At 54.0% G+C, this 69,840-nt stretch overlaps 1 protein-coding gene and 7 pseudogenes across 1 annotated transcript; 6 read left to right on the top strand and 2 right to left on the bottom strand.

Annotated features, from left to right (window-relative positions):
- Positions 1-2,979: 2,979 nt before the first annotated feature.
- Positions 2,980-3,450, top strand: LOC141934301 (feather keratin 1-like; annotated as a pseudogene).
- Positions 3,451-22,773: 19,323 nt separating this feature from the next.
- On the top strand, positions 22,774-23,244 carry LOC141934300 (feather keratin 3-like; annotated as a pseudogene).
- Positions 23,245-29,371: 6,127 nt separating this feature from the next.
- LOC141934299 (feather keratin 3-like) lies at positions 29,372-29,842 on the top strand (annotated as a pseudogene).
- A 6,127-nt stretch (positions 29,843-35,969) lies between these two features.
- Positions 35,970-36,440, top strand: LOC141934298 (feather keratin 3-like; annotated as a pseudogene).
- Positions 36,441-42,567: 6,127 nt separating this feature from the next.
- LOC141934297 (feather keratin 3-like) lies at positions 42,568-43,038 on the top strand (annotated as a pseudogene).
- Positions 43,039-46,486: 3,448 nt separating this feature from the next.
- LOC141934296 (feather keratin 1-like) lies at positions 46,487-46,810 on the bottom strand. Its single transcript, XM_074849658.1, has one exon. The coding sequence runs from the start codon at positions 46,808-46,810 to the stop codon at positions 46,487-46,489; it is 324 nt and encodes a 107-aa protein (XP_074705759.1).
- Positions 46,811-49,165: 2,355 nt separating this feature from the next.
- LOC141934295 (feather keratin 3-like) lies at positions 49,166-49,636 on the top strand (annotated as a pseudogene).
- Positions 49,637-67,331: 17,695 nt separating this feature from the next.
- LOC141934433 (feather keratin Cos1-1/Cos1-3/Cos2-1-like) lies at positions 67,332-68,096 on the bottom strand (annotated as a pseudogene).
- Positions 68,097-69,840: the final 1,744 nt, after the last annotated feature.

The following is a 69,840-nucleotide window of genomic DNA, read 5'->3' as shown; positions in this document are numbered from 1 at the left end:
TGTCCACCTGCCTGCGCCACAGAGGGATCAGGGCCAGCAGGTCCTCCCTAGGCTGGCTCTGTGGGGCTCAGAGCCCAGGGGAGCACAGGACAAGCAGCACACGGGAGGGAAAAGAGAGAGTGGGAGAAGGAAAGGCAGGCATGGGGCGTGCTTGGTGAGAGCCCAGGCTGGCCGCGTCCTTTTGCCAGAGGTGCTGGGATGGCCCAGCCCCTCTGAAAGCAAGAACCCAGTGCTCCATCCCCAGTCTGGTCCCACCCTGTGGGTCCCTGGGGGCCTTCCCCAGGGCTGTCACCAGCAGCTTTAGCAGGGGAGGCACCTCCTGCCGCAGAGGCGGCTGCCAAGGCCGGAGAGGCCAAAGCCCCCGGAGGAGATGGGCACTCCCTCAGAGCTGAGGATGCTGCCAACGGCAGCGGAGGTGGAGGAGCCCACGGCGGTGCTCTGCGGGAAGGAGCTGAGGATGGGGCCGGGCAGGGTCACCACCACGGGGGAGGGCTGGATGACGACGGTGGAGTCCTGGCACTGCCTGACACAGGGCTCATTGCAGCTGTTGGCCAGCGGGGTCGGGCCGCAGGGCCGGCAGGGCTGGCAGGGCAGGCATGGCAGGCACGGGTTGTTGCAGGACATGTCTCGACAGTGGAGATGAGCCTGGGGCATGCAGAAAGGCATAACAAAGCACGAGGGGTGGTTGACGAGCAGCCTGGCACCCCACCATGAGGGATACCCTTCTCCTCAGCTCAAAAGAGCCCAACCAAGTGTGACCATGCCCAGGGAGCTCCCCACCTAGCCCATACCTCACAAGACACCTCCACCAAGCCCCAACCTCTCTGCTTGCCACACCTTCTCCTCCCTTCTCTCTCCCTTCACAAACAGCCTCAAGACACAGCATCGGACAGAGAGACAGGTATGTGTTGAAAAACCCCAGAGGAGCACAAGGAGGAAGATGAGCAGGAAGGCAAGAAAGGGCGCCAAACTCACCTTGTTCCCAAGGAGATGGAGCTGAGAGGAGTGGATGAGAGAGTGAGGAGAAGGGCCCGCTTTTATACTGCTCCGGCACCGCCCCAGGCCCACAGTCACTGCACGCGGGCAGTAATTTTCCAACAGACTCACCTCCAAAGCAAAATATCCTACCTAGTGGCACAGGTTGTGTTTTAGTTTCCGTCAACAGTGCCATTTCATTTCCTCATTTCTGACGTGACCTCTAGGCCGCAGAGGCTCTTTTGAAGTATCAGGATGAGAGGCCCAAGCATTTCCTGAGCAAGACCATGTCAGTACAGGCAGAAGATGTGCCCCCAAGTGCTGGAGCAGTCTGTGCAGACGGAGGACATGGCTGGTGAGGTTGTTTTCAAAACCCTGTGCAGGAAGGTCGGCCTGTCTTTGCACCAATGCGGTCCTCTCCTGGGTTCCCAAAGGCTCCTGTGACTGAGGAGCCGCCACATCCTTCTACCTTCCTGTCTGCCTCTCTGCTCACTCCAGCTCGTGCTGATCACTGCCTCTATGGGCAGATGGGCTGCGCTAGTGATTTCAAATGCCTTTGCCCAAGCACAGCTTCTCCTTCTGGGGAGACATGTGCTGATTTCTCTGGTAAATTTATCCCCTCTTGTGGCTGTCTCTGGGGGTCCCCAACCTACGCCATCAGCAGGCTTGCAGAGGGACAATGTTGCTCCTCAACAAGCCCTGTGCAGTTGGGTCCCTCCCTCCTCACTACCAGAGCAGTGTGTTGAGGCTCGGGACAGCACCTTGTTCCTCTCTCTGTGTCTCCTCACACCACCATGCACTTTGGTCACATGCTTTGGACCCCGACCTGGCGACCCAAAGGCCTGGCACCAGGAGAGAGTGACCGCCAGCTGGACATCGTGACACTTGTCATAATCCTTGGAGGCCAGCAGGCATGCCAGATTTCAATCCCCTGCACTGCCCTCTTCCCCAGCCTCTTTTTTGTCACTCGCTCCGTAAGGATTGTCACAGGAGACAGCGTCAAAAGCCTTGTTTAGATGAGATGAACCACATTCGCTGCCCTTCCCTCATACACCGGAGCCAAGCAGGTCATCAAAGAAGGCCAGGAGGTTGGTCAGGCCTGCCTTGCCCTCTGTAAATCCATGCTGACCACTCACAATCATTTTCTTGTCCTTTTGTCTTGGGAAGCGCTTCCAGGATGATTTGCTCCATCACCTTTGCAGGGGTGGAGGTGAGGCTGACTGGCCTGTTGTTCCCCGGCTCCTCCTTTGTGCCCTTCTTGAAGACAGGAGGCCCACTGGCTTCCTTCCAGTCCTCAGATGCGTTCCCTGACTGCTGTGACTTTCAAAGGGAGTTGAGAGCGGCCTTGTAGTGACACCAACCAACTCCCTTGGGTGCGTGGCATCAGGATACATGCACTCATGCCTGTCCAATCTCTTTGATTGCTCCCACACCTGATTCTCCTCTACTGCATGTAAGCCTTCCCTGGTCCAGATGTTCCGAGGAGTGTCAGGAGCCTCATGTCTTGACGGCAAATCCTGCCTCCCCTCCCGGCACATGAAAAGAGCCTACATGGCAGACCAAGCATGTCAGAAATGAGGAAATGAAATGGCACTGTTGACGGAAACAAAGCACAGCCTGTGCCACTAGGTAGGATATTTTACTTTGGAGGTGAGTCTGTTGGAAAATTACTGCCTGCGTGCAGTGACTGTGCGCCTGGGGTGGTGCCGGAGCAGTATAAAAGCGGGCCCTTCTCCTCACTCTCTCATCTACTCCTCTCAGCTCCATCTCCTTGGGAACAAGGTGAGTTGGGACTCCTTTCTTGCCTTCCTCCTCATCTTCCTCCTCGTCCTCCTCGTCCTCCTCGCCGTGTCTTCCCTGGTGTATGAATCTGCTTATCATGGGAGTGGGAAGGGGGCAGAAGTTTTTTTCATGGAGAGAGGCTGGGGCTTGTCTGGCGTGAGCTATGGACATGGTGGGGACCTCCCTGGACTTGGTCACTCTTGGCAGGGTTCTTTTGGGCTGATGGGAAGGAGAAACCCGTGGGCCTCCCTAAAAGGCCTCCACCTCTTCTCCTCGTCTCTCTTCTCCCTCATGGTGGGGTGCCAGGTGGCTCATCAAGCACCCCCCCATGCTTTGTTTTCCAATTCTAGAGCCCAGGTTCATCTTCACAGTTGAGTCATGTCCTGCTACAACCCGTGCCTGCCCTGCCAGCCCTGCCAGCCCTGCGGCCCGACCCCGCTGGCCAACAGCTGCAATGAGCCCTGTGTCAGGCAGTGCCAGGACTCCACCGTCGTCATCCAGCCCTCCCCCGTGGTGGTGACCCTGCCCGGCCCCATCCTCAGCTCCTTCCCGCAGAGCACCGCCGTGGGCTCCTCCACCTCCGCTGCCGTTGGCAGCATCCTCAGCTCTGAGGGAGTGCCCATCTCCTCCGGGGGCTTTGGCCTCTCCGGCCTTGGCAGCCGCCTCTGCGGCAGGAGGTGCCTCCCCTGCTGAAGCTGCTGGTGACAGCCCTGGGGAAGGCCCCCAGGGACCCATTGGGTGGGACCAGACTGGGGATGGAGCACTGGGTTCTTGCTTTCAGAGGGGCTGGGCCACCCCAGCACCTCTGGCAAAAGGACGAGGCTAGCCTGGGCTCTCACCAAGCACGCCCCATGCCTGCCTTTCCTTTCTCCCACTCTCTCCTTTCCCTCCCATGTGCTGCTTGTCCTGTGCTCCCCTGGGCTCTGAGCACCACAGAGCCAGCCTAGGGAGGACCTGCTGGCCCAGCTCCCTCTGTGGGGCAGGCAGGTGGACACCTGGCTGCCTCTCCGCCACAGCCATGGGGCGCAGACTGCTCTCTGCCCCTGGTGCTCCCTGCACCAGGACCTCCACTCAGAGTGATCTCATTTCCTCTTTTGACTCATTAAAGTTCTGCTGCATCCCAGCGCACGCCTCTGTGTCATCCTTTCCCCTCCGTATAGTCCCCCAAGGTGCCCAGGGAGAGAGGTGTGGCTCAGGGCTGTTTCTGGAAAGCGGTTGTTGGGGATGAATGCGCGGTGGATGGTAACAGCACTGTATAGGGTCTACCTGGGGTGAAGTTAAGTTCCACCATATTAGCCCTCCAGCTTGCTCTTTGTAGTTGTAGCTAGAATGGTGTTGATAACAGATAAATGTTTTGGGTTTTGCTGGGCAGTGCTTGTGCAGCAGCAAGACTGTCTCTCCAGCTCCCTCTCCAAAAGGCCAGTAGGCTGGGTGTGGGCAGGAGGTTGGAGGTGACATAGCCAGGACAGCCGACCCAGGCTGACCAAAGGGATATTCCGTACCAGATGACATCATGGTCAGCAACAAATGCTAAGAGAAAGGAGGAGGTGGGGGGATGGGGTGTGGGGTGGCATTCCTTATTACGGCCTTTCTCCTCGGAAGCAACCACTAAGTGTACTGTGACCCTGCTTCCCAGAAGTGGCTGCACATCGCCTGCTGATGGGCAGTAGAGAATAAACCTTCTTGCTTCGCTTTGCATCTGCACGCTTTGCTTTGACTGTCTTCGTTAAACTGCCCTTATCCTGACCCATGAGATTTCCATCTTCTTTTGTCCCCCCTTTCTCTTTGAGGATGGGGAGTGATAGAGCATCTTGGTGGACACCTGATGAGCAGACAAGGACAACTCACCCAAGTCTTTTTGGTGCTTATCGTGGGGTTCGAGACAATGGCAGTTTTGAATGGAGCGTGCTATAGTTGTGGTAGTTACTAACTGACAGGCCTCTGGGCAGGTCAGGGACTTTGCTTGCTGCAATGCTTCTCCCTTCAGTTGGCTGAGCTTGGAACATGTTAACAGAACCAAAAGCCATGTGCTTTGCCCTGGCCTTGAGGCCCTTCCTGTGCTGAGGGAGCTGTCTTGCGGAGAGCCCCACCTGGGACTGATGTGGGACGTTTTGTTGCGCAGGTTCCCAAGGTCCTTCTTCACCCTTACGGGAGGTGTTTAAAACTACCGATTCACACTGTTGGCTGATCGCAGGGTTTGCGGAATCTGCTGTCGTGCGGGCGTAAGAAGAGACAACTTTTGGCTGAGGCGACAGTGAAACGTGTCCTGAGCTGGCCGGACCCTGGGTGGCAGCTGCTTGAAAACCAGCTGCTTTTTGCCCTGTATTGGGGTTTGACCTGCATCTTTAGAGCCCCAGTTGAGCGCTATCAGAGGACCGTGGCTAAGGCAGGGACCCAAGAGATTGTCACGATTCAGCCAGGGATCCAAACTACATCTAAGAACATGGTAGTTGAGGCAGAGACCCAAACCACAGGTGTGAACACCATGGCTGAGATAGGGACCCAAACACCACCTCCAGGAATGGCCCTAGAGGTGAAAAAGACCTAGCGGGCAAGGAGGTGAACGGGTCCATGTCATCGACTAGGAAGGGAGTGAGGAGGAGGAAGAATCTGGTTGGTAAGCTGGTCCGTCAGCAAAGAAATGTCAGGAAGAAGTGAGAGAAATCACTCCAGAGAAGGAAAGTACGGGCTTCCTGACTTTGAGAGAGCTTTGAGACATGTGGAAAGATGACAGGCACTAGCCAGGTGAGAGGAGAACTGCCTGGCAACTCCGCGGCTGGGAGAGTGGGGCCAACAATCAGGAATTAGAAGGTAAGGAAGCCCAACAGCTGCGATCCTTTGACACTGGGATTGGAAAAAAGGCAACAAGTCGCAGTCTCTGGAAGCATCTCGTGTCAAGCGTGAGGGCAAGATATCAGTCCGAGGGAGATCTTAGGCTTTAGCAAGGAAGGTCGACTGCTGCTTAAGAAGGTTTGCAGAACCTGAGAGAATTAATGGTGCTGGAAGTCATCTACCGTGACCTCGATGACAGGGAGGTCTCCAGGCTCTAGATAATGCCCTGCGTATACAGACCATGTGAAAAAGGTTGTCCAGATCTAACAGCTTGGCAGCAACGTATTGCCCAGATTTGGATACAGCAGCGGTGGAGAGAGCATCTTCCTGCCTGTGAAATTTGGAAGAAAATCTCTCTCCCTCCTTGTGCCCACAGGCCAGCACTTCAGCTGTGAGGGGCAACCCATGGAGCTAGTCTGAAAGGTGGATTGGCCGTAAAAAGAAGCAAGGTCAAAGGACGTGCACAGGAGATGCGTTTCTGGGGAATAAAAGGCATGATGGAGGTCCTCATATCCCTGTGGATGTGATCAGTAACAATTGTATCCTCACCAATCTGGCAGCAAGACAATCTTAACCCACCACAGGAAAGATTTTTAACTGCCTCTGCGTGGTCCTTCCTTCTGCGGACACTGCAGCAGCAGTGGTGAGGAGAGTGTTGCCCTGGGGAAGCTCTGGGTGCATGGGGCACACGGGGAGCCTTCAGCATTCCCAAAGGCATGCGAGTGGGAACCACTGCATGACTGCACAAAGTGAGCCTGTGTCACTGCACAGCCGTCCTCGGGATCCCCTTCCCAGAATCAGCCCTGAGCAACCCCAACTCTATCCCTGATTATCTTGGGAGAGCTTCTGCAAGGCAAAGGATGACATAGAGGCATGGGCTGGGATGCAGCGAAACTTTAATGGATCAAATGGCAGAAACGAGGTAACTCTGAGTGGAGGCTCTAGTGCAGGGAGCACCAGGGCCAGAAAGGAGTCTGTGCCCCATGGCTGTGGCGGAGATGCAGCCAGGTGTCCACCTGCCTGCGCCACAGAGGGATCAGGGCCAGCAGGTCCTCCCTAGGCTGGCTCTGTGGGGCTCAGAGCCCAGGGGAGCACAGGACAAGCAGCACACGGGAGGGAAAAGAGAGAGTGGGAGAAGGAAAGGCAGGCATGGGGCGTGCTTGGTGAGAGCCCAGGCTGGCCGCGTCCTTTTGCCAGAGGTGCTGGGATGGCCCAGCCCCTCTGAAAGCAAGAACCCAGTGCTCCATCCCCAGTCTGGTCCCACCCTGTGGGTCCCTGGGGGCCTTCCCCAGGGCTGTCACCAGCAGCTTCAGCAGGGGAGGCACCTCCTGCCGCAGAGGCGGCTGCCAAGGCCGGAGAGGCCAAAGCCCCCGGAGGAGATGGGCACTCCCTCAGAGCTGAGGATGCTGCCAACGGCAGCGGAGGTGGAGGAGCCCACGGCGGTGCTCTGCGGGAAGGAGCTGAGGATGGGGCCGGGCAGGGTCACCACCACGGGGGAGGGCTGGATGACGACGGTGGAGTCCTGGCACTGCCTGACACAGGGCTCATTGCAGCTGTTGGCCAGCGGGGTCGGGCCGCAGGGCCGGCAGGGCTGGCAGGGCAGGCATGGCAGGCACGGGTTGTTGCAGGACATGTCTCGACAGTGGAGATGAGCCTGGGGCATGCAGAAAGGCATAACAAAGCACGAGGGGTGGTTGACGAGCAGCCTGGCACCCCACCATGAGGGATACCCTTCTCCTCAGCTCAAAAGAGCCCAACCAAGTGTGACCATGCCCAGGGAGCTCCCCACCTAGCCCATACCTCACAAGACACCTCCACCAAGCCCCAACCTCTCTGCTTGCCACACCTTCTCCTCCCTTCTCTCTCCCTTCACAAACAGCCTCAAGACACAGCATCGGACAGAGAGACAGGTATGTGTTGAAAAACCCCAGAGGAGCACAAGGAGGAAGATGAGCAGGAAGGCAAGAAAGGGCGCCAAACTCACCTTGTTCCCAAGGAGATGGAGCTGAGAGGAGTGGATGAGAGAGTGAGGAGAAGGGCCCGCTTTTATACTGCTCCGGCACCGCCCCAGGCCCACAGTCACTGCACGCGGGCAGTAATTTTCCAACAGACTCACCTCCAAAGCAAAATATCCTACCTAGTGGCACAGGTTGTGTTTTAGTTTCCGTCAACAGTGCCATTTCATTTCCTCATTTCTGACGTGACCTCTAGGCCGCAGAGGCTCTTTTGAAGTATCAGGATGAGAGGCCCAAGCATTTCCTGAGCAAGACCATGTCAGTACAGGCAGAAGATGTGCCCCCAAGTGCTGGAGCAGTCTGTGCAGACGGAGGACATGGCTGGTGAGGTTGTTTTCAAAACCCTGTGCAGGAAGGTCGGCCTGTCTTTGCACCAATGCGGTCCTCTCCTGGGTTCCCAAAGGCTCCTGTGACTGAGGAGCCGCCACATCCTTCTACCTTCCTGTCTGCCTCTCTGCTCACTCCAGCTCGTGCTGATCACTGCCTCTATGGGCAGATGGGCTGCGCTAGTGATTTCAAATGCCTTTGCCCAAGCACAGCTTCTCCTTCTGGGGAGACATGTGCTGATTTCTCTGGTAAATTTATCCCCTCTTGTGGCTGTCTCTGGGGGTCCCCAACCTACGCCATCAGCAGGCTTGCAGAGGGACAATGTTGCTCCTCAACAAGCCCTGTGCAGTTGGGTCCCTCCCTCCTCACTACCAGAGCAGTGTGTTGAGGCTCGGGACAGCACCTTGTTCCTCTCTCTGTGTCTCCTCACACCACCATGCACTTTGGTCACATGCTTTGGACCCCGACCTGGCGACCCAAAGGCCTGGCACCAGGAGAGAGTGACCGCCAGCTGGACATCGTGACACTTGTCATAATCCTTGGAGGCCAGCAGGCATGCCAGATTTCAATCCCCTGCACTGCCCTCTTCCCCAGCCTCTTTTTTGTCACTCGCTCCGTAAGGATTGTCACAGGAGACAGCGTCAAAAGCCTTGTTTAGATGAGATGAACCACATTCGCTGCCCTTCCCTCATACACCGGAGCCAAGCAGGTCATCAAAGAAGGCCAGGAGGTTGGTCAGGCCTGCCTTGCCCTCTGTAAATCCATGCTGACCACTCACAATCATTTTCTTGTCCTTTTGTCTTGGGAAGCGCTTCCAGGATGATTTGCTCCATCACCTTTGCAGGGGTGGAGGTGAGGCTGACTGGCCTGTTGTTCCCCGGCTCCTCCTTTGTGCCCTTCTTGAAGACAGGAGGCCCACTGGCTTCCTTCCAGTCCTCAGATGCGTTCCCTGACTGCTGTGACTTTCAAAGGGAGTTGAGAGCGGCCTTGTAGTGACACCAACCAACTCCCTTGGGTGCGTGGCATCAGGATACATGCACTCATGCCTGTCCAATCTCTTTGATTGCTCCCACACCTGATTCTCCTCTACTGCATGTAAGCCTTCCCTGGTCCAGATGTTCCGAGGAGTGTCAGGAGCCTCATGTCTTGACGGCAAATCCTGCCTCCCCTCCCGGCACATGAAAAGAGCCTACATGGCAGACCAAGCATGTCAGAAATGAGGAAATGAAATGGCACTGTTGACGGAAACAAAGCACAGCCTGTGCCACTAGGTAGGATATTTTACTTTGGAGGTGAGTCTGTTGGAAAATTACTGCCTGCGTGCAGTGACTGTGCGCCTGGGGTGGTGCCGGAGCAGTATAAAAGCGGGCCCTTCTCCTCACTCTCTCATCTACTTCTCTCAGCTCCATCTCCTTGGGAACAAGGTGAGTTGGGACTCCTTTCTTGCCTTCCTCCTCATCTTCCTCCTCGTCCTCCTCGTCCTCCTCGCCGTGTCTTCCCTGGTGTATGAATCTGCTTATCATGGGAGTGGGAAGGGGGCAGAAGTTTTTTTCATGGAGAGAGGCTGGGGCTTGTCTGGCGTGAGCTATGGACATGGTGGGGACCTCCCTGGACTTGGTCACTCTTGGCAGGGTTCTTTTGGGCTGATGGGAAGGAGAAACCCGTGGGCCTCCCTAAAAGGCCTCCACCTCTTCTCCTCGTCTCTCTTCTCCCTCATGGTGGGGTGCCAGGTGGCTCATCAAGCACCCCCCCATGCTTTGTTTTCCAATTCTAGAGCCCAGGTTCATCTTCACAGTTGAGTCATGTCCTGCTACAACCCGTGCCTGCCCTGCCAGCCCTGCCAGCCATGCGGCCCGACCCCGCTGGCCAACAGCTGCAATGAGTCCTGTGTCAGGCAGTGCCAGGACTCCACCGTCGTCATCCAGCCCTCCCCCGTGGTGGTGACCCTGCCCGGCCCCATCCTCAGCTCCTTCCCGCAGAGCACCGCCGTGGGCTCCTCCACCTCCGCTGCCGTTGGCAGCATCCTCAGCTCTGAGGGAGTGCCCATCTCCTCCGGGGGCTTTGGCCTCTCCGGCCTTGGCAGCCGCCTCTGCGGCAGGAGGTGCCTCCCCTGCTGAAGCTGCTGGTGACAGCCCTGGGGAAGGCCCCCAGGGACCCATTGGGTGGGACCAGACTGGGGATGGAGCACTGGGTTCTTGCTTTCAGAGGGGCTGGGCCACCCCAGCACCTCTGGCAAAAGGACGAGGCTAGCCTGGGCTCTCACCAAGCACGCCCCATGCCTGCCTTTCCTTTCTCCCACTCTCTCCTTTCCCTCCCATGTGCTGCTTGTCCTGTGCTCCCCTGGGCTCTGAGCACCACAGAGCCAGCCTAGGGAGGACCTGCTGGCCCAGCTCCCTCTGTGGGGCAGGCAGGTGGACACCTGGCTGCCTCTCCGCCACAGCCATGGGGCGCAGACTGCTCTCTGCCCCTGGTGCTCCCTGCACCAGGACCTCCACTCAGAGTGATCTCATTTCCTCTTTTGACTCATTAAAGTTCTGCTGCATCCCAGCGCACGCCTCTGTGTCATCCTTTCCCCTCCGTATAGTCCCCCAAGGTGCCCAGGGAGAGAGGTGTGGCTCAGGGCTGTTTCTGGAAAGCGGTTGTTGGGGATGAATGCGCGGTGGATGGTAACAGCACTGTATAGGGTCTACCTGGGGTGAAGTTAAGTTCCACCATATTAGCCCTCCAGCTTGCTCTTTGTAGTTGTAGCTAGAATGGTGTTGATAACAGATAAATGTTTTGGGTTTTGCTGGGCAGTGCTTGTGCAGCAGCAAGACTGTCTCTCCAGCTCCCTCTCCAAAAGGCCAGTAGGCTGGGTGTGGGCAGGAGGTTGGAGGTGACATAGCCAGGACAGCCGACCCAGGCTGACCAAAGGGATATTCCGTACCAGATGACATCATGGTCAGCAACAAATGCTAAGAGAAAGGAGGAGGTGGGGGGATGGGGTGTGGGGTGGCATTCCTTATTACGGCCTTTCTCCTCGGAAGCAACCACTAAGTGTACTGTGACCCTGCTTCCCAGAAGTGGCTGCACATCGCCTGCTGATGGGCAGTAGAGAATAAACCTTCTTGCTTCGCTTTGCATCTGCACGCTTTGCTTTGACTGTCTTCGTTAAACTGCCCTTATCCTGACCCATGAGATTTCCATCTTCTTTTGTCCCCCCTTTCTCTTTGAGGATGGGGAGTGATAGAGCATCTTGGTGGACACCTGATGAGCAGACAAGGACAACTCACCCAAGTCTTTTTGGTGCTTATCGTGGGGTTCGAGACAATGGCAGTTTTGAATGGAGCGTGCTATAGTTGTGGTAGTTACTAACTGACAGGCCTCTGGGCAGGTCAGGGACTTTGCTTGCTGCAATGCTTCTCCCTTCAGTTGGCTGAGCTTGGAACATGTTAACAGAACCAAAAGCCATGTGCTTTGCCCTGGCCTTGAGGCCCTTCCTGTGCTGAGGGAGCTGTCTTGCGGAGAGCCCCACCTGGGACTGATGTGGGACGTTTTGTTGCGCAGGTTCCCAAGGTCCTTCTTCACCCTTACGGGAGGTGTTTAAAACTACCGATTCACACTGTTGGCTGATCGCAGGGTTTGCGGAATCTGCTGTCGTGCGGGCGTAAGAAGAGACAACTTTTGGCTGAGGCGACAGTGAAACGTGTCCTGAGCTGGCCGGACCCTGGGTGGCAGCTGCTTGAAAACCAGCTGCTTTTTGCCCTGTATTGGGGTTTGACCTGCATCTTTAGAGCCCCAGTTGAGCGCTATCAGAGGACCGTGGCTAAGGCAGGGACCCAAGAGATTGTCACGATTCAGCCAGGGATCCAAACTACATCTAAGAACATGGTAGTTGAGGCAGAGACCCAAACCACAGGTGTGAACACCATGGCTGAGATAGGGACCCAAACACCACCTCCAGGAATGGCCCTAGAGGTGAAAAAGACCTAGCGGGCAAGGAGGTGAACGGGTCCATGTCATCGACTAGGAAGGGAGTGAGGAGGAGGAAGAATCTGGTTGGTAAGCTGGTCCGTCAGCAAAGAAATGTCAGGAAGAAGTGAGAGAAATCACTCCAGAGAAGGAAAGTACGGGCTTCCTGACTTTGAGAGAGCTTTGAGACATGTGGAAAGATGACAGGCACTAGCCAGGTGAGAGGAGAACTGCCTGGCAACTCCGCGGCTGGGAGAGTGGGGCCAACAGTCAGGAATTAGAAGGTAAGGAAGCCCAACAGCTGCGATCCTTTGACACTGGGATTGGAAAAAAGGCAACAAGTCGCAGTCTCTGGAAGCATCTCGTGTCAAGCGTGAGGGCAAGATATCTGTTCGAGGGAGATCTTAGGCTTTAGCAAGGAAGGTCGACTGCTGCTTAAGAAGGTTTGCAGAACCTGAGAGAATTAATGGTGCTGGAAGTCATCTACCGTGACCTCGATGACAGGGAGGTCTCCAGGCTCTAGATAATGCCCTGCGTATACAGACCATGTGAAAAAGGTTGTCCAGATCTAACAGCTTGGCAGCAACGTATTGCCCAGATTTGGATACAGCAGCGGTGGAGAGAGCATCTTCCTGCCTGTGAAATTTGGAAGAAAATCTCTCTCCCTCCTTGTGCCCACAGGCCAGCACTTCAGCTGTGAGGGGCAACCCATGGAGCTAGTCTGAAAGGTGGATTGGCCGTAAAAAGAAGCAAGGTCAAAGGACGTGCACAGGAGATGCGTTTCTGGGGAATAAAAGGCATGATGGAGGTCCTCATATCCCTGTGGATGTGATCAGTAACAATTGTATCCTCACCAATCTGGCAGCAAGACAATCTTAACCCACCACAGGAAAGATTTTTAACTGCCTCTGCGTGGTCCTTCCTTCTGCGGACACTGCAGCAGCAGTGGTGAGGAGAGTGTTGCCCTGGGGAAGCTCTGGGTGCATGGGGCACACGGGGAGCCTTCAGCATTCCCAAAGGCATGCGAGTGGGAACCACTGCATGACTGCACAAAGTGAGCCTGTGTCACTGCACAGCCGTCCTCGGGATCCCCTTCCCAGAATCAGCCCTGAGCAACCCCAACTCTATCCCTGATTATCTTGGGAGAGCTTCTGCAAGGCAAAGGATGACATAGAGGCATGGGCTGGGATGCAGCGAAACTTTAATGGATCAAATGGCAGAAACGAGGTAACTCTGAGTGGAGGCTCTAGTGCAGGGAGCACCAGGGCCAGAAAGGAGTCTGTGCCCCATGGCTGTGGCGGAGATGCAGCCAGGTGTCCACCTGCCTGCGCCACAGAGGGATCAGGGCCAGCAGGTCCTCCCTAGGCTGGCTCTGTGGGGCTCAGAGCCCAGGGGAGCACAGGACAAGCAGCACACGGGAGGGAAAAGAGAGAGTGGGAGAAGGAAAGGCAGGCATGGGGCGTGCTTGGTGAGAGCCCAGGCTGGCCGCGTCCTTTTGCCAGAGGTGCTGGGATGGCCCAGCCCCTCTGAAAGCAAGAACCCAGTGCTCCATCCCCAGTCTGGTCCCACCCTGTGGGTCCCTGGGGGCCTTCCCCAGGGCTGTCACCAGCAGCTTTAGCAGGGGAGGCACCTCCTGCCGCAGAGGCGGCTGCCAAGGCCGGAGAGGCCAAAGCCCCCGGAGGAGATGGGCACTCCCTCAGAGCTGAGGATGCTGCCAACGGCAGCGGAGGTGGAGGAGCCCACGGCGGTGCTCTGCGGGAAGGAGCTGAGGATGGGGCCGGGCAGGGTCACCACCACGGGGGAGGGCTGGATGACGACGGTGGAGTCCTGGCACTGCCTGACACAGGGCTCATTGCAGCTGTTGGCCAGCGGGGTCGGGCCGCAGGGCCGGCAGGGCTGGCAGGGCAGGCATGGCAGGCACGGGTTGTTGCAGGACATGTCTCGACAGTGGAGATGAGCCTGGGGCATGCAGAAAGGCATAACAAAGCACGAGGGGTGGTTGACGAGCAGCCTGGCACCCCACCATGAGGGATACCCTTCTCCTCAGCTCAAAAGAGCCCAACCAAGTGTGACCATGCCCAGGGAGCTCCCCACCTAGCCCATACCTCACAAGACACCTCCACCAAGCCCCAACCTCTCTGCTTGCCACACCTTCTCCTCCCTTCTCTCTCCCTTCACAAACAGCCTCAAGACACAGCATCGGACAGAGAGACAGGTATGTGTTGAAAAACCCCAGAGGAGCACAAGGAGGAAGATGAGCAGGAAGGCAAGAAAGGGCGCCAAACTCACCTTGTTCCCAAGGAGATGGAGCTGAGAGGAGTGGATGAGAGAGTGAGGAGAAGGGCCCGCTTTTATACTGCTCCGGCACCGCCCCAGGCCCACAGTCACTGCACGCGGGCAGTAATTTTCCAACAGACTCACCTCCAAAGCAAAATATCCTACCTAGTGGCACAGGTTGTGTTTTAGTTTCCGTCAACAGTGCCATTTCATTTCCTCATTTCTGACGTGACCTCTAGGCCGCAGAGGCTCTTTTGAAGTATCAGGATGAGAGGCCCAAGCATTTCCTGAGCAAGACCATGTCAGTACAGGCAGAAGATGTGCCCCCAAGTGCTGGAGCAGTCTGTGCAGACGGAGGACATGGCTGGTGAGGTTGTTTTCAAAACCCTGTGCAGGAAGGTCGGCCTGTCTTTGCACCAATGCGGTCCTCTCCTGGGTTCCCAAAGGCTCCTGTGACTGAGGAGCCGCCACATCCTTCTACCTTCCTGTCTGCCTCTCTGCTCACTCCAGCTCGTGCTGATCACTGCCTCTATGGGCAGATGGGCTGCGCTAGTGATTTCAAATGCCTTTGCCCAAGCACAGCTTCTCCTTCTGGGGAGACATGTGCTGATTTCTCTGGTAAATTTATCCCCTCTTGTGGCTGTCTCTGGGGGTCCCCAACCTACGCCATCAGCAGGCTTGCAGAGGGACAATGTTGCTCCTCAACAAGCCCTGTGCAGTTGGGTCCCTCCCTCCTCACTACCAGAGCAGTGTGTTGAGGCTCGGGACAGCACCTTGTTCCTCTCTCTGTGTCTCCTCACACCACCATGCACTTTGGTCACATGCTTTGGACCCCGACCTGGCGACCCAAAGGCCTGGCACCAGGAGAGAGTGACCGCCAGCTGGACATCGTGACACTTGTCATAATCCTTGGAGGCCAGCAGGCATGCCAGATTTCAATCCCCTGCACTGCCCTCTTCCCCAGCCTCTTTTTTGTCACTCGCTCCGTAAGGATTGTCACAGGAGACAGCGTCAAAAGCCTTGTTTAGATGAGATGAACCACATTCGCTGCCCTTCCCTCATACACCGGAGCCAAGCAGGTCATCAAAGAAGGCCAGGAGGTTGGTCAGGCCTGCCTTGCCCTCTGTAAATCCATGCTGACCACTCACAATCATTTTCTTGTCCTTTTGTCTTGGGAAGCGCTTCCAGGATGATTTGCTCCATCACCTTTGCAGGGGTGGAGGTGAGGCTGACTGGCCTGTTGTTCCCCGGCTCCTCCTTTGTGCCCTTCTTGAAGACAGGAGGCCCACTGGCTTCCTTCCAGTCCTCAGATGCGTTCCCTGACTGCTGTGACTTTCAAAGGGAGTTGAGAGCGGCCTTGTAGTGACACCAACCAACTCCCTTGGGTGCGTGGCATCAGGATACATGCACTCATGCCTGTCCAATCTCTTTGATTGCTCCCACACCTGATTCTCCTCTACTGCATGTAAGCCTTCCCTGGTCCAGATGTTCCGAGGAGTGTCAGGAGCCTCATGTCTTGACGGCAAATCCTGCCTCCCCTCCCGGCACATGAAAAGAGCCTACATGGCAGACCAAGCATGTCAGAAATGAGGAAATGAAATGGCACTGTTGACGGAAACAAAGCACAGCCTGTGCCACTAGGTAGGATATTTTACTTTGGAGGTGAGTCTGTTGGAAAATTACTGCCTGCGTGCAGTGACTGTGCGCCTGGGGTGGTGCCGGAGCAGTATAAAAGCGGGCCCTTCTCCTCACTCTCTCATCTACTTCTCTCAGCTCCATCTCCTTGGGAACAAGGTGAGTTGGGACTCCTTTCTTGCCTTCCTCCTCATCTTCCTCCTCGTCCTCCTCGTCCTCCTCGCCGTGTCTTCCCTGGTGTATGAATCTGCTTATCATGGGAGTGGGAAGGGGGCAGAAGTTTTTTTCATGGAGAGAGGCTGGGGCTTGTCTGGCGTGAGCTATGGACATGGTGGGGACCTCCCTGGACTTGGTCACTCTTGGCAGGGTTCTTTTGGGCTGATGGGAAGGAGAAACCCGTGGGCCTCCCTAAAAGGCCTCCACCTCTTCTCCTCGTCTCTCTTCTCCCTCATGGTGGGGTGCCAGGTGGCTCATCAAGCACCCCCCCATGCTTTGTTTTCCAATTCTAGAGCCCAGGTTCATCTTCACAGTTGAGTCATGTCCTGCTACAACCCGTGCCTGCCCTGCCAGCCCTGCCAGCCCTGCGGCCCGACCCCGCTGGCCAACAGCTGCAATGAGTCCTGTGTCAGGCAGTGCCAGGACTCCACCGTCGTCATCCAGCCCTCCCCCGTGGTGGTGACCCTGCCCGGCCCCATCCTCAGCTCCTTCCCGCAGAGCACCGCCGTGGGCTCCTCCACCTCCGCTGCCGTTGGCAGCATCCTCAGCTCTGAGGGAGTGCCCATCTCCTCCGGGGGCTTTGGCCTCTCCGGCCTTGGCAGCCGCCTCTGCGGCAGGAGGTGCCTCCCCTGCTGAAGCTGCTGGTGACAGCCCTGGGGAAGGCCCCCAGGGACCCATTGGGTGGGACCAGACTGGGGATGGAGCACTGGGTTCTTGCTTTCAGAGGGGCTGGGCCACCCCAGCACCTCTGGCAAAAGGACGAGGCTAGCCTGGGCTCTCACCAAGCACGCCCCATGCCTGCCTTTCCTTTCTCCCACTCTCTCCTTTCCCTCCCATGTGCTGCTTGTCCTGTGCTCCCCTGGGCTCTGAGCACCACAGAGCCAGCCTAGGGAGGACCTGCTGGCCCAGCTCCCTCTGTGGGGCAGGCAGGTGGACACCTGGCTGCCTCTCCGCCACAGCCATGGGGCGCAGACTGCTCTCTGCCCCTGGTGCTCCCTGCACCAGGACCTCCACTCAGAGTGATCTCATTTCCTCTTTTGACTCATTAAAGTTCTGCTGCATCCCAGCGCACGCCTCTGTGTCATCCTTTCCCCTCCGTATAGTCCCCCAAGGTGCCCAGGGAGAGAGGTGTGGCTCAGGGCTGTTTCTGGAAAGCGGTTGTTGGGGATGAATGCGCGGTGGATGGTAACAGCACTGTATAGGGTCTACCTGGGGTGAAGTTAAGTTCCACCATATTAGCCCTCCAGCTTGCTCTTTGTAGTTGTAGCTAGAATGGTGTTGATAACAGATAAATGTTTTGGGTTTTGCTGGGCAGTGCTTGTGCAGCAGCAAGACTGTCTCTCCAGCTCCCTCTCCAAAAGGCCAGTAGGCTGGGTGTGGGCAGGAGGTTGGAGGTGACATAGCCAGGACAGCCGACCCAGGCTGACCAAAGGGATATTCCGTACCAGATGACATCATGGTCAGCAACAAATGCTAAGAGAAAGGAGGAGGTGGGGGGATGGGGTGTGGGGTGGCATTCCTTATTACGGCCTTTCTCCTCGGAAGCAACCACTAAGTGTACTGTGACCCTGCTTCCCAGAAGTGGCTGCACATCGCCTGCTGATGGGCAGTAGAGAATAAACCTTCTTGCTTCGCTTTGCATCTGCACGCTTTGCTTTGACTGTCTTCGTTAAACTGCCCTTATCCTGACCCATGAGATTTCCATCTTCTTTTGTCCCCCCTTTCTCTTTGAGGATGGGGAGTGATAGAGCATCTTGGTGGACACCTGATGAGCAGACAAGGACAACTCACCCAAGTCTTTTTGGTGCTTATCGTGGGGTTCGAGACAATGGCAGTTTTGAATGGAGCGTGCTATAGTTGTGGTAGTTACTAACTGACAGGCCTCTGGGCAGGTCAGGGACTTTGCTTGCTGCAATGCTTCTCCCTTCAGTTGGCTGAGCTTGGAACATGTTAACAGAACCAAAAGCCATGTGCTTTGCCCTGGCCTTGAGGCCCTTCCTGTGCTGAGGGAGCTGTCTTGCGGAGAGCCCCACCTGGGACTGATGTGGGACGTTTTGTTGCGCAGGTTCCCAAGGTCCTTCTTCACCCTTACGGGAGGTGTTTAAAACTACCGATTCACACTGTTGGCTGATCGCAGGGTTTGCGGAATCTGCTGTCGTGCGGGCGTAAGAAGAGACAACTTTTGGCTGAGGCGACAGTGAAACGTGTCCTGAGCTGGCCGGACCCTGGGTGGCAGCTGCTTGAAAACCAGCTGCTTTTTGCCCTGTATTGGGGTTTGACCTGCATCTTTAGAGCCCCAGTTGAGCGCTATCAGAGGACCGTGGCTAAGGCAGGGACCCAAGAGATTGTCACGATTCAGCCAGGGATCCAAACTACATCTAAGAACATGGTAGTTGAGGCAGAGACCCAAACCACAGGTGTGAACACCATGGCTGAGATAGGGACCCAAACACCACCTCCAGGAATGGCCCTAGAGGTGAAAAAGACCTAGCGGGCAAGGAGGTGAACGGGTCCATGTCATCGACTAGGAAGGGAGTGAGGAGGAGGAAGAATCTGGTTGGTAAGCTGGTCCGTCAGCAAAGAAATGTCAGGAAGAAGTGAGAGAAATCACTCCAGAGAAGGAAAGTACGGGCTTCCTGACTTTGAGAGAGCTTTGAGACATGTGGAAAGATGACAGGCACTAGCCAGGTGAGAGGAGAACTGCCTGGCAACTCCGCGGCTGGGAGAGTGGGGCCAACAGTCAGGAATTAGAAGGTAAGGAAGCCCAACAGCTGCGATCCTTTGACACTGGGATTGGAAAAAAGGCAACAAGTCGCAGTCTCTGGAAGCATCTCGTGTCAAGCGTGAGGGCAAGATATCTGTTCGAGGGAGATCTTAGGCTTTAGCAAGGAAGGTCGACTGCTGCTTAAGAAGGTTTGCAGAACCTGAGAGAATTAATGGTGCTGGAAGTCATCTACCGTGACCTCGATGACAGGGAGGTCTCCAGGCTCTAGATAATGCCCTGCGTATACAGACCATGTGAAAAAGGTTGTCCAGATCTAACAGCTTGGCAGCAACGTATTGCCCAGATTTGGATACAGCAGCGGTGGAGAGAGCATCTTCCTGCCTGTGAAATTTGGAAGAAAATCTCTCTCCCTCCTTGTGCCCACAGGCCAGCACTTCAGCTGTGAGGGGCAACCCATGGAGCTAGTCTGAAAGGTGGATTGGCCGTAAAAAGAAGCAAGGTCAAAGGACGTGCACAGGAGATGCGTTTCTGGGGAATAAAAGGCATGATGGAGGTCCTCATATCCCTGTGGATGTGATCAGTAACAATTGTATCCTCACCAATCTGGCAGCAAGACAATCTTAACCCACCACAGGAAAGATTTTTAACTGCCTCTGCGTGGTCCTTCCTTCTGCGGACACTGCAGCAGCAGTGGTGAGGAGAGTGTTGCCCTGGGGAAGCTCTGGGTGCATGGGGCACACGGGGAGCCTTCAGCATTCCCAAAGGCATGCGAGTGGGAACCACTGCATGACTGCACAAAGTGAGCCTGTGTCACTGCACAGCCGTCCTCGGGATCCCCTTCCCAGAATCAGCCCTGAGCAACCCCAACTCTATCCCTGATTATCTTGGGAGAGCTTCTGCAAGGCAAAGGATGACATAGAGGCATGGGCTGGGATGCAGCGAAACTTTAATGGATCAAATGGCAGAAACGAGGTAACTCTGAGTGGAGGCTCTAGTGCAGGGAGCACCAGGGCCAGAAAGGAGTCTGTGCCCCATGGCTGTGGCGGAGATGCAGCCAGGTGTCCACCTGCCTGCGCCACAGAGGGATCAGGGCCAGCAGGTCCTCCCTAGGCTGGCTCTGTGGGGCTCAGAGCCCAGGGGAGCACAGGACAAGCAGCACACGGGAGGGAAAAGAGAGAGTGGGAGAAGGAAAGGCAGGCATGGGGCGTGCTTGGTGAGAGCCCAGGCTGGCCGCGTCCTTTTGCCAGAGGTGCTGGGATGGCCCAGCCCCTCTGAAAGCAAGAACCCAGTGCTCCATCCCCAGTCTGGTCCCACCCTGTGGGTCCCTGGGGGCCTTCCCCAGGGCTGTCACCAGCAGCTTTAGCAGGGGAGGCACCTCCTGCCGCAGAGGCGGCTGCCAAGGCCGGAGAGGCCAAAGCCCCCGGAGGAGATGGGCACTCCCTCAGAGCTGAGGATGCTGCCAACGGCAGCGGAGGTGGAGGAGCCCACGGCGGTGCTCTGCGGGAAGGAGCTGAGGATGGGGCCGGGCAGGGTCACCACCACGGGGGAGGGCTGGATGACGACGGTGGAGTCCTGGCACTGCCTGACACAGGGCTCATTGCAGCTGTTGGCCAGCGGGGTCGGGCCGCAGGGCCGGCAGGGCTGGCAGGGCAGGCATGGCAGGCACGGGTTGTTGCAGGACATGTCTCGACAGTGGAGATGAGCCTGGGGCATGCAGAAAGGCATAACAAAGCACGAGGGGTGGTTGACGAGCAGCCTGGCACCCCACCATGAGGGATACCCTTCTCCTCAGCTCAAAAGAGCCCAACCAAGTGTGACCATGCCCAGGGAGCTCCCCACCTAGCCCATACCTCACAAGACACCTCCACCAAGCCCCAACCTCTCTGCTTGCCACACCTTCTCCTCCCTTCTCTCTCCCTTCACAAACAGCCTCAAGACACAGCATCGGACAGAGAGACAGGTATGTGTTGAAAAACCCCAGAGGAGCACAAGGAGGAAGATGAGCAGGAAGGCAAGAAAGGGCGCCAAACTCACCTTGTTCCCAAGGAGATGGAGCTGAGAGGAGTGGATGAGAGAGTGAGGAGAAGGGCCCGCTTTTATACTGCTCCGGCACCGCCCCAGGCCCACAGTCACTGCACGCGGGCAGTAATTTTCCAACAGACTCACCTCCAAAGCAAAATATCCTACCTAGTGGCACAGGTTGTGTTTTAGTTTCCGTCAACAGTGCCATTTCATTTCCTCATTTCTGACGTGACCTCTAGGCCGCAGAGGCTCTTTTGAAGTATCAGGATGAGAGGCCCAAGCATTTCCTGAGCAAGACCATGTCAGTACAGGCAGAAGATGTGCCCCCAAGTGCTGGAGCAGTCTGTGCAGACGGAGGACATGGCTGGTGAGGTTGTTTTCAAAACCCTGTGCAGGAAGGTCGGCCTGTCTTTGCACCAATGCGGTCCTCTCCTGGGTTCCCAAAGGCTCCTGTGACTGAGGAGCCGCCACATCCTTCTACCTTCCTGTCTGCCTCTCTGCTCACTCCAGCTCGTGCTGATCACTGCCTCTATGGGCAGATGGGCTGCGCTAGTGATTTCAAATGCCTTTGCCCAAGCACAGCTTCTCCTTCTGGGGAGACATGTGCTGATTTCTCTGGTAAATTTATCCCCTCTTGTGGCTGTCTCTGGGGGTCCCCAACCTACGCCATCAGCAGGCTTGCAGAGGGACAATGTTGCTCCTCAACAAGCCCTGTGCAGTTGGGTCCCTCCCTCCTCACTACCAGAGCAGTGTGTTGAGGCTCGGGACAGCACCTTGTTCCTCTCTCTGTGTCTCCTCACACCACCATGCACTTTGGTCACATGCTTTGGACCCCGACCTGGCGACCCAAAGGCCTGGCACCAGGAGAGAGTGACCGCCAGCTGGACATCGTGACACTTGTCATAATCCTTGGAGGCCAGCAGGCATGCCAGATTTCAATCCCCTGCACTGCCCTCTTCCCCAGCCTCTTTTTTGTCACTCGCTCCGTAAGGATTGTCACAGGAGACAGCGTCAAAAGCCTTGTTTAGATGAGATGAACCACATTCGCTGCCCTTCCCTCATACACCGGAGCCAAGCAGGTCATCAAAGAAGGCCAGGAGGTTGGTCAGGCCTGCCTTGCCCTCTGTAAATCCATGCTGACCACTCACAATCATTTTCTTGTCCTTTTGTCTTGGGAAGCGCTTCCAGGATGATTTGCTCCATCACCTTTGCAGGGGTGGAGGTGAGGCTGACTGGCCTGTTGTTCCCCGGCTCCTCCTTTGTGCCCTTCTTGAAGACAGGAGGCCCACTGGCTTCCTTCCAGTCCTCAGATGCGTTCCCTGACTGCTGTGACTTTCAAAGGGAGTTGAGAGCGGCCTTGTAGTGACACCAACCAACTCCCTTGGGTGCGTGGCATCAGGATACATGCACTCATGCCTGTCCAATCTCTTTGATTGCTCCCACACCTGATTCTCCTCTACTGCATGTAAGCCTTCCCTGGTCCAGATGTTCCGAGGAGTGTCAGGAGCCTCATGTCTTGACGGCAAATCCTGCCTCCCCTCCCGGCACATGAAAAGAGCCTACATGGCAGACCAAGCATGTCAGAAATGAGGAAATGAAATGGCACTGTTGACGGAAACAAAGCACAGCCTGTGCCACTAGGTAGGATATTTTACTTTGGAGGTGAGTCTGTTGGAAAATTACTGCCTGCGTGCAGTGACTGTGCGCCTGGGGTGGTGCCGGAGCAGTATAAAAGCGGGCCCTTCTCCTCACTCTCTCGTCTACTCCTCTCAGCTCCACCTCCTTGGGAACAAGGTGAGTTGGGACTCCTTTCTTGCCTTCCTCCTCATCTTCCTCCTCGTCCTCCTCGTCCTCCTCGCCGTGTCTTCCCTGGTGTATGAATCTGCTTATCATGGGAGTGGGAAGGGGGCAGAAGTTTTTTTCATGGAGAGAGGCTGGGGCTTGTCTGGCGTGAGCTATGGACATGGTGGGGACCTCCCTGGACTTGGTCACTCTTGGCAGGGTTCTTTTGGGCTGATGGGAAGGAGAAACCCGTGGGCCTCCCTAAAAGGCCTCCACCTCTTCTCCTCGTCTCTCTTCTCCCTCATGGTGGGGTGCCAGGTGGCTCATCAAGCACCCCCCCATGCTTTGTTTTCCACTTCTAGAGCCCAGGTTCATCTTCACAGTTGAGTCATGTCCTGCTACAACCCGTGCCTGCCCTGCCAGCCCTGCCAGCCCTGCGGCCCGACCCCGCTGGCCAACAGCTGCAATGAGTCCTGTGTCAGGCAGTGCCAGGACTCCACCGTCGTCATCCAGCCCTCCCCCGTGGTGGTGACCCTGCCCGGCCCCATCCTCAGCTCCTTCCCGCAGAGCACTGCCGTGGGCTCCTCCACCTCCGCTGCCGTTGGCAGCATCCTCAGCTCTGAGGGAGTGCCCATCTCCTCCGGGGGCTTTGGCCTCTCCGGCCTTGGCAGCCGCCTCTGCGGCAGGAGGTGCCTCCCCTGCTGAAGCTGCTGGTGACAGCCCTGGGGAAGGCCCCCAGGGACCCACAGGGTGGGACCAGACTGGGCATGGAGCACTGGGTTCTTGCTTTCAGAGGGGCTGGGCCATCCCAGCACCTCTGGCAAAAGGACACGGCCAGCCTGGGCTCTCACCAAGCACGCCCCATGCCTGCCTTTCCTTCTCCCACTCTCTCTTTTCCCTCCCGTGTGCTGCTTGTCCTGTGCTCCCCTGGGCTCTGAGCCCCACAGAGCCAGCCTAGGGAGGACCTGCTGGCCCTGCTCCTTCTGTGGGGCAGGCAGGTGGACACCTGGCTGCATCTCCGCCACAGCCATGGGGCGCAGACTGCTCTCTGCCCCTGGTGCTCCCTGCACCAGGACCTCCACTCAGAGTGATCTCATTTCCTCTTTTGACTCATTAAAGTTCTGCTGCATCCCAGCGCACGCCTCTGTGTCATCCTTTCCCCTCCGTATAGTCCCCCAAGGTGCCCAGGGAGAGAGGTGTGGCTCAGGGCTGTTTCTGGAAAGCGGTTGTTGGGGATGAATGCGCGGTGGATGGTAACAGCACTGTATAGGGTCTACCTGGGGTGAAGTTAAGTTCCACCATATTAGCCCTCCAGCTTGCTCTTTGTAGTTGTAGCTAGAATGGTGTTGATAACAGATAAATGTTTTGGGTTTTGCTGGGCAGTGCTTGTGCAGCAGCAAGACTGTCTCTCCAGCTCCCTCTCCAAAAGGCCAGTAGGCTGGGTGTGGGCAGGAGGTTGGAGGTGACATAGCCAGGACAGCCGACCCAGGCTGACCAAAGGGATATTCCGTACCAGATGACATCATGGTCAGCAACAAATGCTAAGAGAAAGGAGGAGGTGGGGGGATGGGGTGTGGGGTGGCATTCCTTATTACGGCCTTTCTCCTCGGAAGCAACCACTAAGTGTACTGTGACCCTGCTTCCCAGAAGTGGCTGCACATCGCCTGCTGATGGGCAGTAGAGAATAAACCTTCTTGCTTCGCTTTGCATCTGCACGCTTTGCTTTGACTGTCTTCGTTAAACTGCCCTTATCCTGACCCATGAGATTTCCATCTTCTTTTGTCCCCCCTTTCTCTTTGAGGATGGGGAGTGATAGAGCATCTTGGTGGACACCTGATGAGCAGACAAGGACAACTCACCCAAGTCTTTTTGGTGCTTATCGTGGGGTTCGAGACAATGGCAGTTTTGAATGGAGCGTGCTATAGTTGTGGTAGTTACTAACTGACAGGCCTCTGGGCAGGTCAGGGACTTTGCTTGCTGCAATGCTTCTCCCTTCAGTTGGCTGAGCTTGGAACATGTTAACAGAACCAAAAGCCATGTGCTTTGCCCTGGCCTTGAGGCCCTTCCTGTGCTGAGGGAGCTGTCTTGCGGAGAGCCCCACCTGGGACTGATGTGGGACGTTTTGTTGCGCAGGTTCCCAAGGTCCTTCTTCACCCTTACGGGAGGTGTTTAAAACTACCGATTCACACTGTTGGCTGATCGCAGGGTTTGCGGAATCTGCTGTCGTGCGGGCGTAAGAAGAGACAACTTTTGGCTGAGGCGACAGTGAAACGTGTCCTGAGCTGGCCGGACCCTGGGTGGCAGCTGCTTGAAAACCAGCTGCTTTTTGCCCTGTATTGGGGTTTGACCTGCATCTTTAGAGCCCCAGTTGAGCGCTATCAGAGGACCGTGGCTAAGGCAGGGACCCAAGAGATTGTCACGATTCAGCCAGGGATCCAAACTACATCTAAGAACATGGTAGTTGAGGCAGAGACCCAAACCACAGGTGTGAACACCATGGCTGAGATAGGGACCCAAACACCACCTCCAGGAATGGCCCTAGAGGTGAAAAAGACCTAGCGGGCAAGGAGGTGAACGGGTCCATGTCATCGACTAGGAAGGGAGTGAGGAGGAGGAAGAATCTGGTTGGTAAGCTGGTCCGTCAGCAAAGAAATGTCAGGAAGAAGTGAGAGAAATCACTCCAGAGAAGGAAAGTACGGGCTTCCTGACTTTGAGAGAGCTTTGAGACATGTGGAAAGATGACAGGCACTAGCCAGGTGAGAGGAGAACTGCCTGGCAACTCCGCGGCTGGGAGAGTGGGGCCAACAGTCAGGAATTAGAAGGTAAGGAAGCCCAACAGCTGCGATCCTTTGACACTGGGATTGGAAAAAAGGCAACAAGTCGCAGTCTCTGGAAGCATCTCGTGTCAAGCGTGAGGGCAAGATATCTGTTCGAGGGAGATCTTAGGCTTTAGCAAGGAAGGTCGACTGCTGCTTAAGAAGGTTTGCAGAACCTGAGAGAATTAATGGTGCTGGAAGTCATCTACCGTGACCTCGATGACAGGGAGGTCTCCAGGCTCTAGATAATGCCCTGCGTATACAGACCATGTGAAAAAGGTTGTCCAGATCTAACAGCTTGGCAGCAACGTATTGCCCAGATTTGGATACAGCAGCGGTGGAGAGAGCATCTTCCTGCCTGTGAAATTTGGAAGAAAATCTCTCTCCCTCCTTGTGCCCACAGGCCAGCACTTCAGCTGTGAGGGGCAACCCATGGAGCTAGTCTGAAAGGTGGATTGGCCGTAAAAAGAAGCAAGGTCAAAGGACGTGCACAGGAGATGCGTTTCTGGGGAGTAAAAAGACATGATGGAGGTCCTCATATCCCTGTGGATGTGATCAGTAACAATTGTATCCTCACCAATCTGGCAGCAAGACAATCTTAACCCACCACAGGAAAGATTTTTAACTGCCTCTGCGTGGTCCTTCCTTCTGCGGACACTGCAGCAGCAGTGGTGAGGAGAGTGTTGCCCTGGGGAAGCTCTGGGTGCATGGGGCACACGGGGAGCCTTCAGCATTCCCAAAGGCATGCGAGTGGGAACCACTGCATGACTGCACAAAGTGAGCCTGTGTCACTGCACAGCCGTCCTCGGGATCCCCTTCCCAGAATCAGCCCTGAGCAACCCCAACTCTATCCCTGATTATCTTGGGAGAGCTTCTGCAAGGCAAAGGATGACATAGAGGCATGGGCTGGGATGCAGCGAAACTTTAATGGATCAAATGGCAGAAACGAGGTAACTCTGAGTGGAGGCTCTAGTGCAGGGAGCACCAGGGCCAGAAAGGAGTCTGTGCCCCATGGCTGTGGCGGAGATGCAGCCAGGTGTCCACCTGCCTGCGCCACAGAGGGATCAGGGCCAGCAGGTCCTCCCTAGGCTGGCTCTGTGGGGCTCAGAGCCCAGGGGAGCACAGGACAAGCAGCACACGGGAGGGAAAAGAGAGAGTGGGAGAAGGAAAGGCAGGCATGGGGCGTGCTTGGTGAGAGCCCAGGCTGGCCGCGTCCTTTTGCCAGAGGTGCTGGGATGGCCCAGCCCCTCTGAAAGCAAGAACCCAGTGCTCCATCCCCAGTCTGGTCCCACCCTGTGGGTCCCTGGGGGCCTTCCCCAGGGCTGTCACCAGCAGCTTTAGCAGGGGAGGCACCTCCTGCCGCAGAGGCGGCTGCCAAGGCCGGAGAGGCCAAAGCCCCCGGAGGAGATGGGCACTCCCTCAGAGCTGAGGATGCTGCCAACGGCAGCGGAGGTGGAGGAGCCCACGGCGGTGCTCTGCGGGAAGGAGCTGAGGATGGGGCCGGGCAGGGTCACCACCACGGGGGAGGGCTGGATGACGACGGTGGAGTCCTGGCACTGCCTGACACAGGGCTCATTGCAGCTGTTGGCCAGCGGGGTCGGGCCGCAGGGCCGGCAGGGCTGGCAGGGCAGGCATGGCAGGCACGGGTTGTTGCAGGACATGTCTCGACAGTGGAGATGAGCCTGGGGCATGCAGAAAGGCATAACAAAGCACGAGGGGTGGTTGACGAGCAGCCTGGCACCCCACCACGAGGGATACCCTTCTCCTCAGCTCAAAAGAGCCCAACCAAGTGTGACCATGCCCAGGGAGCTCCCCACCTAGCCCATACCTCACAAGACACCTCCACCAAGCCCCAACCTCTCTGCTTGCCACACCTTCTCCTCCCTTCTCTCTCCCTTCACAAACAGCCTCAAGACACAGCATCGGACAGAGAGACAGGTATGTGTTGAAAAACCCCAGAGGAGCACAAGGAGGAAGATGAGCAGGAAGGCAAGAAAGGGCACCAAACTCACCTTGTTCCCAAGGAGATGGAGCTGAGAGGAGTGGATGAGAGAGTGAGGAGAAGGGCCCGCTTTTATACTGCTCCGGCACCGCCCCAGGCCCACAGTCACTGCACGCGGGCAGTAATTTTCCAACAGACTCACCTCCAAAGCAAAATATCCTACCTAGTGGCACAGGTTGTGTTTTAGTTTCCGTCAACAGTGCCATTTCATTTCCTCATTTCTGACGTGACCTCTAGGCCGCAGAGGCTCTTTTGAAGTATCAGGATGAGAGGCCCAAGCATTTCCTGAGCAAGACCATGTCAGTACAGGCAGAAGATGTGCCCCCAAGTGCTGGAGCAGTCTGTGCAGACGGAGGACATGGCTGGTGAGGTTGTTTTCAAAACCCTGTGCAGGAAGGTCGGCCTGTCTTTGCACCAATGCGGTCCTCTCCTGGGTTCCCAAAGGCTCCTGTGACTGAGGAGCCGCCACATCCTTCTACCTTCCTGTCTGCCTCTCTGCTCACTCCAGCTCGTGCTGATCACTGCCTCTATGGGCAGATGGGCTGCGCTAGTGATTTCAAATGCCTTTGCCCAAGCACAGCTTCTCCTTCTGGGGAGACATGTGCTGATTTCTCTGGTAAATTTATCCCCTCTTGTGGCTGTCTCTGGGGGTCCCCAACCTACGCCATCAGCAGGCTTGCAGAGGGACAATGTTGCTCCTCAACAAGCCCTGTGCAGTTGGGTCCCTCCCTCCTCACTACCAGAGCAGTGTGTTGAGGCTCGGGACAGCACCTTGTTCCTCTCTCTGTGTCTCCTCACACCACCATGCACTTTGGTCACATGCTTTGGACCCCGACCTGGCGACCCAAAGGCCTGGCACCAGGAGAGAGTGACCGCCAGCTGGACATCGTGACACTTGTCATAATCCTTGGAGGCCAGCAGGCATGCCAGATTTCAATCCCCTGCACTGCCCTCTTCCCCAGCCTCTTTTTTGTCACTCGCTCCGTAAGGATTGTCACAGGAGACAGCGTCAAAAGCCTTGTTTAGATGAGATGAACCACATTCGCTGCCCTTCCCTCATACACCGGAGCCAAGCAGGTCATCAAAGAAGGCCAGGAGGTTGGTCAGGCCTGCCTTGCCCTCTGTAAATCCATGCTGACCACTCACAATCATTTTCTTGTCCTTTTGTCTTGGGAAGCGCTTCCAGGATGATTTGCTCCATCACCTTTGCAGGGGTGGAGGTGAGGCTGACTGGCCTGTTGTTCCCCGGCTCCTCCTTTGTGCCCTTCTTGAAGACAGGAGGCCCACTGGCTTCCTTCCAGTCCTCAGATGCTTTCCCTGACTGCTGTGACTTTCAAAGGGAGTTGAGAGTGGCCTTGTAGTGACACCAACCAACTCCCTTGGGTGCGTGGCATCAGGATACATGCACTCATGCCTGTCCAATCTCTTTGATTGCTCCCACACCTGATTCTCCTCTACTGCATGTAAGCCTTCCCTGGTCCAGATGTTCCGAGGAGTGTCAGGAGCCTCATGTCTTGACGGCAAATCCTGCCTCCCCTCCCGGCACATGAAAAGAGCCTACATGGCAGACCAAGCATGTCAGAAATGAGGAAATGAAATGGCACTGTTGACGGAAACAAAGCACAGCCTGTGCCACTAGGTAGGATATTTTACTTTGGAGGTGAGTCTGTTGGAAAATTACTGCCTGCGTGCAGTGACTGTGCGCCTGGGGTGGTGCCGGAGCAGTATAAAAGCGGGCCCTTCTCCTCACTCTCTCATCTACTCCTCTCAGCTCCATCTCCTTGGGAACAAGGTGAGTTGGGACTCCTTTCTTGCCTTCCTCCTCATCTTCCTCCTCGTCCTCCTCGTCCTCCTCGCCGTGTCTTCCCTGGTGTATGAATCTGCTTATCATGGGAGTGGGAAGGGGGCAGAAGTTTTTTTCATGGAGAGAGGCTGGGGCTTGTCTGGCGTGAGCTATGGACATGGTGGGGACCTCCCTGGACTTGGTCACTCTTGGCAGGGTTCTTTTGGGCTGATGGGAAGGAGAAACCCGTGGGCCTCCCTAAAAGGCCTCCACCTCTTCTCCTCGTCTCTCTTCTCCCTCATGGTGGGGTGCCAGGTGGCTCATCAAGCACCCCCCCATGCTTTGTTTTCCACTTCTAGAGCCCAGGTTCATCTTCACAGTTGAGTCATGTCCTGCTACAACCCGTGCCTGCCCTGCCAGCCCTGCCAGCCCTGCGGCCCGACCCCGCTGGCCAACAGCTGCAATGAGTCCTGTGTCAGGCAGTGCCAGGACTCCACCGTCGTCATCCAGCCCTCCCCCGTGGTGGTGACCCTGCCCGGCCCCATCCTCAGCTCCTTCCCGCAGAGCACCGCCGTGGGCTCCTCCACCTCCGCTGCCGTTGGCAGCATCCTCAGCTCTGAGGGAGTGCCCATCTCCTCTGGGGGCTTTGGCCTCTCCGGCCTTGGCAGCCGCCTCTGCGGCAGGAGGTGCCTCCCCTGCTGAAGCTGCTGGTGACAGCCCTGGGGAAGGCCCCCAGGGACCCATTGGGTGGGACCAGACTGGGGATGGAGCACTGGGTTCTTGCTTTCAGAGGGGCTGGGCCATCCCAGCACCTCTGGCAAAAGGACACGGCCAGCCTGGGCTCTCACCAAGCACGCCCCATGCCTGCCTTTCCTTCTCCCACTCTCTCTTTTCCCTCCCGTGTGCTGCTTGTCCTGTGCTCCCCTGGGCTCTGAGCCCCACAGAGCCAGCCTAGGGAGGACCTGCTGGCCCAGCTCCCTCTGTGGGGCAGGCAGGTGGACACCTGGCTGCGTCTCCGCCACAGCCATGGGGCGCAGACTGCTCTCTGCCCCTGGTGCTCCCTGCACCAGGACCTCCACTCAGAGTGATCTCATTTCCTCTTTTGACTCATTAAAGTTCTGCTGCATCCCAGCGCACGCCTCTGTGTCATCCTTTCCCCTCCGTATAGTCCCCCAAGGTGCCCAGGGAGAGAGGTGTGGCTCAGGGCTGTTTCTGGAAAGCGGTTGTTGGGGATGAATGCGCGGTGGATGGTAACAGCACTGTATAGGGTCTACCTGGGGTGAAGTTAAGTTCCACCATATTAGCCCTCCAGCTTGCTCTTTGTAGTTGTAGCTAGAATGGTGTTGATAACAGATAAATGTTTTGGGTTTTGCTGGGCAGTGCTTGTGCAGCAGCAAGACTGTCTCTCCAGCTCCCTCTCCAAAAGGCCAGTAGGCTGGGTGTGGGCAGGAGGTTGGAGGTGACATAGCCAGGACAGCCGACCCAGGCTGACCAAAGGGATATTCCGTACCAGATGACATCATGGTCAGCAACAAATGCTAAGAGAAAGGAGGAGGTGGGGGGATGGGGTGTGGGGTGGCATTCCTTATTACGGCCTTTCTCCTCGGAAGCAACCACTAAGTGTACTGTGACCCTGCTTCCCAGAAGTGGCTGCACATCGCCTGCTGATGGGCAGTAGAGAATAAACCTTCTTGCTTCGCTTTGCATCTGCACGCTTTGCTTTGACTGTCTTCGTTAAACTGCCCTTATCCTGACCCATGAGATTTCCATCTTCTTTTGTCCCCCCTTTCTCTTTGAGGATGGGGAGTGATAGAGCATCTTGGTGGACACCTGATGAGCAGACAAGGACAACTCACCCAAGTCTTTTTGGTGCTTATCGTGGGGTTCGAGACAATGGCAGTTTTGGATGGAGCGTGCTATAGTTGTGGTAGTTACTAACTGACAGGCCTCTGGGCAGGTCAGGGACTTTGCTTGCTGCAATGCTTCTCCCTTCAGTTGGCTGAGCTTGGAACATGTTAACAGAACCAAAAGCCATGTGCTTTGCCCTGGCCTTGAGGCCCTTCCTGTGCTGAGGGAGCTGTCTTGCGGAGAGCCCCACCTGGGACTGATGTGGGACGTTTTGTTGCGCAGGTTCCCAAGGTCCTTCTTCACCCTTACGGGAGGTGTTTAAAACTACCGATTCACACTGTTGGCTGATCGCAGGGTTTGCGGAATCTGCTGTCGTGCGGGCGTAAGAAGAGACAACTTTTGGCTGAGGCGACAGTGAAACGTGTCCTGAGCTGGCCGGACCCTGGGTGGCAGCTGCTTGAAAACCAGCTGCTTTTTGCCCTGTATTGGGGTTTGACCTGCATCTTTAGAGCCCCAGTTGAGCGCTATCAGAGGACCGTGGCTAAGGCAGGGACCCAAGAGATTGTCACGATTCAGCCAGGGATCCAAACTACATCTAAGAACATGGTAGTTGAGGCAGAGACCCAAACCACAGGTGTGAACACCATGGCTGAGATAGGGACCCAAACACCACCTCCAGGAATGGCCCTAGAGGTGAAAAAGACCTAGCGGGCAAGGAGGTGAACGGGTCCATGTCATCGACTAGGAAGGGAGTGAGGAGGAGGAAGAATCTGGTTGGTAAGCTGGTCCGTCAGCAAAGAAATGTCAGGAAGAAGTGAGAGAAATCACTCCAGAGAAGGAAAGTACGGGCTTCCTGACTTTGAGAGAGCTTTGAGACATGTGGAAAGATGACAGGCACTAGCCAGGTGAGAGGAGAACTGCCTGGCAACTCCGCGGCTGGGAGAGTGGGGCCAACAGTCAGGAATTAGAAGGTAAGGAAGCCCAACAGCTGCGATCCTTTGACACTGGGATTGGAAAAAAGGCAACAAGTCGCAGTCTCTGGAAGCATCTCGTGTCAAGCGTGAGGGCAAGATATCTGTTCGAGGGAGATCTTAGGCTTTAGCAAGGAAGGTCGACTGCTGCTTAAGAAGGTTTGCAGAACCTGAGAGAATTAATGGTGCTGGAAGTCATCTACCGTGACCTCGATGACAGGGAGGTCTCCAGGCTCTAGATAATGCCCTGCGTATACAGACCATGTGAAAAAGGTTGTCCAGATCTAACAGCTTGGCAGCAACGTATTGCCCAGATTTGGATACAGCAGCGGTGGAGAGAGCATCTTCCTGCCTGTGAAATTTGGAAGAAAATCTCTCTCCCTCCTTGTGCCCACAGGCCAGCACTTCAGCTGTGAGGGGCAACCCATGGAGCTAGTCTGAAAGGTGGATTGGCCGTAAAAAGAAGCAAGGTCAAAGGACGTGCACAGGAGATGCGTTTCTGGGGAGTAAAAAGGCATGATGGAGGTCCTCATATCCCTGTGGATGTGATCAGTAACAATTGTATCCTCACCAATCTGGCAGCAAGACAATCTTAACCCACCACAGGAAAGATTTTTAACTGCCTCTGCGTGGTCCTTCCTTCTGCGGACACTGCAGCAGCAGTGGTGAGGAGAGTGTTGCCCTGGGGAAGCTCTGGGTGCATGGGGCACACGGGGAGCCTTCAGCATTCCCAAAGGCATGCGAGTGGGAACCACTGCATGACTGCACAAAGTGAGCCTGTGTCACTGCACAGCCGTCCTCGGGATCCCCTTCCCAGAATCAGCCCTGAGCAACCCCAACTCTATCCCTGATTATCTTGGGAGAGCTTCTGCAAGGCAAAGGATGACATAGAGGCATGGGCTGGGATGCAGCGAAACTTTAATGGATCAAATGGCAGAAACGAGGTAACTCTGAGTGGAGGCTCTAGTGCAGGGAGCACCAGGGCCAGAAAGGAGTCTGTGCCCCATGGCTGTGGCGGAGATGCAGCCAGGTGTCCACCTGCCTGCGCCACAGAGGGATCAGGGCCAGCAGGTCCTCCCTAGGCTGGCTCTGTGGGGCTCAGAGCCCAGGGGAGCACAGGACAAGCAGCACACGGGAGGGAAAAGAGAGAGTGGGAGAAGGAAAGGCAGGCATGGGGCGTGCTTGGTGAGAGCCCAGGCTGGCCGCGTCCTTTTGCCAGAGGTGCTGGGATGGCCCAGCCCCTCTGAAAGCAAGAACCCAGTGCTCCATCCCCAGTCTGGTCCCACCCTGTGGGTCCCTGGGGGCCTTCCCCAGGGCTGTCACCAGCAGCTTTAGCAGGGGAGGCACCTCCTGCCGCAGAGGCGGCTGCCAAGGCCGGAGAGGCCAAAGCCCCCGGAGGAGATGGGCACTCCCTCAGAGCTGAGGATGCTGCCAACGGCAGCGGAGGTGGAGGAGCCCACGGCGGTGCTCTGCGGGAAGGAGCTGAGGATGGGGCCGGGCAGGGTCACCACCACGGGGGAGGGCTGGATGACGACGGTGGAGTCCTGGCACTGCCTGACACAGGGCTCATTGCAGCTGTTGGCCAGCGGGGTCGGGCCGCAGGGCCGGCAGGGCTGGCAGGGCAGGCATGGCAGGCACGGGTTGTTGCAGGACATGTCTCGACAGTGGAGATGAGCCTGGGGCATGCAGAAAGGCATAACAAAGCACGAGGGGTGGTTGACGAGCAGCCTGGCACCCCACCACGAGGGATACCCTTCTCCTCAGCTCAAAAGAGCCCAACCAAGTGTGACCATGTCCAGGGAGCTCCCCACCTAGCCCATACCTCACAAGACACCTCCACCAAGCCCCAACCTCTCTGCTTGCCACACCTTCTCCTCCCTTCTCTCTCCCTTCACAAACAGCCTCAAGACACAGCATCGGACAGAGAGACAGGTATGTGTTGAAAAACCCCAGAGGAGCACAAGGAGGAAGATGAGCAGGAAGGCAAGAAAGGGCGCCAAACTCACCTTGTTCCCAAGGAGATGGAGCTGAGAGGAGTGGATGAGAGAGTGAGGAGAAGGGCCCGCTTTTATACTGCTCCGGCACCGCCCCAGGCCCACAGTCACTGCACGCGGGCAGTAATTTTCCAACAGACTCACCTCCAAAGCAAAATATCCTACCTAGTGGCACAGGTTGTGTTTTAGTTTCCGTCAACAGTGCCATTTCATTTCCTCATTTCTGACGTGACCTCTAGGCCGCAGAGGCTCTTTTGAAGTATCAGGATGAGAGGCCCAAGCATTTCCTGAGCAAGACCATGTCAGTACAGGCAGAAGATGTGCCCCCAAGTGCTGGAGCAGTCTGTGCAGACGGAGGACATGGCTGGTGAGGTTGTTTTCAAAACCCTGTGCAGGAAGGTCGGCCTGTCTTTGCACCAATGCGGTCCTCTCCTGGGTTCCCAAAGGCTCCTGTGACTGAGGAGCCGCCACATCCTTCTACCTTCCTGTCTGCCTCTCTGCTCACTCCAGCTCGTGCTGATCACTGCCTCTATGGGCAGATGGGCTGCGCTAGTGATTTCAAATGCCTTTGCCCAAGCACAGCTTCTCCTTCTGGGGAGACATGTGCTGATTTCTCTGGTAAATTTATCCCCTCTTGTGGCTGTCTCTGGGGGTCCCCAACCTACGCCATCAGCAGGCTTGCAGAGGGACAATGTTGCTCCTCAACAAGCCCTGTGCAGTTGGGTCCCTCCCTCCTCACTACCAGAGCAGTGTGTTGAGGCTCGGGACAGCACCTTGTTCCTCTCTCCGTGTCTCCTCACACCACCATGCACTTTGGTCACATGCTTTGGACCCCGACCTGGCGACCCAAAGGCCTGGCACCAGGAGAGAGTGACCGCCAGCTGGACATCGTGACACTTGTCATAATCCTTGGAGGCCAGCAGGCATGCCAGATTTCAATCCCCTGCACTGCCCTCTTCCCCAGCCTCTTTTTTGTCACTCGCTCCGTAAGGATTGTCACAGGAGACAGCGTCAAAAGCCTTGTTTAGATGAGATGAACCACATTCGCTGCCCTTCCCTCATACACCGGAGCCAAGCAGGTCATCAAAGAAGGCCAGGAGGTTGGTCAGGCCTGCCTTGCCCTCTGTAAATCCATGCTGACCACTCACAATCATTTTCTTGTCCTTTTGTCTTGGGAAGCGCTTCCAGGATGATTTGCTCCATCACCTTTGCAGGGGTGGAGGTGAGGCTGACTGGCCTGTTGTTCCCCGGCTCCTCCTTTGTGCCCTTCTTGAAGACAGGAGGCCCACTGGCTTCCTTCCAGTCCTCAGATGCGTTCCCTGACTGCTGTGACTTTCAAAGGGAGTTGAGAGCGGCCTTGTAGTGACACCAACCAACTCCCTTGGGTGCGTGGCATCAGGATACATGCACTCATGCCTGTCCAATCTCTTTGATTGCTCCCACACCTGATTCTCCTCTACTGCATGTAAGCCTTCCCTGGTCCAGATGTTCCGAGGAGTGTCAGGAGCCTCATGTCTTGACGGCAAATCCTGCCTCCCCTCCCGGCACATGAAAAGAGCCTACATGGCAGACCAAGCATGTCAGAAATGAGGAAATGAAATGGCACTGTTGACGGAAACAAAGCACAGCCTGTGCCACTAGGTAGGATATTTTACTTTGGAGGTGAGTCTGTTGGAAAATTACTGCCTGCGTGCAGTGACTGTGCGCCTGGGGTGGTGCCGGAGCAGTATAAAAGCGGGCCCTTCTCCTCACTCTCTCGTCTACTCCTCTCAGCTCCATCTCCTTGGGAACAAGGTGAGTTGGGACTCCTTTCTTGCCTTCCTCCTCATCTTCCTCCTCGTCCTCCTCGTCCTCCTCGCCGTGTCTTCCCTGGTGTATGAATCTGCTTATCATGGGAGTGGGAAGGGGGCAGAAGTTTTTTTCATGGAGAGAGGCTGGGGCTTGTCTGGCGTGAGCTATGGACATGGTGGGGACCTCCCTGGACTTGGTCACTCTTGGCAGGGTTATTTTGGGCTGATGGGAAGGAGAAACCCGTGGGCCTCCCTAAAAGGCCTCCACCTCTTCTCCTCGTCTCTCTTCTCCCTCATGGTGGGGTGCCAGGTGGCTCATCAAGCACCCCCCCATGCTTTGTTTTCCACTTCTAGAGCCCAGGTTCATCTTCACAGTTGAGTCATGTCCTGCTACAACCCGTGCCTGCCCTGCCAGCCCTGCCAGCCCTGCGGCCCGACCCCGCTGGCCAACAGCTGCAATGAGTCCTGTGTCAGGCAGTGCCAGGACTCCACCGTCGTCATCCAGCCCTCCCCCGTGGTGGTGACCCTGCCCGGCCCCATCCTCAGCTCCTTCCCGCAGAGCACCGCCGTGGGCTCCTCCACCTCCGCTGCCGTTGGCAGCATCCTCAGCTCTGAGGGAGTGCCCATCTCCTCCGGGGGCTTTGGCCTCTCCGGCCTTGGCAGCCGCCTCTGCGGCAGGAGGTGCCTCCCCTGCTGAAGCTGCTGGTGACAGCCCTGGGGAAGGCCCCCAGGGACCCATTGGGTGGGACCAGACTGGGGATGGAGCACTGGGTTCTTGCTTTCAGAGGGGCTGGGCCACCCCAGCACCTCTGGCAAAAGGACGAGGCTAGCCTGGGCTCTCACCAAGCACGCCCCATGCCTGCCTTTCCTTTCTCCCACTCTCTCCTTTCCCTCCCGTGTGCTGCTTGTCCTGTGCTCCCCTGGGCTCTGAGCACCACAGAGCCAGCCTAGGGAGGACCTGCTGGCCCAGCTCCCTCTGTGGGGCAGGCAGGTGGATACCTGGCTGCCTCTCCACCACAGCCATGGGGCGCAGACTGCTCTCTGCCCCTGGTGCTCCCTGCACCAGGACCTCCACTCAGAGTGATCTCATTTCCTCTTTTGACTCATTAAAGTTCTGCTGCATCCCAGCGCACGCCTCTGTGTCATCCTTTCCCCTCCATATAGTCCCCCAAGGTGCCCAGGGAGAGAGGTGTGGCTCAGGGCTGTTTCTGGAAAGCGGTTGTTGGGGATGAATGCGCGGTGGATGGTAACAGCACTGTATAGGGTCTACCTGGGGTGAAGTTAAGTTCCACCATATTAGCCCTCCAGCTTGCTCTTTGTAGTTGTAGCTAGAATGGTGTTGATAACACATAAATGTTTTGGGTTTTGCTGGGCAGTGCTTGTGCAGCAGCAAGACTGTCTCTCCAGCTCCCTCTCCAAAAGGCCAGTAGGCTGGGTGTGGGCAGGAGGTTGGAGGTGACATAGCCAGGACAGCCGACCCAGGCTGACCAAAGGGATATTCCGTACCAGATGACATCATGGTCAGCAACAAATGCTAAGAGAAAGGAGGAGGTGGGGGGATGGGGTGTGGGGTGGCATTCCTTATTACGGCCTTTCTCCTCGGAAGCAACCACTAAGTGTACTGTGACCCTGCTTCCCAGAAGTGGCTGCACATCGCCTGCTGATGGGCAGTAGAGAATAAACCTTCTTGCTTCGCTTTGCATCTGCACGCTTTGCTTTGACTGTCTTCGTTAAACTGCCCTTATCCTGACCCATGAGATTTCCATCTTCTTTTGTCCCCCCTTTCTCTTTGAGGATGGGGAGTGATAGAGCATCTTGGTGGACACCTGATGAGCAGACAAGGACAACTCACCCAAGTCTTTTTGGTGCTTATCGTGGGGTTCGAGACAATGGCAGTTTTGAATGGAGCGTGCTATAGTTGTGGTAGTTACTAACTGACAGGCCTCTGGGCAGGTCAGGGACTTTGCTTGCTGCAATGCTTCTCCCTTCAGTTGGCTGAGCTTGGAACATGTTAACAGAACCAAAAGCCATGTGCTTTGCCCTGGCCTTGAGGCCCTTCCTGTGCTGAGGGAGCTGTCTTGCGGAGAGCCCCACCTGGGACTGATGTGGGACGTTTTGTTGCGCAGGTTCCCAAGGTCCTTCTTCACCCTTACGGGAGGTGTTTAAAACTACCGATTCACACTGTTGGCTGATCGCAGGGTTTGCGGAATCTGCTGTCGTGCGGGTGTAAGAAGAGACAACTTTTGGCTGAGGCGACAGTGAAATGTGTCCTGAGCTGGCCGGACCCTGGGTGGCAGCTGCTTGAAAACCAGCTGCTTTTTGCCCTGTATTGGGGTTTGACCTGTATCTTTAGAGCCCCAGTTGAGCGCTATCAGAGGACCGTGGCTAAGGCAGGGACCCAAGAGATTGTCACGATTCAGCCAGGGATCCAAACTACATCTAAGAACATGGTAGTTGAGGCAGAGACCCAAACCACAGGTGTGAACACCATGGCTGAGATAGGGACCCAAACACCACCTCCAGGAATGGCCCTAGAGGTGAAAAAGACCTAGCGGACAAGGAGGTGAACGGGTCCATGTCATCGACTAGGAAGGGAGTGAGGAGGAGGAAGAATCTGGTTGGTAAGCTGGTCCGTCAGCAAAGAAATGTCAGGAAGAAGTGAGAGAAATCACTCCAGAGAAGGAAAGTACGGGCTTCCTGACTTTGAGAGAGCTTTGAGACATGTGGAAAGATGACAGGCACTAGCCAGGTGAGAGGAGAACTGCCTGGCAACTCCGCGGCTGGGAGAGTGGGGCCAACAATCAGGAATTAGAAGGTAAGGAAGCCCAACAGCTGCGATCCTTTGACACTGGGATTGGAAAAAAGGCAACAAGTCGCAGTCTCTGGAAGCATCTCGTGTCAAGCGTGAGGGCAAGACATCTGTTCGACGGAGATCTTAGGCTTTAGCAAGGAAGGTCGACTGCTGCTTAAGAAGGTTTGCAGAACCTGAGAGAATTAATGGTGCTGGAAGTCATCTACCGTGACCTCGATGACAGGGAGGTCTCCAGGCTCTAGATAATGCCCTGCGTATACAGACCATGTGAAAAAGGTTGTCCAGATCTAACAGCTTGGCAGCAACGTATTGCCCAGATTTGGATACAGCAGCGGTGGAGAGAGCATCTTCCTGCCTGTGAAATTTGGAAGAAAATCTCTCTCCCTCCTTGTGCCCACAGGCCAGCACTTCAGCTGTGAGGGGCAACCCATGGAGCTAGTCTGAAAGGTGGATTGGCCGTAAAAAGAAGCAAGGTCAAAGGACGTGCACAGGAGATGCGTTTCTGGGGAATAAAAGGCATGATGGAGGTCCTCATATCCCTGTGGATGTGATCAGTAACAATTGTATCCTCACCAATCTGGCAGCAAGACAATCTTAACCCACCACAGGAAAGATTTTTAACTGCCTCTGCGTGGTCCTTCCTTCTGCGGACACTGCAGCAGCAGTGGTGAGGAGAGTGTTGCCCTGGGGAAGCTCTGGGTGCATGGGGCACACGGGGAGCCTTCAGCATTCCCAAAGGCATGCGAGTGGGAACCACTGCATGACTGCACAAAGTGAGCCTGTGTCACTGCACAGCCGTCCTCGGGATCCCCTTCCCAGAATCAGCCCTGAGCAACCCCAACTCTATCCCTGATTATCTTGGGAGAGCTTCTGCAAGGCAAAGGATGACATAGAGGCATGGGCTGGGATGCAGCGAAACTTTAATGGATCAAATGGCAGAAACGAGGTAACTCTGAGTGGAGGCTCTAGTGCAGGGAGCACCAGGGCCAGAAAGGAGTCTGTGCCCCATGGCTGTGGCGGAGATGCAGCCAGGTGTCCACCTGCCTGCGCCACAGAGGGATCAGGGCCAGCAGGTCCTCCCTAGGCTGGCTCTGTGGGGCTCAGAGCCCAGGGGAGCACAGGACAAGCAGCACACGGGAGGGAAAAGAGAGAGTGGGAGAAGGAAAGGCAGGCATGGGGCGTGCTTGGTGAGAGCCCAGGCTGGCCGCGTCCTTTTGCCAGAGGTGCTGGGATGGCCCAGCCCCTCTGAAAGCAAGAACCCAGTGCTCCATCCCCAGTCTGGTCCCACCCTGTGGGTCCCTGGGGGCCTTCCCCAGGGCTGTCACCAGCAGCTTTAGCAGGGGAGGCACCTCCTGCCGCAGAGGCGGCTGCCAAGGCCGGAGAGGCCAAAGCCCCCGGAGGAGATGGGCACTCCCTCAGAGCTGAGGATGCTGCCAACGGCAGCGGAGGTGGAGGAGCCCACGGCGGTGCTCTGCGGGAAGGAGCTGAGGATGGGGCCGGGCAGGGTCACCACCACGGGGGAGGGCTGGATGACGACGGTGGAGTCCTGGCACTGCCTGACACAGGGCTCATTGCAGCTGTTGGCCAACGGGGTCGGGCCGCAGGGCCGGCAGGGCTGGCAGGGCAGGCATGGCAGGCACGGGTTGTTGCAGGACATGTCTCGACAGTGGAGATGAGCCTGGGGCATGCAGAAAGGCATAACAAAGCACGAGGGGTGGTTGACGAGCAGCCTGGCACCCCACCACGAGGGATACCCTTCTCCTCAGCTCAAAAGAGCCCAACCAAGTGTGACCATGCCCAGGGAGCTCCCCACCTAGCCCATACCTCACAAGACACCTCCACCAAGCCCCAACCTCTCTGCTTGCCACACCTTCTCCTCCCTTCTCTCTCCCTTCACAAACAGCCTCAAGACACAGCATCGGACAGAGAGACAGGTATGTGTTGAAAAACCCCAGAGGAGCACAAGGAGGAAGATGAGCAGGAAGGCAAGAAAGGGCGCCAAACTCACCTTGTTCCCAAGGAGATGGAGCTGAGAGGAGTGGATGAGAGAGTGAGGAGAAGGGCCCGCTTTTATACTGCTCCGGCACCGCCCCAGGCCCACAGTCACTGCACGCGGGCAGTAATTTTCCAACAGACTCACCTCCAAAGCAAAGTATCCTACCTAGTGGCACAGGTTGTGTTTTAGTTTCCGTCAACAGTGCCATTTCATTTCCTCATTTCTGACGTGACCTCTAGGCCGCAGAGGCTCTTTTGAAGTATCAGGATGAGAGGCCCAAGCATTTCCTGAGCAAGACCATGTCCGTACAGGCAGAAGATGTGCCCCCAAGTGCTGGAGCAGTCTGTGCAGACGGAGGACATGGCTGGTGAGGTTGTTTTCAAAACCCTGTGCAGGAAGGTCGGCCTGTCTTTGCACCAATGCGGTCCTCTCCTGGGTTCCCAAAGGCTCCTGTGACTGAGGAGCCGCCACATCCTTCTACCTTCCTGTCTGCCTCTCTGCTCACTCCAGCTCGTGCTGATCACTGCCTCTATGGGCAGATGGGCTGCGCTAGTGATTTCAAATGCCTTTGCCCAAGCACAGCTTCTCCTTCTGGGGAGACATGTGCTGATTTCTCTGGTAAATTTATCCCCTCTTGTGGCTGTCTCTGGGGGTCCCCAACCTACGCCATCAGCAGGCTTGCAGAGGGACAATGTTGCTCCTCAACAAGCCCTGTGCAGTTGGGTCCCTCCCTCCTCACTACCAGAGCAGTGTGTTGAGGCTCGGGACAGCACCTTGTTCCTCTCTCCGTGTCTCCTCACACCACCATGCACTTTGGTCACATGCTTTGGACCCCGACCTGGCGACCCAAAGGCCTGGCACCAGGAGAGAGTGACCGCCAGCTGGACATCGTGACACTTGTCATAATCCTTGGAGGCCAGCAGGCATGCCAGATTTCAATCCCCTGCACTGCCCTCTTCCCCAGCCTCTTTTTTGTCACTCGCTCCGTAAGGATTGTCACAGGAGACAGCGTCAAAAGCCTTGTTTAGATGAGATGAACCACATTCGCTGCCCTTCCCTCTTACACCGGAGCCAAGCAGGTCATCAAAGAAGGCCAGGAGGTTGGTCAGGCCTGCCTTGCCCTCTGTAAATCCATGCTGACCACTCACAATCATTTTCTTGTCCTTTTGTCTTGGGAAGCGCTTCCAGGATGATTTGCTCCATCACCTTTGCAGGGGTGGAGGTGAGGCTGACTGGCCTGTCGTTCCCCGGCTCCTCCTTTGTGCCCTTCTTGAAGACAGGAGGCCCACTGGCTTCCTTCCAGTCCTCAGATGCGTTCCCTGACTGCTGTGACTTTCAAAGGGAGTTGAGAGCGGCCTTGTAGTGACACCAACCAACTCCCTTGGGTGCGTGGCATCAGGATACATGCACTCATGCCTGTCCAATCTCTTTGATTGCTCCCACACCTGATTCTCCTCTACTGCATGTAAGCCTTCCCTGGTCCAGATGTTCCGAGGAGTGTCAGGAGCCTCATGTCTTGACGGCAAATCCTGCCTCCCCTCCCGGCACATGAAAAGAGCCTACATGGCAGACCAAGCATGTCAGAAATGAGGAAATGAAATGGCACTGTTGACGGAAACAAAGCACAGCCTGTGCCACTAGGTAGGATATTTTACTTTGGAGGTGAGTCTGTTGGAAAATTACTGCCTGCGTGCAGTGACTGTGCGCCTGGGGTGGTGCCGGAGCAGTATAAAAGCGGGCCCTTCTCCTCACTCTCTCGTCTACTCCTCTCAGCTCCATCTCCTTGGGAACAAGGTGAGTTGGGACTCCTTTCTTGCCTTCCTCCTCATCTTCCTCCTCGTCCTCCTCGTCCTCCTCGCCGTGTCTTCCCTGGTGTATGAATCTGCTTATCATGGGAGTGGGAAGGGGGCAGAAGTTTTTTTCATGGAGAGAGGCTGGGGCTTGTCTGGCGTGAGCTATGGACATGGTGGGGACCTCCCTGGACTTGGTCACTCTTGGCAGGGTTCTTTTGGGCTGATGGGAAGGAGAAACCCGTGGGCCTCCCTAAAAGGCCTCCACCTCTTCTCCTCGTCTCTCTTCTCCCTCATGGTGGGGTGCCAGGTGGCTCATCAAGCACCCCCCCATGCTTTGTTTTCCACTTCTAGAGCCCAGGTTCATCTTCACAGTTGAGTCATGTCCTGCTACAACCCGTGCCTGCCCTGCCAGCCCTGCCAGCCCTGCGGCCCGACCCCGCTGGCCAACAGCTGCAATGAGTCCTGTGTCAGGCAGTGCCAGGACTCCACCGTCGTCATCCAGCCCTCCCCCGTGGTGGTGACCCTGCCCGGCCCCATCCTCAGCTCCTTCCCGCAGAGCACCGCCGTGGGCTCCTCCACCTCCGCTGCCGTTGGCAGCATCCTCAGCTCTGAGGGAGTGCCCATCTCCTCCGGGGGCTTTGGCCTCTCCGGCCTTGGCAGCCGCCTCTGCGGCAGGAGGTGCCTCCCCTGCTGAAGCTGCTGGTGACAGCCCTGGGGAAGGCCCCCAGGGACCCATTGGGTGGGACCAGACTGGGGATGGAGCACTGGGTTCTTGCTTTCAGAGGGGCTGGGCCACCCCAGCACCTCTGGCAAAAGGACGAGGCTAGCCTGGGCTCTCACCAAGCACGCCCCATGCCTGCCTTTCCTTTCTCCCACTCTCTCCTTTCCCTCCCGTGTGCTGCTTGTCCTGTGCTCCCCTGGGCTCTGAGCACCACAGAGCCAGCCTAGGGAGGACCTGCTGGCCCAGCTCCCTCTGTGGGGCAGGCAGGTGGATACCTGGCTGCCTCTCCACCACAGCCATGGGGCGCAGACTGCTCTCTGCCCCTGGTGCTCCCTGCACCAGGACCTCCACTCAGAGTGATCTCATTTCCTCTTTTGACTCATTAAAGTTCTGCTGCATCCCAGCGCACGCCTCTGTGTCATCCTTTCCCCTCCATATAGTCCCCCAAGGTGCCCAGGGAGAGAGGTGTGGCTCAGGGCTGTTTCTGGAAAGCGGTTGTTGGGGATGAATGCGCGGTGGATGGTAACAGCACTGTATAGGGTCTACCTGGGGTGAAGTTAAGTTCCACCATATTAGCCCTCCAGCTTGCTCTTTGTAGTTGTAGCTAGAATGGTGTTGATAACAGATAAATGTTTTGGGTTTTGCTGGGCAGTGCTTGTGCAGCAGCAAGACTGTCTCTCCAGCTCCCTCTCCAAAAGGCCAGTAGGCTGGGTGTGGGCAGGAGGTTGGAGGTGACATAGCCAGGACAGCCGACCCAGGCTGACCAAAGGGATATTCCGTACCAGATGACATCATGGTCAGCAACAAATGCTAAGAGAAAGGAGGAGGTGGGGGGATGGGGTGTGGGGTGGCATTCCTTATTACGGCCTTTCTCCTCGGAAGCAACCACTAAGTGTACTGTGACCCTGCTTCCCAGAAGTGGCTGCACATCGCCTGCTGATGGGCAGTAGAGAATAAACCTTCTTGCTTCGCTTTGCATCTGCACGCTTTGCTTTGACTGTCTTCGTTAAACTGCCCTTATCCTGACCCATGAGATTTCCATCTTCTTTTGTCCCCCCTTTCTCTTTGAGGATGGGGAGTGATAGAGCATCTTGGTGGACACCTGATGAGCAGACAAGGACAACTCACCCAAGTCTTTTTGGTGCTTATCGTGGGGTTCGAGACAATGGCAGTTTTGAATGGAGCGTGCTATAGTTGTGGTAGTTACTAACTGACAGGCCTCTGGGCAGGTCAGGGACTTTGCTTGCTGCAATGCTTCTCCCTTCAGTTGGCTGAGCTTGGAACATGTTAACAGAACCAAAAGCCATGTGCTTTGCCCTGGCCTTGAGGCCCTTCCTGTGCTGAGGGAGCTGTCTTGCGGAGAGCCCCACCTGGGACTGATGTGGGACGTTTTGTTGCGCAGGTTCCCAAGGTCCTTCTTCACCCTTACGGGAGGTGTTTAAAACTACCGATTCACACTGTTGGCTGATCGCAGGGTTTGCGGAATCTGCTGTCGTGCGGGTGTAAGAAGAGACAACTTTTGGCTGAGGCGACAGTGAAATGTGTCCTGAGCTGGCCGGACCCTGGGTGGCAGCTGCTTGAAAACCAGCTGCTTTTTGCCCTGTATTGGGGTTTGACCTGTATCTTTAGAGCCCCAGTTGAGCGCTATCAGAGGACCGTGGCTAAGGCAGGGACCCAAGAGATTGTCACGATTCAGCCAGGGATCCAAACTACATCTAAGAACATGGTAGTTGAGGCAGAGACCCAAACCACAGGTGTGAACACCATGGCTGAGATAGGGACCCAAACACCACCTCCAGGAATGGCCCTAGAGGTGAAAAAGACCTAGCGGACAAGGAGGTGAACGGGTCCATGTCATCGACTAGGAAGGGAGTGAGGAGGAGGAAGAATCTGGTTGGTAAGCTGGTCCGTCAGCAAAGAAATGTCAGGAAGAAGTGAGAGAAATCACTCCAGAGAAGGAAAGTACGGGCTTCCTGACTTTGAGAGAGCTTTGAGACATGTGGAAAGATGACAGGCACTAGCCAGGTGAGAGGAGAACTGCCTGGCAACTCCGCGGCTGGGAGAGTGGGGCCAACAATCAGGAATTAGAAGGTAAGGAAGCCCAACAGCTGCGATCCTTTGACACTGGGATTGGAAAAAAGGCAACAAGTCGCAGTCTCTGGAAGCATCTCGTGTCAAGCGTGAGGGCAAGACATCTGTTCGACGGAGATCTTAGGCTTTAGCAAGGAAGGTCGACTGCTGCTTAAGAAGGTTTGCAGAACCTGAGAGAATTAATGGTGCTGGAAGTCATCTACCGTGACCTCGATGACAGGGAGGTCTCCAGGCTCTAGATAATGCCCTGCGTATACAGACCATGTGAAAAAGGTTGTCCAGATCTAACAGCTTGGCAGCAACGTATTGCCCAGATTTGGATACAGCAGCGGTGGAGAGAGCATCTTCCTGCCTGTGAAATTTGGAAGAAAATCTCTCTCCCTCCTTGTGCCCACAGGCCAGCACTTCAGCTGTGAGGGGCAACCCATGGAGCTAGTCTGAAAGGTGGATTGGCCGTAAAAAGAAGCAAGGTCAAAGGACGTGCACAGGAGATGCGTTTCTGGGGAATAAAAGGCATGATGGAGGTCCTCATATCCCTGTGGATGTGATCAGTAACAATTGTATCCTCACCAATCTGGCAGCAAGACAATCTTAACCCACCACAGGAAAGATTTTTAACTGCCTCTGCGTGGTCCTTCCTTCTGCGGACACTGCAGCAGCAGTGGTGAGGAGAGTGTTGCCCTGGGGAAGCTCTGGGTGCATGGGGCACACGGGGAGCCTTCAGCATTCCCAAAGGCATGCGAGTGGGAACCACTGCATGACTGCACAAAGTGAGCCTGTGTCACTGCACAGCCGTCCTCGGGATCCCCTTCCCAGAATCAGCCCTGAGCAACCCCAACTCTATCCCTGATTATCTTGGGAGAGCTTCTGCAAGGCAAAGGATGACATAGAGGCATGGGCTGGGATGCAGCGAAACTTTAATGGATCAAATGGCAGAAACGAGGTAACTCTGAGTGGAGGCTCTAGCGCAGGGAGCACCAGGGCCAGAAAGGAGTCTGTGCCCCATGGCTGTGGCGGAGATGCAGCCAGGTGTCCACCTGCCTGCGCCACAGAGGGATCAGGGCCAGCAGGTCCTCCCTAGGCTGGCTCTGTGGGGCTCAGAGCCCAGGGGAGCACAGGACAAGCAGCACACGGGAGGGAAAAGAGAGAGTGGGAGAAGGAAAGGCAGGCATGGGGCGTGCTTGGTGAGAGCCCAGGCTGGCCGCGTCCTTTTGCCAGAGGTGCTGGGATGGCCCAGCCCCTCTGAAAGCAAGAACCCAGTGCTCCATCCCCAGTCTGGTCCCACCCTGTGGGTCCCTGGGGGCCTTCCCCAGGGCTGTCACCAGCAGCTTTAGCAGGGGAGGCACCTCCTGCCGCAGAGGCGGCTGCCAAGGCCGGAGAGGCCAAAGCCCCCGGAGGAGATGGGCACTCCCTCAGAGCTGAGGATGCTGCCAACGGCAGCGGAGGTGGAGGAGCCCACGGCGGTGCTCTGCGGGAAGGAGCTGAGGATGGGGCCGGGCAGGGTCACCACCACGGGGGAGGGCTGGATGACGACGGTGGAGTCCTGGCACTGCCTGACACAGGGCTCATTGCAGCTGTTGGCCAACGGGGTCGGGCCGCAGGGCCGGCAGGGCTGGCAGGGCAGGCATGGCAGGCACGGGTTGTTGCAGGACATGTCTCGACAGTGGAGATGAGCCTGGGGCATGCAGAAAGGCATAACAAAGCACGAGGGGTGGTTGACGAGCAGCCTGGCACCCCACCACGAGGGATACCCTTCTCCTCAGCTCAAAAGAGCCCAACCAAGTGTGACCATGCCCAGGGAGCTCCCCACCTAGCCCATACCTCACAAGACACCTCCACCAAGCCCCAACCTCTCTGCTTGCCACACCTTCTCCTCCCTTCTCTCTCCCTTCACAAACAGCCTCAAGACACAGCATCGGACAGAGAGACAGGTATGTGTTGAAAAACCCCAGAGGAGCACAAGGAGGAAGATGAGCAGGAAGGCAAGAAAGGGCGCCAAACTCACCTTGTTCCCAAGGAGATGGAGCTGAGAGGAGTGGATGAGAGAGTGAGGAGAAGGGCCCGCTTTTATACTGCTCCGGCACCGCCCCAGGCCCACAGTCACTGCACGCGGGCAGTAATTTTCCAACAGACTCACCTCCAAAGCAAAATATCCTACCTAGTGGCACAGGTTGTGTTTTAGTTTCCGTCAACAGTGCCATTTCATTTCCTCATTTCTGACGTGACCTCTAGGCCGCAGAGGCTCTTTTGAAGTATCAGGATGAGAGGCCCAAGCATTTCCTGAGCAAGACCATGTCCGTACAGGCAGAAGATGTGCCCCCAAGTGCTGGAGCAGTCTGTGCAGACGGAGGACATGGCTGGTGAGGTTGTTTTCAAAACCCTGTGCAGGAAGGTCGGCCTGTCTTTGCACCAATGCGGTCCTCTCCTGGGTTCCCAAAGGCTCCTGTGACTGAGGAGCCGCCACATCCTTCTACCTTCCTGTCTGCCTCTCTGCTCACTCCAGCTCGTGCTGATCACTGCCTCTATGGGCAGATGGGCTGCGCTAGTGATTTCAAATGCCTTTGCCCAAGCACAGCTTCTCCTTCTGGGGAGACATGTGCTGATTTCTCTGGTAAATTTATCCCCTCTTGTGGCTGTCTCTGGGGGTCCCCAACCTACGCCATCAGCAGGCTTGCAGAGGGACAATGTTGCTCCTCAACAAGCCCTGTGCAGTTGGGTCCCTCCCTCCTCACTACCAGAGCAGTGTGTTGAGGCTCGGGACAGCACCTTGTTCCTCTCTCCGTGTCTCCTCACACCACCATGCACTTTGGTCACATGCTTTGGACCCCGACCTGGCGACCCAAAGGCCTGGCACCAGGAGAGAGTGACCGCCAGCTGGACATCGTGACACTTGTCATAATCCTTGGAGGCCAGCAGGCATGCCAGATTTCAATCCCCTGCACTGCCCTCTTCCCCAGCCTCTTTTTTGTCACTCGCTCCGTAAGGATTGTCACAGGAGACAGCGTCAAAAGCCTTGTTTAGATGAGATGAACCACATTCGCTGCCCTTCCCTCTTACACCGGAGCCAAGCAGGTCATCAAAGAAGGCCAGGAGGTTGGTCAGGCCTGCCTTGCCCTCTGTAAATCCATGCTGACCACTCACAATCATTTTCTTGTCCTTTTGTCTTGGGAAGCGCTTCCAGGATGATTTGCTCCATCACCTTTGCAGAGGTGGAGGTGAGGCTGACTGGCCTGTTGTTCCCCGGCTCCTCCTTTGTGCCCTTCTTGAAGACAGGAGGCCCACTGGCTTCCTTCCAGTCCTCAGATGCGTTCCCTGACTGCTGTGACTTTCAAAGGGAGTTGAGAGCGGCCTTGTAGTGACACCAACCAACTCCCTTGGGTGCGTGGCATCAGGATACATGCACTCATGCCTGTCCAATCTCTTTGATTGCTCCCACACCTGATTCTCCTCTACTGCATGTAAGCCTTCCCTGGTCCAGATGTTCCGAGGAGTGTCAGGAGCCTCATGTCTTGACGGCAAATCCTGCCTCCCCTCCCGGCACATGAAAAGAGCCTACATGGCAGACCAAGCATGTCAGAAATGAGGAAATGAAATGGCACTGTTGACGGAAACAAAGCACAGCCTGTGCCACTAGGTAGGATATTTTACTTTGGAGGTGAGTCTGTTGGAAAATTACTGCCTGCGTGCAGTGACTGTGCGCCTGGGGTGGTGCCGGAGCAGTATAAAAGCGGGCCCTTCTCCTCACTCTCTCGTCTACTCCTCTCAGCTCCATCTCCTTGGGAACAAGGTGAGTTGGGACTCCTTTCTTGCCTTCCTCCTCATCTTCCTCCTCGTCCTCCTCGTCCTCCTCGCCGTGTCTTCCCTGGTGTATGAATCTGCTTATCATGGGAGTGGGAAGGGGGCAGAAGTTTTTTTCATGGAGAGAGGCTGGGGCTTGTCTGGCGTGAGCTATGGACATGGTGGGGACCTCCCTGGACTTGGTCACTCTTGGCAGGGTTCTTTTGGGCTGATGGGAAGGAGAAACCCGTGGGCCTCCCTAAAAGGCCTCCACCTCTTCTCCTCGTCTCTCTTCTCCCTCATGGTGGGGTGCCAGGTGGCTCATCAAGCACCCCCCCATGCTTTGTTTTCCACTTCTAGAGCCCAGGTTCATCTTCACAGTTGAGTCATGTCCTGCTACAACCCGTGCCTGCCCTGCCAGCCCTGCCAGCCCTGCGGCCCGACCCCGCTGGCCAACAGCTGCAATGAGTCCTGTGTCAGGCAGTGCCAGGACTCCACCGTCGTCATCCAGCCCTCCCCCGTGGTGGTGACCCTGCCCGGCCCCATCCTCAGCTCCTTCCCGCAGAGCACCGCCGTGGGCTCCTCCACCTCTGCTGCCGTTGGCAGCATCCTCAGCTCTGAGGGAGTGCCCATCTCCTCCGGGGGCTTTGGCCTCTCCGGCCTTGGCAGCCGCCTCTGCGGCAGGAGGTGCCTCCCCTGCTGAAGCTGCTGGTGACAGCCCTGGGGAAGGCCCCCAGGGACCCACAGGGTGGGACCAGACTGGGGACGGAGCACTGGGTTCTTGCTTTCCGAGGAAGGCTGAGCAACCCGAGCACCCCTGTTGGACAGGCAGATGGAACTTGGCTGGATTTCTCTCATTTGTGTTTGGACTGACTCCTTTCTGTCACTGGTTCTTCCTACACTGGCACCTCAAATCAGAGCAACGTCCTTTGACTCATTAAATTTTTTCTGCATCTCAGCCTGCCTATTTGTGTCATCCTTTAACATGCAGGCATTCTCCCAAGATTCACAGGGTGAGGTATGTTTCTTTTATTTTATTTTTGGGAGGATGTGTTTGAGCTTGGTTGTGCAGTGACTGTTAACAGAGGCTTGCATAGAGTGTGGTAAGTTATGCATTGGGTTACTCTGTACTTTCTAAGCTTTTGTGCCTTTTCCAAAACTAACAATACTGATAATATGCCAGCCACAAAAGCGATTTTATTCTGAATGACACCCATGGCTAATGTTAAACTCTGTGGTGGGAAAGTGCACACAGAATGCCGTTGCGTGTCTCTAGTGTACCAGCATAACTTGGTCCACGTCTGTCAATCCTTCCATTGCCATGAAGTTTCCACTGTCTTGTGGGGTGGGGATCCACTTCCCAAAAAAGCTGTATGACAGGATCCCTTTTATTCTGCATAAATGCTCCATCTGGGAACAATTTCTTCTTTCTGTGTTCTGGGAAAAACCCCTCTGCAGAGACCAAAAATTTTTTGACACAGGAGTGCTGGACTTGGAGGAGCTTTTACCAGTTTGTTTCAGCCCTTGGAACCATGCAGTCAGACCAGGTCAAAATAGCCCTCTGTATCCTACAGTGATTGTCGTCCTGACCTTGGATGTGGAGAGATAAAATTTCCACCACAGAGGCTTTCTCACTACTTTGTCAATCCTCTGATGAGTGGCCACTTTCAGAAAGAGGTTCATTGACTGGACATGTCTGGCTCTGGAGGTGTAGTAACACAGCCAGGTGAGAGCTGGCCTCAAATCTCAGCCTTACCCAGGGATCCCCCCTCCCTTTCCCAAGCTTTTTCCCAGCCAAGGAAGCTCCCCACACCACAGTGTCATGGACAGCACTGAGGCACAACCCAGCATCTGAGATCTTAAATTCCTCCAGCCACTGCGGTTGGTATTTCCCTGTGGTGTTCAGTCATGTGGTGAGTGGGCTGCTCTGCTTGGGGTCAGCTGACATGTGATATGAGAACAGATGTGGTCTTTGGCCTCCCGTCTGCTGGTACTAGAGCATGGCACAAAAGTGATGTATCTGATAAGAGCAGGTGGTCTGGAAGGTGCCTCTTTCCTCCACCATGACTAGTCCCTTCTGCTGACTGACAGTGGTCTTTCCCATGGAATCTGGAAAACATGGGAGTCGGTGATGGCACAGGGAAAGGCTCCATGATGCAGATGATCCTGGAGAAGTCAACATGTTTCTGACTGCAGCAGGAACTGGAAGGCTGAACACAGCAAGATGGGCAGTGGTTTGGGGCAGGAGCTTAGAGATCTCAGTTAAATGTGGATCTATACTATACTATCTACACTATAATATACATCTATACTATAGTATACTATAATATACTATTTATATGATAATATGCTATCTATACTATAATGCCCACCATCTCTTGTAGGATGGCCTGGTAAAGGAGCTGTGCCCCTTCTCCAGGTCCCTAGTCTGCTACCCAGAGTCTCAGGGAACAGCCTGTAGAGCCTGGCCCTTGTATGCTGGGACCAAGACACCTCCATCAGGGTGAGAGAATCGGGAGCTGCTGTGAAAGCTAAATCCCACTTCTCATTTCCGGTCATCTAGGGTTTCCCCTGGGTCCTTGAGTACTCAAAAAGCAGAGCTGGGAGGAAGGAAATAGAAAGCCATAGAGGTGTTGACATGCAGGAAGAAAGTGGTAGCCACAGTGTGCTACATTACATGTGTCAGCCACGAGAGAGATTGGGGTATCCTAATACTGTTATCAGGAAAAGGACTTTCAATTTTCTGCTATCCCTGCAGAAGACTGATCTATCTGTGTTGTAAAAGGAAAAAAAAATCACATCTGCAGGAACAACAGAGAACTCCCACAGTGATACACATCTGTAGTGGGTTAACCTGAGGTTGTGATTTAATCTCAGAGGGCAACTGAGCACCATGCAGCTGCTGGCTCACTCCTTCCCCCTCAGGGATGGGAAGGAGAAAATAAAATAAAAGGCTTGGGAATCAAGACAAGGACAGGGAGGGATGACTCACACATGGTCATGGTCAAAAGATAGACTTCTTAGGGGAAAAAAACGAACATCAATTTAATTTGAACGTCACCACCACCACCACTTAATTTGATACCTTCCCCCACCCCTTCCTTCTTCCTGGGCTCAGCTTTGCTCCCAATTTCTCTACTTCATCCCCCTCAGCAGCGCAGGAGGGAAGGGGATGGGGGTTGTGGTCAATTTGTAACTGTTGTCTCTGCCACTCCTTCCTCCTCAGGGGGAAGACTCCTCATACTCTTCCCCTGCTCCAGCGTGGGTCCCTCCCATGGTCTGCAGCTCTTCATGAACTGCTCCAGCATGGGTACTTTGCAATTGGTACATTTGTTCAGGAGCACTGCTCCAGCGTGGGTGCCTGGAGCACCTCCTCTTCCCCCTTCTCCACTGACCTTGGTGTTGGCAGGGTTGTTTCTCAGATTTTCTTACATCTGTCTCTCAGCTGTTGCACAATGTTTTTTAACCATTCTTAAATATGTTATAAAAGAGGTGCAAACCTAGGACTGACCTAGCTTTGCCCAGTGGCAGGTCCATCTTGTAGATGGCTGAAACTGGCTCTATCCAACATAGTTTCTCACAGAAGCCCCTGTTCTCCTGCTCCCTTCCGAAACATTTTGCTTCCCAAACCTTTTCACGTAAACCCAAACAACATCTATAAACACTGGTCCGAGGTGCATCAGAAGAGACAGTAAGAGAGAGAGGGATGGATAGAGAAAGGAAAAAGGGAGAAGGTTGTTTTTGAGACAAGGAAGGAAATGCCTTTTTCTTCTCTTTCTTCTCTTTTCTTTTCCAACAGTAACAGCACCTTGAGAAAACACTCAGAAACCCAGATGTGATCTGGTGTTTCACAGCATTTTGTCATTATTCACTAGCAGCTCCCTGCAGACACCTGTAGTGTGTGTGTGCATTTGTAAGAGAGCCTGCCACAGAGCGTTTGTGTGTGTCTAGAAGAATTTGGATGTCTTTGTGATGGCTTTTCTGTTTTGACTACACAGCTTGCAGTCACAAGTGACAAGATAAATCTGTTGTCATGGATATTTCTGCTGACACAACCATTGATACATGTGGAGGGAGAGAACAAAATACTTCACCTGGGACAGAAAGTTCTGGCCAGAAAGGAAACCATCCAGCTTTTTACTATGTTCCTTTGTCTCAGCAATTCTGTCTTTAATACTAGGGAATAAAACGCTGGAGCAGATTGACAGTATAAGGACAAACTGTGTCCGCAGTAAGTCACAGCTGTCACATCACCAACTTTTTATAAAAGTCCTGTCCTATGGGTGGAATACCATCCTTTGGGCCAACACATATTCCTCTTGCCCCAGAAGTCCCACCCTTCTTCTGGACACATGGCCTGTTTATGACACCTCTTTTTGCCCCTTATTTGGAGAGGTCACCATTCTGTAAAACACCATAGTACACATGTTCACAAGATACACAGAGTCCAGCCTGGCAGCTGTGCTGCCCCAGAGAGCAGCTTCCCATTGGAAAGGGTTTGGGCAGCCTGGAGCTAAGCCCCGGGATCCTTCTCTCTGGCACTTTGCCTTGGGGAGGGGGATAGAGGGCGCCACAACTGAGCACCAGGACAAAAGAAGGTGTGTGATGCAAGCTGTCCACAGAACAGGTGTCTTTTCTTACCCCAGGATGTCTCTGGAGAGGGCAGGATTGGCTACAGCTCTTTTCCATTCTCCAGGCTTTGGGGGCCCAGTGGAGATACTAGTGTTTGCTGGCAAAATAAAAAAGATGGATCTGATGAACAATCAGGTGGGCTACCTTGGACTGCAGACAACCCTAGGAACCATATGACACCCAGATGATCCTAGTTTTTTACAGGGGTCATTTTTACCACTTCCTATTGTTACTATGAATAAAAGATACCCACACATTGTGAAGAAATAGGGCTGATTCTTTATTGGGATCACAATAAGGAGATGAATAGGTAGCAGGTTGCCCAACACAGTCCTTGGGGTACAGCACCTAGGCAGGGCCATGTGGGGTTGAGGGAGGCTGCCTTTGGCATCACTGGGCCTTTCCTGGGCAGTTGAGAGTGAAAGGGCTGTTTCTTGCTGCTGTCCTGGGACCAAGTAGCTGTGGGACAGAGAGGGATCAACAGCGGTTGTGGCTCACCAATGAACCTGATGGACTCCTCTTGCAACATCCTCCGGAGTGTGTAAAAAGGTAGCACAGATCAGATCTGTCAAGGGGCTGCCGTCCTAGAAGAAGTGATTGATGACATTGGGACCCCAGACTGGCAGCCTGACCTTGAATACTATAGAGGTTGAAATGAAAACAGGGCCAATGCCCTAATAAGATGCCACCATGCAGAAGCACGCCTTGCTGTTCATGATGGCTGTCTAAGGCAGTGGTCATTTGCAACTCACTAGAAACAGAGAAGTCACATCTCAAGCTTCCAGGGCACTTGTTGAAGTGCTGGAGACCAGGATCCACAGTCCCACCCATCAGAAGCCTTCTGGGGGTCTCTGCTGCTGTAGTGGAGCAGTTGTGCTGAGCAAGTCTTTGGGTCCCATGTGATCAGGGCAGGGCATCATTCTCACTGTGGCCAGGCTGCCCTCAGATCCAGGTTTTCCACTGAGTAATTTAATCTGTTCCTGGGCAGAAGAGAAAGCTCATTTTCAGGGGTCTATATTGGACAAATAGGTTCTTACATTGCCTTCTGCACAGACAAACTGTCAGAGTTGCCTAAACTTCTGTCAGTTTAGAATTGGCGATTTTTAGACATATTCCAAGATGTTTGTGAGTGTTTGTGAGTGAAGAACACTGTGTCATCATATGAGCAAGAAGTCCCGTTAAGGATCAGCTCAGCTCTCCATTGCCAGTGATCAGCCCTCAGCTCAAGCGGTCTTCTCTCTCCTTGGTGCAAAAAGGCAATGGTCAGAGGTATTTCAGAGCTTGAAAAGTGGAGCAGTTGAAAGACTGTTTTGTTCTAGTGACCAGGTGAATCCTTTCCCATGTGTGACTTTCTTTTTCCCAGTAAGTGCACAACACGGGAGCAACTCCATCTGTGGAAGTGTATTCATAGTACAGAAGTCTTCATCTCACCTAGTCACCCCTCTGTTCAGTATAGCTCTAGTTAATTGTGGTGGGTTGACCTTGACTGCCCACCAGGTGCCCACCAAGCTGCTCTATCACTCCCCCTCCTCAACTGGACAGGGGGAGAAAATAAAACAAAAGGTTCATGGGTTGAGACAAGGACAGGGAGATCACTCAGCAATTAGAATCACAGGCAAAACAGACTCAGGGAAATTAATTTAATTTATTGCCAATCAAATCAGAGTAGAATAATGAGAAATAAGAATGAATCTAAAAACACCTTCCCCCCACCCCACCTTCTTCCTGGGCTTAGCTTCACTCTGGACTTCTCTACCATCTCCCCCACTAGTGCACAAGGGGATAGGGAATGGGGGTTTTGATCAGTTCATTACACATTGTCTCTGCTGCTCCTTCCTCCTCATGCTCTTCCCCTGTTCCAGCATGGGGTGCCACCTACAGGAGACAGTCCTCATGAACTTCTCTGATGTGGGGCATTCCCAAGGGCTGAAGCTTTTCATGAACTGCTCCAATGTGGGTCCTTTCCAAGGGCTGCAGTTCAGGAGTAGACTGCTCCAGCGTGGGTCCCCCATGGGGACACAGGTTCTGCCAGAAAACCTGGTCCAGCGTGGGTACCTCTCCACGGGACTGCAGTTCCTGCCAGGAACCTGTTGCAGAATGGGGTCTCCATGAGGTCACAGCTTCCTTCAGGACACATCTACCTGCTCTGGCATGGGGTCCTCCACAGGCTGCAGGGTAGATATCTACTCCACCATGGACCTCCATGGGCTGCACAGGGACAACCCACATCACCATGGTCTTCACCATGGGCTGCAGGGGAATCTCTGCTCCAGCACCTGGAGCACCTCCTCCCCCTCCTTCCTCACTGACCTTGGTGGCTGCAGAGTTGTTTCTCTCACATTTTCTCACTTCTTTCTCCTGGCTGCTGTTGCACAACATTTTTTACCCCTTCTTAAGTATGTTATCACAGACACACTACCAAAGACACTGATTAGCTCAGCTTTGGCCAGCAGCAGGTTTGTCTTAGAGCCAGTTGGAACTAGCTCTGTCTGACTTGAGGACAGCTTCTGGTGTCTCCTCATAGAAACCATCCCTGTAACCCCCCTGCTACCAAAACCTTCCATGTAAAGTCAATACATTAATACAATCATCAGAGTCACAGCCATGATTCACCTAATTCTAAATGTCCCCCTGCAGTCACATGAATTGTACCTTGGATATGGGCATGTGGCTCCACTGCAAGCTTAGATCCGCAATACCTTGGCTATAGACAGTGTGGAAGCAAAATAGTTGATGTCTCACAGGCCTTTCTAGACCTCACTATTTAAGAAACATTTGCAGCTAATTATCTTGCCAGTCATCATGATTTCATTAACGGAGTGGCTTATTTGTAAAAGGATATACTGTCTAGAGCCTCCTTATCTGAAGGATTTCAATCACTGTTGTTATTTGCCATATCTTTATTATCTGATACAGTTTTGTTGAAGAATGGGTTGTAGAACCCTGAGACATATAAACTCTGTAACTGCGCCATTTGGGGAGACTTCACATCAGCAGAGTCTGTCACTGCTGCTTTCTGCTCTCCCCTACAGCTGTAGTAATAACCTGCTTCTGTCCTGAGCTGATCACAATTGTATTCCAGTTATTTCTGTGACAACAGAAATGGATAGAGAGCTCTTTCTCTCCTGCTACCTTGCAGACAGCTCACATTAGTTGAAGATAATCCCACTTTACCTGTCTGGAAAAATAATTTATTTCTGCTTGCTAAAGCATAGGAGGCATGTCTATGACACCAAGCCCTCCCTCCAAGAACTTGTTTTGCCTCTGGCCCAGATAGTTAAGAAAACTAAAATAGAATTAAAATAACACAGAAAGGTACTTATGTCAGTATAATGAGAGGAGAGGGACGAGATCTGTTTGCATAGCTGCCCGGACAGACATGAAGAGGCAGGATGATTCACAGAGATGGGAACAGTTTGTCCTAGCCACCTATCTAATGCAGTCATCCTTGTAATTTGGCCACTCATTCGTTCCCAAAAAAGGTCTGTAAAATTGAAGTCAAGAAATCAGAGTAAACAGGATGGTCTTTTTACTCTGTTTATTTGGGAGAGGACAACAGTGGTAAAGAGGAGGAACCTAGGAGGGGAAAAAGCAGAAAATGGGGATATGAGACAAAGTAGATGATGTGATCAAGACTGTTCAGGAGGCTTTGTTGAGCAGACCTGTGCCTGATCACTACTGTTTGACTTGCTTATAGCCAGAAGAGACCTGGTGTGCCTTCTCTGGTATTGGAACTCTGGGAGCCCTCTTTCCAGCATCAGTGGGGAACATCCGGAGGCTACTGTTTAACACACAGTCCCTCTTCATGTCCTTAGCAGAAAATTTTGCATAAAGCTTTTCTTTTCCTAGGACCCTAGGACATGCTCCAGCCAGTTGTAGGCACACCCTCCAGCTTGTGGTGGTCAAGTTGTAGCAATCATAGGTTGTTATGATGATCAGATCTCTGCGAGCAAAGAGGTGAAGGAAATTATCGAGGACATGAAACCTTCAAAAGAAACGGCCTTCTTTACAGAGAAGAGGTCAGCCAGCATGTTGGACACTGTGACTGAGGAATCACAGATGAATCACAGAATCACAGAATCGTCTAGGTTGGAAAGGACCTTGAAGATCATCTAGTCCAACCATTAACCTAGCATTGGCAGTTTCCAACTACACCATATCTCTCAGCTCTATGTCGACCCTACTCTTAAACACCTCCAGGGATGGGGACTTCACCACCTCCCTGGGCAGCCCATTCCAATGCCTAATAACCCGTTCTGTAAAGAAATACTTCCTAATATCTAGTCTAAACCTTCCCTGGCACAACTTGAGGCCATTCCCTCTTGTCTTATCACTCATTACTTGGTTAAAGAGGCTCATCCCCAGCTCTCTGCAAGCTCCTTTCAGGTAGTTGTAGAGGGCAACGAGGTCTCCCCTCAGCCTCCTCTTCTCCAGACTAAACAACCCCAGTTCCCTCAGCTGCTCCACACCAGACCTGTGCTCCAGACCCTGCACCAGCTCCGTTGCCCTTCTCTGGACACGCTCAAGTGATTCATGTCCTTTTTGTAGTGAGGGGCCAAAAACTGAACACAGTAATCAAGGTGCGGCCTCACCAGTGCCGACTACAGGGGTAAGATCACTTCCCTGTCCCTGCCGGCCATGCTATTTCTGATACAAGCCAGGATAACACTGGCCTTCTTGGCCACCTGGGCACAGTGCTGGCTCATGTTCAGCTGGCTGTCAATCAACACCCCCAGGTCCCTCTCTGACTGGCAGCTCTCCAGCCACTCCTCCCCAAGCCTGTAGCGCTGCTGGGGATTGTTGTGACCCAAGTGCAGCACCCGGCATTTAGCCTTATTGAACCTCATACAGTTGGCCTTAGCCCATTGCTCCAGCGGGTCCAGGTCTCTCTGCAGAGCCTCCCTACCCTCAAGCAGATCAACACTCCCACCCAGCTTGGTGTCGTCTGTAAACTTACTGAGGGTGCACTCGATCCCCTCGTCTAGATCATCAATAAAGATGTTAAACAAGAGTGGCCCCAAAACCGAGCCCTGGGGGACACCACTTGTGACCGGCCTCCAACTGGATTTAACTCCGTTCACCACAACTCTTTGGGCCCGGCCAGCCAGCCAGTTTTTTACCCAGCAAAGCGTGTGATCATCTAAGCCTTGAGCAGCCAGTTTCGCCAGGAGAATGCTGTGGGAAACGGTGTCAAAGGCCTTGCTAAAGTCAAGGTAAACTACATCCACAGCCTTTCCCTCATCCAATAAGCAGGTCACTCTCTCGTAGAAGGAGATCAGGTTTGTCAAGCATGACCTGCTTTTCATAAACCCATGCTGACTGGGCCTGATCCCCTGGTTGTCCTGCATGTGTTGTAAGATGGTACTCTGGATGAGCTGCTCCATCAGCTTCCCGGGTACCGAAGTCAAGCTGACAGGCCTGTAATTTCCCAGATCATCCTTCCGATCCCTCTTATAGATGGGCGTCACATTGGCCAATTTCCAATCTGTCGGGACCTCCCCGGTCAGCCAGGACTGCTGGTAAATGATGGAAAGCGGCTTGGCAAGCACCCCAGCCAGCTCCTTCAGCACTCTTGGGTGTATCCCATCCGGTCCCATAGACTTGTGTGTGTCTATGTGATGTAGCAGGTCAGTGACTCTCTCCTGGATTGCGGAGGGGTCGTTCTCCCAGTCTCTGTCTTCTGGTTGAGGGGGCTGGATTCCCGCAATACAACTAGTCTTGTTATTAAAGACTGAGGCAAAGCAGAAACTGGCAGCAAAAGAGACATTATTGAGGAAGTGTGTGGATGTGTGGAGGCATCTCTCATGGGCAATAGACACCACCATGAAGAAGCTGCAATGAGGATGTGCAGGGAGAGGTGCAGGAACACAACAGAGAGGAACACTGGTGTCTGTGGGATTGAGAAAAGTCCCAGAAGGATGAACTGTTTCACTGTGGTCTGAATCAATGTCTCTTTCTCCAACTATTTCTTCCTGTAAGGGAAGGGGCAATTGTGCAGATAGTCTTCTTTTAGGAATTTTTGTGTTCTTCTGCTTGCTGATGACACCAGTAACAAGTGAAGTAGTAGGATATAAAGCATTCATTTTCCCAATTCAGATCTTACTCTTGACTCACTGACTGTAGAAACACAAACAAATCATCAGATGATATGAGACGGTATTTACCATATTTGATATCTGGAGAATTTGCATTTATCTTTTAATTCTCCTTCATCTTAGAGATGATCAAGTGTCTCTGGTAACTCTGGTACATTTTTGGTCTTAGAACTGTCATTTATCATTGAATTACATTGCTCTACAGAAAAAAAAATCTTTCAGATTGAATATATTCTTTTTGGTTCTATCTTACTAAATATATCCCTTTTCAGCCTCTTCACAGAGAAGCATAGAACACATATAATTGAGAGTGCTTCCTTTTGATGAGTGAGACATCCTTGTTGATAAAAATAAAGAAAAATCAACCTATGGCATTCTCCATGAAAATGTATAGGAGTGGTGTGTTCAAAATCTCTGAAATCTGCCCAGGTATAGTAGAAGGCCTTTAGATGGAGCAAAAGTACTGCACATTGTCCGTGAGTCAGGACTGGATGCAAAGCATGCAATTTCAATAGGAAAATTAATAGCTGGAGAATTTACCAGTGGCGATGGCAATACACCATTCTCGCTGAATGAAATCTTCCCCACTCCAAAAAGACCCTAACAAACTGCAAAGTTGTATAATCATTTTGGAAGACTTGTTTAGGTTGTAGTAGGAATGTAATTCAGTGGAGCTTCTGGTCCTTGTGTTATTTAGGAGGTCCAACTAAGTAATCTATCTGTTATGAAAGCAGCTGGGAGTCTGGATTCTATTATTAAGAAGGGTATTAATAAAAAAAAAATAATTGTAGGGAGGGACGTGTTAAAATGGAAAGTACAATGAAAGAAATACATACTGTTATCCACTGTAACAACCTCCACTGAAATTGTACCCAAGGAATATGACTGTACTAAGTCAGAAATGCAAAAATTCATATTACAGTTACATGTTGCTGCACATGCGTTTTCTCTGGGAAGAGACGCACCTACCTTGATCTGCTGGCAATGTTCTTCCTAATGCAGTCTGCAATGATATTGGCCTTCTTTGTTACAAGAGTGCATGAGTGGTTCTTGTCCAACATTGTGTCTTACCACCAGGACCCTCAAGTCCTTTTCTCCAAAACTTCTTAGGAGGTTGTCAGTCTCAGCCTGTACTAGCGAATGGGATTTTTCCTCCCCAGGTGCAGGTGCAGGATTTTGCATTTCCCTTTGTTGAACTGCATGACTCTTGTCTGTTCATTTCTTCAGCCTGTCAGGGTAACACAGTGGTACCACCTCTCCCAGTTTTGTGCAATCTGCTAACCTGCTGTGGTTTCACTCTATCCATTGCCCAGGTCACTAATGAAGAAGTTAATCAGTAGAGAGTAGAAATGATGACTGAAATTGTTTTCTTCCAAGAAAACCCTAAAAGATCTCAAAGTACCAAAATAACAGGAAAATTCTCCACAGATAGGATCTGCATTTTCTGCCTTGCCCTGATAGGAGGTCTATCTGATGATATACAATTTGGGGTTCCCAGCACGTGAAAGGATCTAAGATTGTAATTCCTCTTTTTCTTTCTTGTGATAGGTCCAATAAATGGTATTTTAATCAATACCTTATGGACTCTAACTGCTTTTCTTACCAGGATTATAACAAACATTAGTCCCAGTGCCTTGTATCTGTGACTGTAGTCACAAGGAGGTCTGTCTGGAGCAGCAGTGAGAGAGTTTTGCTTCACCCTATGTCTGAGATTCCAGGCTGCAACATTTCTGAATTGCCTACTTGGTTACATCCTTGTAAGAAAAATTGTCCCCGAGTTTATAATGAATGTTCATGCTGTCTTTTAGCTGTAATGCAAACGCTTGAATGGAGAATTCAGTTTGTATTTGGAAAGAGTAGGGAATGCTGGATGAGAGCTGATGATGTATTTACAGAGGGAAACTAAGCTCTGACGAAACACCTCCTTAGGTGAGCATCCCTCAGGAGCAATTATGATCTGTTCATTGAAGAGCATATGACATCCATTTGCCATGTCCAAAGAGAAAGGACCTAAAATTATGACACTGACCTAAGTATAACCAGCCTGACAAGGGCTAGATGACAATTTGTCTCATCTGTTCATGGTGAATTCTCCAAAGCCTTCCTCCTTGTAATTTTTGAGGCTTCGTAACATGCTTCCAAAATTCCCTTGCTCACTTTCTCACCTCAGGCCCTGCTCTTTCCCCAGTCCCTCCTCACAGGGTACTCACTGTATTTTATTTGAGAGCTGTGGCACTACCACAGTCACAGATGAGTTGCTGTGTCTTACAGTGGTTGTAGGGTGAGGGGGGTGCTGGGAAAGTTCCCTCAGACATGTCCCTTGCTTTTTGGAACTTAATGTTTTTCTGCTAGCCAGGGTGTGTGGAGAACTTCTTCCCTTCAAAGCCTAGTTATAACTTCATACTTCCCCTCCTCTCCCCTTTTCTCACAGCTCTTATCCCACTCTCTGGCTTGGGCACATTCCTTCTCCTGTCCATCTCAGGAGACCAAGGGAAGACAGGCTGAAAACAGCTCTGGTGGACTCTAAGGAGAGGAGTTTCTTGGCTGGGCAGGGCTCCATCAGCCTTGGGACCCTTCACATATTCAGGGATACTCTTTGAATGATGAAGAGGTACAGAGCTTTTGTGGGTTGGGGGTATCTAAGAGATCCTGAAGCCTTAATGATCCAGACCTTACTGTGGGAAGGGGGAAGAAAGATTATGATTATGACATTTTGGAGCTTTTTGGTAGAAAACTGGGATTTAGAATGAACTGGAATGATCAGAGCTTACCATTGTAGTGTCTGGTGCATGTGGTCATCGGGGTTGTATTCCTAAAAAGGGGGGCTTCCCCAAGTCCCCATCAACCCCTCCCTTCATATCCCCTTCCTGCTCCAGGGTACAGGGCTGTGCTATCCACACCACTCAGTGGAGCACACCTGTGAGCACCCCATGCACTCCCTGTTGTGTGGGAGGTACCTCTCATCCTTCCTCTGCCAAAGCCTCATTCTTTCACCCATGGAATAAGTTGCTCTTGTCACCTCTGGGTCTGTGGCAATCCTAAAGACCCTGCTGGAGACTGGTTCCTTGCTGTTGTTGAAGGTTGTCCTACCAGAACAGGACACAGCCGGCCTGCATAGGATGATGCAGAGCAGTATTTGTAGACACCACTGGAAGGTGATAACCAGCAGAAATAGTGAGGACTTCTATTCCCCAAAAGAATAGTACTATCTCCAGAAAACTGGGGATCCTAGCAGAAGCTGTAAAACTCCGGTGGGGCAAACCCCATGAAATCCCCAATGGTCAAGCAGGCATGTGCAACAGAGCAGGCATTTCTAGCTAGGCAGGTGAGGACTTCACAGGGAAACCATTCTAGGAACAGCCCTTTCTTTCCATGGGAAAAGCCCTTCTTGGCCTTTTTCAAGGTGAGAGTTTCACTTGTTTTTCTTCAGTCTTCAGACACCTCTCCCAATCACTATGATCACTCAAAGATTATTGAGAGTGTCCTCACAATGACATCAGTCAACTCCCTCAGAACTCATGGGTATGTCCCATCAGGACCATGAACTTATGTATGTCCAGTTTGCCAAAGTATTGTCTAAAATGACCCTCTTCTACCAAGGGTATGTCTTCCTTGCTTCAGACTTTCCCCCTGGTCAGTGGGGCCTGGGATTCCTGAAGACTGGTCTTGTAAGTAAAGACTGAGATGAAGAAGAAATTCATGTCCTGTGTCACAAGGGTCTCTAACCCATTCAGCATCTGGCACATATTTTCCCTAGTCTTTCTTTTGCCACTCATGTACTTGGGATGGACTGCTTTTGAGCTTGGAGGAGATGATCCTTGAACATCAACCAGATTTTTTGTCACCCTCTTCCCTCCAGGGCCTTATCCCATGGGCCTTTTCTGAGCAAAACTCTGAAAGACCAAAATTTGCTCTCCTGAAGTCCAGGGATTCTTTTTTTTCCCTGCTTCCTCTTTGCAGGATCCTGAATGTCACCATTTCAAGGTCACTTGGATCAAGGCTGCTTTCAAATTCCACATCCCCAACAAGCCCCTTCTTATTAGTGAGTGTGAGGTCCAGCAGACCACTTCTCCTCATTGGCTGTTCTATCATTTGGGTCAGAAAGTTGTCATCAGTGCCCTCCATGAACCACCTGGATTGCTTGTGCCCTGTTGTGTTGTTCCTTCAGCAGATACTGGGGTGGTTGATGTCACCCATGAAGACCAGGACCTTTGAATGTGAGGATACTTCTAGCTGTCTGTAGAGGGCCTCATCCACTTGTTCTTGATGTTCAGGTGGCCTATAGGAGATACACACTACAGTGTCACCGCTACTTGTCTGCTTTTTAGTAGAGCACTCAGCTGGTTCCTCATCCATCTGCAGACAGAGGTCCATGCACTCCAGCTGATCTCACAGAAAGAACAACTCCACCTCCTTGTCTTCCTGGCCTGTATCCCCTTAGTGCAACACTGCAGTCAAGCAAGCCATCCCATCATGTCTCCATGATTCCAACAAGTTGCCCTGCAACTGCACACAGATGTCTAGGTTTCTGTCCTGGTTTCAGCTGGGATAGAGTTAATTTTCTTCCTAGTAGCTTGTATACTGTTGTGATTTGGATTTAGTATGAGAATAATGTTGATAACACACTGATGTTTTTAGTTGTTGCTAAGTAGCATTTATACTAAGTCAAGGACTTTTCAGCTTCTCATTCACTGCCAGTGAAAAGGCTGGAGGGGAACAAGAAGTTGGGAGAGGACACAGCCAGACAGCTGACCCAAACTGGCCAAAGGAATATTCCATACCATATGACATCATGCCCAGTATATAAACTGGGGGGAAAGCTGGCTAGGGACTGCTGCTCAGGAACGAACTGGCATCAGTTGGTGAGTGGTGAGCAATTGCATTGTGCATAATTTATTTTGTATATTCTAATTATTTTATTATTATTATAATTTTATTACTAGTATTAGAATTACCATTATTATTTTCTTCCTTTTCTGTCCTATTAAACTGTCTTTGTCTCAACCCACAAGTTTTCCCTTTTTTTCCTCCTGATTCTCCTCCCCATCCCACTGGGTTGAGGGAGTGAGTGAGCGACTATGTGTTGCTTAGTTGTCGGCTGGGGTTAAACCATGACAGTTCCCTAGTTTGAAAACCCCTGTGACAATCTGCTTATAATTGGAAAAAAGAGCAGTTAAGAGGCTCAGCAAACAGTGGGAGCATCCTGTACTGCTGTGTCCCTCTGGCAGGAATGGTGCTTGAGGCCCTGTGGGGCCAGGAAGGAGTGGGGAATCCTAGGGAACACGGGCAGGGTGAGGAGCTGGAGCAGCATGGGTGCTGGTGACTCATCCAGGTGCTGGTGATACAGGTCTTGGTGGGAAGGAGATGAAGCCTTGATATCTGGGAATGGTAAGAAGGTACCCAGCACCTTGTAGTGATGAAAAGAGATGGTGGCTTTTCCCCAGACTATGGATGGAGGAGCATAAGAGGAACCTTGTCTGGTTTGTGAGACCCTGTTTGTACGTGACCCCTATTTTGAACCCAGTGGTTCCTGCAGGAGTTCCAAGCAAACAAGCCCACACGAGTGCCCCAGGCCAATGTCCCCAGCCTGCACATGACCGCTCTGGCACTTGGGACTCATCTTCTGCTGGCACGGATGCACTCCTGTCCCAGAAGTCCTTGGGCCTCCCACCCCAGCACTGAAAAGGAACCTTTGAGGGCTCCTTCCAAACAAGGAAATGAGAAGGCAGCCACGCAGGAAACCAAAACATACCCCGTATCATTAGCTGGCATGACCATGGATGCCTGAGGGGTGCCTGTCCTTTAATTACTACTTTAAGTTGAGAGAGAAAGTTGAACTTTTTTTTTTTTCAAGTTTAACAAAAAAGAGTATGTAAGTACTGTCAATAATAGGGAAGCCAAGTCACCTTGACTGAGCCTCAATAAAACTGAATTGTAGAAATGAGCCAAATGAAGATGAAAACTAGTTTGAATTTGCTGTGTTATCTGTGGGGAAACAGGGGGTCATGAGACACTGGCTAGCCCAACTTCTTGTGGGGATCTCTGTTTCTCACTATCAGCCTGGCTCTGACAGTGTGAAGTGATGGCTCAAATGACCACGTCCCTTCATCTATTCCCAGTGAACAGATCTTTTGGGATTCCAAAGGACTGCAAAGCGTAACTCATATAGTTACTAGGTGACCATCTAGATCGTTAGCGCTTGGGAACTTGTGGGTTTGGTTTGTGGGTATTGAATTATTGATGCAGTCACAGATATGACTCTGAACAGCCAAGCTCAAATTCAAAGAAATAATATCTAATGTTGTCCATGGTGTTTCCCCTGCATTACTTGATTCTGAAGAGTTTGGGCAACACTAGGGTTCAACCTGTGCTTCCTGAAGGATCTACATGGCTTTGTGATTGTGTCTGGAAGACCTGTTCACCATACTGCCTGCAAACCCTGTAATGCTTGGAAGCACTCTCCTGTCCTTCCTCCTGAGGGTCCACCAGTTTTCCACTGGGACCAGACTCCAAGGCTCTAATGAGGAGTTCAGCCTGGTAACACACCATCAGACAGATGTGGGAAATTGCCCATAATGAGATTCCTACCACAAGAAGTTGCATCACTGCAAAATTTCCTTCCTGTATAAAGGTTTAGGATGGGCTGAATCTCCTGACTGAGCTCAGTAACCAGCCAAATACCAGTTGAGGGAAGGTATTTTCCACACCTGCAGATCTAGTCGGCTGTATATTCCATCTGGTACTTCTCCTGAGAAAGGACCGTGAAATGCTGGGGCATATAAGCCTCAGGCACAGGAGAGGGGCCCTCCTGAAGCAAGAGCCACCTGCCAGGCAGGGCACACAGGTACTGCTGGATGCAGAAGAAACTCCCAGTGCCACCACCACCCGTCAGTGCGGATGGGGAGATGGGCGACTCACTCGGGCACTGGTTGGGCTCTCCATCATTTGCAGGGTGTGCTCGAAGATGGAGGAGGGCATTTGTGTGCAGGGATGCAGCATGGTAAGCCCTGATAGCTGCTGGCTGCGCAGGAGCCAGGGACATCTTCCTCAGCTGCAAGGGACAGTGTCTTGAAAGAAGCCCACTGCCCTTGTCTCACCCTCCCCTTCTTCCAGGAAAGCCAGTGGCTCACCTTTGTGCCTGCAAGATCCCCCACAGTGACACCTGCCCTCTGGCAGCTGGGGAGAGCGTCTGGAGAGAGAAGGACAACGCAGAGGCCCAGACTGGGATGCAGCACAACTTTAATGAGTTAAAAGAAGGAAAGAAGGTCCTCTGAGTGGGGGCCACGGTGCAGGGAGCACCAGGGGTAGCTAGGAGTCTTTGCCTCTTGGCCAGGGTGGAGTTTGCATTGGGCGTCTGCCCGCTTGCCTGCCTGCCCCTGAGAGGGAGAGGGGACAGCATGTCCTTCCTTGGATGGGGCTTAGCAGGTGATCACAGCCCAGGGGAGCAGAAGACAACAGAGAAAAGAGAGAGAGGAAAGAGAGTGAGAAACAGACAAGTTAGACAAGGGCCATGTTTTCAGAGAGCCCAGGCACGCCTCCTCCTGCCATCCTTTGCAGGTGGAGCCATGGATGCTCAGTCTCTCTGAAAGCCATGGCCAGGATCTCTGTGCTCAGTCCATTACCATCTTCTGGGTTGCTGGGGGCCGTTCTGTGGGGCCGCCTGTGGCAGCTTTAGCAGGGGAGGCATGTTCTGCCACAGTAGCGGCTGCCAATGCAGGAGAGGTCACAACACCCGGAGTTGATGGGCACTCCCTGACAGTTGAGGATGCTGCCAACAGCAGCAGAGGTGGAGGAGCCCACAACGGTGTTCTGCGGGAAGGAGCTGAGGATGGGTCCGGGCAGGGTCACCACCACGGGGGAGGGCTCGATGACGACGGTGGAGTTCTGGCACTGCCTGACACAAGGCTCATTGCAGCTGTTGGCCAGCGGGGTCGGGCCACAGGGCTGGCAGCAGGGCTGGCAGGGGTTGCAGCAGGACATGTCTCGGGACTGGAGGTGCACCTGAGAGAGAGGGCAGGGAGGAGCACGGGGGTGCATGAGGAGCAGCCTGTCCACCCACCTCAAGGGACACAAGGCACGTGCTGGCTGGGGAGCTGGAGACTGTGCAGGGAGGCCCACGTGCCTCTTTGCCTGTCTCCCTGGGCACTGAGCAAAGAGAGCCAGGCCCAGGAATGCTCTTTCCTAGCCAACAGCCCAAGAGTCCCCTCAGCCCAGCCCCTCTCCATGCCAGACCTTCTCCCCGTTTCTCCTCCCAGAACAGGCAGCCCCAGGCTCTGGTAATAGGACAGAGCTTCTAACTCACTTGCTTCCAAAGGAGAAGGCGTCAAGCGAAGTGGATGAGAGAGTGAAGAGTTGGGATGGATTTTATACTGGTCCTGCACTGCCCCAGGTCCAGAAGAAACCTCTGTGGAAGTCGTAATTTTCTGAGAAGCTCATCTGAAATGCAAAACATCCCAGCTAATGATACAGGGTATGTTTTGGTTTCCTGCGTGGCTGCCTTCTCATTTCCTTGTTTGGAAGGAGCCCTCGAAGGCTCCTTTTCGGTGCTGGGGTGGGAGGCCCAAGGACTTCTGGGACAGGAGCGCATCTGCGCCAGCAGAAGATGAGCCCCAAGTGCCGGAGGGGTCACGTGCAAGCTGGGGACATTGGCCTGGGGCACTCGTGTGGGCTTGTTTGCAGCCCCATCGGCAGGAAGGGCCCTGCTGCTCCCAGCCCTGCAATCCTTGCCTGGATGCCAAGGGGCTTCCGAGTGTGACAATGTGCCACGTCCTCTTTCTTACACCCTCCATGCTCTCTCTGATGGGCCCTGGCCATTGCCTCTGCAGGCGGGTGGTCAGTGCTGCTGCTTTTGACGTTCTTCCTCCTAATGATGCTCTGAGGAGGCCTTGGAGCTCCTGTTGGGCCTTCTCCTCCGCTCTCTGGGCTCTCCCTGGTGGTCCCCTACCAACACCAATACCATCAGTGTGCCTGGGACCTTGTCTTGCCCCAGGGTGCTCCAGCTCTGCCCTGCCAAGGGGCTTCCCTATGTGTCCTCAGGCGAGTCCACAGTTGCTCATCTAGGCCAGGGTGCTTGCTCACTCGCCCTTGTGTGCATACTGGAGTAATGGGAATGGAAATTCCGCACAGGCATGAGGAAAACTGCTACTGTGAGGGTGGCCAAGCCCAGAAAGCCGAGGCAGATTGTGGAGTCTCCATTCTTGGAGACACTCAGAACCACATGGGCAATGCCCTGATCAACCTGCTCTGTTGGACCCTGCTCTGAGCAAGAGGGTTGGACCTGACCATCTCCAGAGGTGCCTTCCAAGCTCAACACTTCTGAGTTTCTGGGCCTTGGTGATCAGTCACTCATTGGTCATGATGCTCAAGATGCTGCTGAACTTCCTATCTGTGGAGCAAATAAGCTCCTTTGTCAGCTATGTGGCCCGGCTCTCCTTGCTCCACCAACACGTCTGCACTGAGATCTTCCTTCTCGCAGTTGTGGCCTGAGACTGACCTATGGCCATGTGCCAGCCCCAGGAATCCCCAGTGTCATGTGAGTGAGGTCTGTTCCATTGCTGTGGCAAGCCTGAGGGCTGGGGCCACTCTCCCCTTCTTGACACCAATAGCACTCCCTTTTGTTTATCCAACTGCAGCCCCAATGTCATTGACAGCTTCTTCTGAGTGGTGCTGCCTGTGTTGGCCTGTGCCGGGAGCTGCTGGACTGGGGTGCTTCTTGCCTCCAATGGCCACACAAATTCTCTCATGTGCTTCCTGGCCTTGCTGGGCTCCTGTGGGCTGATTCAGCTCTCCACCTGGCAGCAGATACGAGAAGAGAGATGCAAGGTGCTTGCCACTTGGCTGTAGTTGTGCTTCTCTTTGGGCCATTCAGCTCTACTCTTTCTTCCCAGGGTTTTCTGTACCATGGTACATCTTTTTCTTACCAGAGAGAAGGCCACTGGGCTGAAACCACCATTCATGACGTAGGTTGTATTTTGTATGGAGGAACAGAAAGTAGCACACTGGGAATAGTGGAAAGATTGTCAACTACGTCCCACAGGGACACAACTGTGAGAAGTGTGGTTCTGAATGTCTCCAAGAATGGAGACTCCACAATCTGCCTCGGCTTTCTGGGCTTGGCCACCCTCACAGTAGCAGTTTTCCTCATGCCTGTGCGGAATTTCCATTCCCATTACTCCAGTAT

Source organism: Strix aluco, chromosome 24 (assembly GCF_031877795.1).
Source record: "Strix aluco isolate bStrAlu1 chromosome 24, bStrAlu1.hap1, whole genome shotgun sequence".
Lineage (NCBI taxonomy): Eukaryota > Metazoa > Chordata > Aves > Strigiformes > Strigidae > Strix > Strix aluco.
The sequence above is the reverse complement of the archived record's forward strand: the minus strand, read 5'-3'. Positions and strand labels throughout refer to the sequence as shown.

What these genes read in the sequence shown, in the direction of transcription:
- LOC141934296 (XM_074849658.1), bottom strand. Translation starts at nt 46,810, where the DNA reads ATGTCCTGCAACAACCCGTGCCTGCCATGCCTGCCCTGCCAGCCCTGC.